Source organism: Misgurnus anguillicaudatus, chromosome 19, assembly GCF_027580225.2.
Source record: "Misgurnus anguillicaudatus chromosome 19, ASM2758022v2, whole genome shotgun sequence".
Lineage (NCBI taxonomy): Eukaryota > Metazoa > Chordata > Actinopteri > Cypriniformes > Cobitidae > Misgurnus > Misgurnus anguillicaudatus.
Genome location: NC_073355.2, coordinates 20,967,377 through 21,034,710, shown reverse-complemented (window position 1 = coordinate 21,034,710; position 67,334 = coordinate 20,967,377). Strand labels below are relative to the sequence as shown.

Sequence of the window (67,334 nt, the reverse complement as noted above, 5' to 3'; positions counted from 1 at the left end):
ACTGAGTATTGCTGCATCTCTTAATGTTTCTCTTTAGCAAAAATCAATTCAACCATTATTTGAACTTTTTTTATTCAGTGAGTTTAAAAGTACATCCTATAGCTTACAATTCTCCGGAAATGCTTTAGCTGTCTTATCGAAAACCATGAAGTAACTGTGCATATTCAGTAGTCAATTGAGCAACAGGTAACACATAAGTTATTATTGAGTAATATTGACAGAAGGTCAGCTAGAACAAGGTATTGTAAAACTTTCTAAATTTGTACCAAATGGTTGAGAAATTAACTCAAGCAGTCTTTATGACTAAAAGAAAAATTATATAGATGTACTTTATGAGAGCTTAAAGGGATTCCTGCTTTGAACTACTGTAGTATCAGATGTCGCCTAATGTTTGCAGACCTCGCAATAAGCATAAAAAAACGAGAAATTAAAATATGGAAAGTTAGAAAATAACTTAACAGGGAGATAGACGTCACACATTTATTGGTCATAAATAACTCAAAAGAACCTTCACAACTAGGGTGGGAATCCTCTCATATCAGCAATGAAAACTACCTGTTTGATACTGAGAAGAATGTCTTGACACTTCAGTGCTTAACCTCCTCTCTGTATATCTCAGTTATATGGACGCTCCCTTCCTTCTTATCACACTGGAAAATGCGTGGATGGCCAAGGACAGCATGGCAACACAGAGCGTTTGTTTTACTTGCAGTGATTAAAAGAACAACTGTGAGGACTCCAAGCTCATATTCTCCAGAATTATCCAAGCAGATAAAATTTTGCCATGCCAAGACTTGGTGTCGGCTAGCAAGCGCCACTGCCAAAACGGCCACAGCAAAATGTCAGAAAACTAACATCGTTGCCACTTCTGTTGCTACTTATGATAAAAAATATGCATTTTTTAAAGGGGCGGTCACAGTACACTTTTCATTCTATTGACTTCCATTCAAACGCATGTGACTGGAAACACAAGCTTGTGCGAAGATATTTCTCTGCGTACCAAAGTTCAAGTCTAGCAAACTCTGAGCTGTGAATTTGTATCTTGTGGAGACACACTGTTAAAAATGTATCAAAATATGTACCCCAGCTGTTACTGGGGCAGTACCCTTTAAAAAGGTCCTAATTATGTAACATTAGGTTCAGATATGTATACATTTGGTAGCAGTATGTACCTTTGAGATACTAATATGTATCTTTAAGGTACTAATAAGCTTTGTTGGGTACAAACATGGTATAATATTATGGTACTAATATTTGTCACAACATGAATATAGTCCGTCATGTGTGTGGTTCGTAATTTTAAAATATGTGATCGGTGCGTTGAGTGATCCTATGTGCATCATGTGTTTTGTCAAAATAAAATAATGCCTGCTGCAAACGCGTCTAAAGGGACGCTCCCGTTTTCCAGATACTCAGATAATCTAATGCGTAATCACAGAGTTCACTGTTAAGGGAGTGTCTTGCGTGTATTTTGTGAACATGAGCTTCTCTTTTATCATAAATGGTTTTGACGCGTGTGCCGCAGGCCCTTATTTTGTCAAAACACGTGATGCACATGGTCCACATGACGTAACAAACACATATTTTCAAAACACGAGCAACATGACACTCCAAACACTTATTTTGAATTTGCGCCCCTCGGAAGAACAGTCACGAGCCGCCACTGATATGAACTTTTTAGGTACACCTGTACTTTTTAAAAGGGTACAGCCCCAGTGCCAGCTGGGATACATAGTTTGACATTTTTTCTGACAGTTCAAGTGACTAGAAAACCGGTATGTAACGGCATGTCCTTTCTCTGTACTGATAAAGTAAAGATGGATAAAGTGCACTCCGCCCATATTTACAGTAAACATTTTTGTCAAGGTAAACAGTGACTTAAAAATTCCACACAGTGATTTATATTTAATCTATTAAAACATCAAAACATTGTAGCTAAGTGTTCCTGGTGTAATCTTCTGTCCCATTTAACACACACCCCCCCCTCCCACATGCTATATTTGAAGCATTCTGTGTCATGTACTGTAGGAGGCCTGCTGTGTATTTTTAATGCTGTAGATGGTCATAAATACACCAGGAGGACCTCATTACCCTTATCTGTGCATGAATGCAAAGTGATTCATTTTTGAGTAAATAATGTATTTGAATCAGTATACAGAGTCTGGCAATGTCACTCAAACAAAGACAAACGGATAAGATGGATATGAACAGAACTCAACTCATGTAAACAACTAAACATTTAATTCAATTAAATTTTATTTATATAGCGCTTTTCACAATTGGTAATTGTTTCAAAGCAGCTTTCCATTAATAGAAGCAGGGAAAAATACAGAAAAATCAAAAGATGGCATAACATAATACAGATAAGCAGCAGCGGCTATGAATTAACATTATAAGCGAGTGTATTACTAATGTAACGTATAGAAGAGGGTGCTAAGTTAAGCCAATGAAGGCTGACTCCCCGGGTTGAAAAACCCCCTGGAAGAAAAAACCCAGACTTTTTTAGCCGGGGAAAAATGTCCTAGGAGGAAAAAACCCTTGGGAGATATATATACTGTATATATGTAAACGAGTAAGGACATTAAACGGGTTCTGCCGGTCAGGCAACAGCTGGGCATCACGTTGAAGGATGGCTAGTAAATCCGGGATGTTCCGACCTTCACATTTACCGGAACTGGGTCCGTTTGTCTCATCGTCCTAACAGAATCCTATTAGCATAGGGGCTGTTCACATGTAATGCATGTGTCACACAGTGATGTGGTTTAGTGATAGTTTAGGATTTAGCAAATTTGTGGGCCCAGGGCGAATCTATGCATGGGGCCATACTGAAAATAATAAAACTAAACCTTGCCCTGAAATTGCTCTTCATTTGCAAAATAATAAATACTGTATGAGTTAAAAATGGTCAAAGTTTCTGAAAAATGATTCCTAGCTTTTTTCCAAGTATATTTTTACACGTTAAGAGTACATATTGGTACCAAGGATACATACATACCTCAAATGTATATGGGCCATTCTACCGAATTGGTGCAAATTGACACTTCAAAACTTCTTGAGAAAAGTGTGTTTTTTCCTGCAAGCTTTGTAGTAATAAACATAGTAGAACATCTAAGGAACACTAATCTACTGATTGGACACTTTAGTTTCCTAGCATGTTTTTATACCGTTTCGAAATGTTTTCTCTCTCCCAAAATTTGTCACTACCGAAACACAACAACATTTGATATAAAAATTTGGTTTTTAATAGCCTATTCTGATTTTCTTTACATTAACCTTCTAAATGTATTTTTTAAATTTTTTTAAAGACAGTGTCATGGTTATATTGATTAGAAATATTATTTTAACAAAACTGAAAGAGTGGTTCATCAAATTAAATGCATTTTGAAAGCAATATTTCTCTGTAATTGCCATACATGCACTGATACAGTTTTCAAATTCAAGGATTCATTAGTTTAAATTTTTATCTAACTAAATAAAATTATGTCATCTTTTCTGATAACAAAACCTATTTTATTTTTCCAGAACATTATTTGTTTCGGTCGAGACATCAAATGTTCGGTAGTGACGACCATATTGGATTGTCCATATTTTGTGTAAAAAAAAAGTCATTAGTTAGTCAAAAATGGTTGGCATTATGCAGTCAAAACATACAGCACAAAGAATATCTAACGCAACACCACATAAAAGCACTTTGCACTGAAATTACGCTGAAGAGATGGAAGATAGTTCAGACCTTGAAGGGATGCAAGATGCTGTGTTGATTTTCACATCTCTTGAGAAAAAGATGACAATGTATGTCCATATAAAACTTCAAGCCCACAGTATAAACTACAGAATTTGGTGTGTGAGCACCCATGTCTATCTGTAATGTTGGTGTACACATGTGTTCCTGTTTTTCCATTACACATTCTAACTTCTCTAAACCTCCTTAACTGATTCTCTTGTTGCTGAGTTTGACTTTTTTGAGTTTGAAGTAAACTTAATTTTTTATTTGATTTGAGGTAGGTTGAATAAATTTTTAAATAAAAGAACTAGTGATAGACCGATATATCGGCCGATTTTTGCGAGTTTTATGTGTATTGGCATTGGCCGATTTGTGGCTGCTGTGTTCACAGAGTTTTTCCAGCATTATTTACAGACAGAAATATAGTTTTTTAAGTTTAATAAATGTTACTTTTTTAAATTGAGACTTATAAAAATGACACGATGATGCCAAATGTTACAAGTAAACTAAATGAGCAAAAGAAGTATCAGCTCAAGAAAATAGGCTCTCTCAGTCTGTCCGCTCTACTTTCATCTTTCTGTCTATGCATGTTGGTGATTCCTCTCTCTCTGTAGCTATCTCTACAAATTAACCAAAGATATTTACGTTTACATTATTAGTGTGAGCCTGCCATGTCTACACTTAACAATGACATGTCAATTTACAATGATACTGATAAGTGCTATCTGTTATATCATTTATATAAAGCAATCAGTCAAAGTCCCACTAAAATAGCGCAGAAAGTTTTCCTAGAGACCAGAGGTAGAATCATATAGCCTTCATTTATATCAATAATGAGTCAAGCTTCTACTGTATGAATTAATTAAATTAATCTGGCCTAGTTCATTTTATCTTAGTTTGTAGTCCTAGTCAAATCACGTACAACATTACAGAAATATGACTAATAAATTATTTGTACTGAAAAGAATATATGTGCACATGAAAGTTTCTATTTATTTATTAAAATAAAGAAATAAGTGTCATTTTGTCACTACCGAAACAATCACGTCACAACCGAAATGTCAACAAATGTTTCGGTTGTGACTGTTTCGGTAGTGACGATTTAAGCTAACTTTGATCCTACTGCTAAGATACTAATCAGTACGTAGTTAGCTAGCACAGTTCTCAACATTGAAACATGAGTAAAACCTAAATGACCAGTAGAAAAAATCAAAAAAACTTAATTAATCATTGAAAACGTGTGATCGGTAGTGACATTCATAAATGTCACACACTGATTTCCAAACTTTTGAATGGCTTAAAGCATTATTATATTATTGACCAAACTATGCAATGTTTCGGTAGTGACGTGAAAATGCGGGACAGTGTTTTTTTTACATGATTTTACATGATTTTTACTGAAAATATCCAATAAATATAATTTTGGTTTTAATTAACAAAAGTATTCAAAATGATACTTCTTAAAACAATGATAAAAAAAATTACAAAAATTATTTCATATTTTTTTTCCTATGTTGAAATTCAGACCTTGGGGTTTGGGACAACCACCTCTCAATTGAAAGCACCATATAAATGATGATATTTTATATATAAAGCCTGCCGCTACCTCAAATATTACTTTGGGTTTTGATTGGTATTTGCTTATATTTTTTTATTATCAAACATTTTCCTACATTATTGCTTTTTAAATTAGTTTTTTGGTTCCGGGACAGCAATTTGCACGAATTCGGTAGAATGGCCCATATATTAGAACTTCACATATTGGTATCAAATGTTTACATATCAGTACATACATGGTACATATTAGAGCCTTTTTCAAAGCCCCAGTGACAGCTTGGGAGCATTTATTGATCTTTTTGATCTTTAAAAAGTCAAGAAAAGTAACAAAAATTATATCATCTACTCTAAAACATCTTTATATGTCTGTAGAACCCATATGTGATCTGTTTTTTTGTTGCTTGATATACGTAATATGTCATATTAGTGTAATGATCAACTTCCTTTTCCAAGAAGGAAGGCTTATAAATATTTAAGTGAAAAAAAATGGGGTTGTCTTACCCACAGCATGTAATTATGTGTTATATGGGAGCTAAAATGATATGACAGTAGACTACTGCTAGCTAATTGTTATTGACACATGCAGAAACGGGAAGTTAAATGGGGAAACAGAGGAATACAATTTCTTGTAATACATACAAAGCTCTCAGTGGAAGTTCCCTGCAATGTATTGAATATCGCTCGTCATCCATCCTTTCTATTTACTATAACCATACATTCCATTATAAAACATGATTTCATGTTTACATGTCCACAATTAATACTCATAAGTCTTTTCATGTCGTATTTAAGGGTGCAACAATGAAGGTAATAGCGGAAAGCTAGAACAAGGCTTGCTGGTATGACCATAAGTAAATAACTTATTTGCTTAGCACGAAAGTTGTAAATCACTTAATCTTTGAATATATTGCTGGTTTCTAAGCTACACATGATACAATGTTTTATGTCTGGCCAGCAATTCATCAAAAGAACAGGACAAATTGTGACCTGCAGTAATTTTTTGCCTTTAAAACAGAACAACAAATGAGATGTAAAAGCTGCTTAACTGTCAAACATGAGATTTATCAAATATTTTCGCTTAAAAACAATTTCCTTATTAGATTGATTCAAATAAATGTGTGGGATTTAACTAAACACCGGAAACTGTGACAAAGTTGTTAAATTGATGGCTTGCAACACGGTTTGATCCCATCAAGGAGCGGCCCATGAGTCATCACCTTTAAACCAGCATTGAGCAAGTCACTTGACCACAACTCACTTCAAGGAAACGCTTACTGATAATATTAACAGATTTAAGATATTCATCTATGATACTTGAATTATCGGGATATACATTTTCCATAAAATTATTGCTATGAGGCATTCGCTGATATTGTATTTTACTGTGAGATGTTTATGACATCAACCAGAATGTTACAGATTCAATTCATTTATTTTTAAACAAGAATTAATCTTCAATTATGCTATCATCACCTTGTTTTAGAAATCTACTAAAGGCTGCAGGCCAACAGCAGCTTATGAGCTATTTTTTTATTTAAATGAAATGGAAAAAGAACATGGAAGATGAGCAATTCTGTCATATGACTGAGCAACATACAGTCAAAATAGACCAGCCATGTCATGTCAGACCAAAACCAACATTCATTTGAAATCAACATACAAAACCACTGCAAACCACTACAAAAAAACATATGTATTTCGACATATGACTAAATACTAAGCTGTAACTATATGGTTACCTAGCAGCTGGCAAAAACAGGAAAGACTTACGCATAGGTCATAAAGATCAAACCCTATCTAGATAACATTAATACAGCAAATACCTCACTCTAACCCTTCAAACAAGCCCATTCAATTATATCATACTTGCTATAACTTCAAGTTTATGTTTGATCAGGTGTGCATGGCACATGATACACCTTTATGGCTTTAGGATATTCTAGTTGCCATGGCAACAAAGACCATCCAGCCCTCCACTGTAAAGCTTCAAAACTGAAAAAAATTATTAATTGAATTTAATCAATTTTTTAAGGTAAGCGGTTGCAATCAATTTATTTAAGCTACATTTAAACAAAAAACATTAGTAACGTAAAATAAAATATAAAACTTTTGTTTAAATGTAGCTTAAATAAACGGATTGTTCCCTCAGTCCCTCTGCTCAATGAGACTCTGGATGCAAATTTATACAACATACAACACGGCTGACAAGACCAGAACTGAAAGTAATTCTATAGCCATGTTCATTTTCATATTATAGCTACTGCTGCATAGCTAATGAGCGACTATAAATAAGCAGCCATCTATAATTTGGTAACACTTTAACACTGAAGAAAATTGTTCAATCAATTTATTTAAGCTACATTTAAACAAAAGTTTTTTGTTTTGTATTTCAATTTGTTTTGTTTGTTTTATTGTAGCTTAAATAAATTGATTGCGAACACTTACCTTAAAAAAAAATATTAAATTCACTGAATATTTTTTTTTCAGTGTAACTACATTAGTTAACATGAACTAATAATGAACTGCACTTATACAGCATTTATCAATCTTTGTTAATGTTAATTTCAACAATTACTAATACTTTATTAAAATCATGTTAGTTAACAAACAATTAAAATTTGCTTTAATAGAAACTTTATTTCTATTAACTAACATTAACAAATGAAGAGTTTCGTTGCAAAACGAGATAAATCCATTCTTAACATTTTTTGTCGAAACATGTTTATTATTATGTTATCATGTTATTATTTTGTTTTATGGTGCTACTTAGCTGTATTTTTTAAGTTATGAAGGTTTAAATCAAAACAAACCAACTGCAGTTGCATTGAAATTAATTGGAATGCACAACCAAAAAACGAGAATTCTGAACAATTAAAAAAACGGAGTTATCTCGTTTTGCAACGAAACTCTTCAAGTTATTGCATTAGCTAACATGGATTAACAATAAGAAATTTATTTTTCAGCATTTATTGTAATTTGTTAATATTAGTAACAGTGGTTCACTTATTGTTCACACGTTAGTCCTTTGTGCATTAACACATCTTAACAGATTAAAAATGTATTAGTAAATGTTAATATTAATATGTACTATAGGATTAACAAATGCTTTAGAAGTATTCTGCCCTACAAAGGCAAAATACCTTAACTCACTAGAGTGTGGAACTGAGAAAAATTACTTTAAAGTTGAGACTTTTTAGTGACTTAAGTTGTCAGTTACCTTCTTCTTGATTTTTTTTCTCAAAAAACCAACAACATTGACTCAAGATACTTATCCACATGAATGTCCCAAAAATATCAATAACTGAAGTTACTGCCTTTTGCCTTTGTAGGACAGTATTGTTCATTGTTAGTTCATGTTAAATAATGTTAACAACCCTTATAGTGCTACTAAAATATATATTGGCTGCTTATCATCTTGAAAAATGAGAAAAGTGAGCTTAGGGCACATTATATTGAAAATAAATGATAATACCTGTCACAAATGTCATTATATATATATATATATATATATATATATATATATATATATATATATATATATATATTTATATATATATGAGATGACATATATATTCCCTAATGTTTTACATGAAATAAAAAATGGCAAGCTATTTCATATTTTCATACATTTAGATATGCTCAAAAGAAATGAACAATTCATCTGTTGTTTGTCATGGTGAAGTTGTTGCTCTGGGTTATGACGGCTCTGTTGACATTGTTTAAAATGTCCTTGATTTCACAAAACATCATGAGTACATAGTAAAATAAAGTCACAATGAAATGTATATATTTTGTTTTAACTTGCCACAGGCAGCAATGTATTAAAATGTAACCTGAAAGAGATCCAACTATGTCATACAACCACAAGCTATTAAAATATTGCTTGACTAAAGCAATATTGATTTAATCATTATTTGATCAACACTCTTTAACCATGTTGCAATCTAAGCCATCATACATAAACTAAAGCAAAAACATTATTGTGTATTCATATACAGACAGCAGCCGTATGCGCCTCATAAACTCTAGCATTTAAAAACAATAACAAACAACACTGAAAAAAATGATTCATTGAATTTAATCAATTTTTTTAAGGTAAGTGGTTGCAATCAATTTATTTAAGCTACATTTAAACAAAAAAGATTAGTAAAGTAAAATAAAATATAAAACTTTTGTTTAAATGTAGCTTAAACAAATTAATTGCAACCACCCACCCCAAAAAAATCGATTAAATTCAATGAATCCTTTTTTTCAGTGAAGGTTATACTATGAAGGTTATATGATTTTGTTAAAGTATGATAAATAAGCAAGTCTTCATGATAAAGTTAATTTACCTGAGGACTTTAACAATGGAGCGGGAAAATGTGAAATGTGCACTCTAAAAATCATATTGTGTCAAATATAAATATTTAAATTAGTTAATTTAACCCAACTTTTTGACCCAGTAAGATCCCCAATAAAATAACCCAGAATTTTTGTGTGTGGTCTTTTATTTACTATGCAAATCTTAAAATATATAAAAATTAAAAGATTTTTCCCTAACTTATGTTTAAAGGTACGATCTAAAAAACGCTGGGTTATTTTCAACCCAGCATTGGGTCAAAAAGGGACGAGACCAGCCCTCTGGGTTGTAATTTAAACCATGCTTGGTTGTTTTAAAACAAAATGCTGGCTTGTTTTAACCTCTTGTTGGATCAAATACGAACATTTTCTGAGTTAATTTCAACCCAGCTGCTGGGCTTATCCCTTTTTGCACCAACGATGGGTTGAAAATAACCCAGCATTTTTTAAGTGTAAATTGTTTGCTGTAAATAGTTGTGCCTTAACTCTTAGATGTATGACCTCACACAAAACTTTGCTCCACCCTGATACAGAACTTATTTCACGCCACGGTGTTGCAAGCCATGAGATTGTAAGAAGGACAATATTAACAGCATCTATTGCTCCATCACATTGTTTAAACGTAAGCCACTTTTCAGTATTTAACAATCACTTATCAATCATGATAATTACAATGTGCTAATCCCTGGCATTAGTGTCTTTATTTATGGTCGCTATGGCATGAACAGCAAGACAGTTATCTCAACAACTCTGCTTTAAGTTAAGCCCTACCTGAACCAGACTCAACCTTTGCATTCAAAACCTTTAATACGGCCACTTGTTCTCTGTGCTATCTGTTGTGCAATGAAAGGTGCGCTTGTCAAACATGACACAGCGCGTAAAAATCTCTCCATGCGTGACCTTACGATAGAAACGTTACATTGTGTAATAAACCCAAACTTGTAAGCACACTGATATCAGCCTTTTTATTGTTTTCCTAATCAATAATAAAGTCAAAACAGACAAGTATAGCCCTGTGAATCAGATCACAAGAATCTGCAATAAGAGAGACAGGAAAGAGAACAGAAAGACCATTAGCTACAAATTTGGCATGGTGACACAAAAGGGGGCCAAAGGAAACGGTATAACAAAAAATTTACATGCAAAAATCAAGGGGGAAATTTTAGTGTTATTGACTGTATGTAAACAAAATAAATACTTTCAGGAATATACAGCAAGAAGCAAAAATAAAGTATTCAGAGGACATTATTGTGGCTATCGTTGACAGATTGATGGCTAGGGTTATTCAAGCCAAACAGGATATCATTCAAACAGTGTTTCTGAGGCATCTGTACTTTACTAAGCCTTCACCAGTAAACATTTTCCAGTTGATCACATCCTAAAAAAAAAACTTTTCTGAATTAAACATTCTCAGAATTGGCCTTATTTCATGGCAATAATTAATTAAAAAAGTGAATTCACAGCCAGCGCGCATGTACATAATGAATAAACTTTGCCTTGAGTGTGTGGAGACTGAACATTTGTAATCACAACAGACCTGGGACCACATCAGCCATGCTACATAAAGTTCACATATTGATATCCCTGCTTTCAGCATTGATATGAGGTATAAAAGACATCACCTGTCATGATTTCATATCAAGTTATCAACAGTTGAATGGATTTCCCCAGCATTTCGACTTTTGCACAAGTCCAAGTGGTCAGTTTTTGTTCCCTATTAGATGCACCTTGCATGTGGTTCTGTCCTTCAAAGCATCATGGTGGGTTTTAAAGAGGGGTACATTGAATAACAAATGCAACAGAACATTAGATGACAGTAAATCAAGATCGGTGTGACAGCGGCCAACAGCGCTGATGGAAGACAACGCGGTTATTGATCGTTATTGAAAAATAAATGACAATAATACTTGTACAATACAAAATAAAATGTAGTTCAAAGTAATACTTTGCCCTGTATGCACAATGCAATAAGTTGGCTGAATTCCACGTGGACTGATCATTAGGACCTAACCTATTTAAATGGCTAAAGCCCAGAATACACTGCAGGATTTTTGCACTCCTATAAGATCTTTACCTTATCACACTGTGCAACATGGATTGTTTAAACTTGGGTACGACAAGCATGTAGACTGTACGATGATGACACAAAAGATTCGCCGTCTGCGTCACACGTTAGCGCGACGTCATGAGCGTGAGCAAGTGGTAAACAAATACCAGTATTCAGGTCGAAGCAGCAAACACACTGTGAGGTGATCATGACGAATTTCTGACACTGTCAGAAAACTATCGTAGGCTATCTTTGGAGGCAAGACCGGGAAAACGTCCGTCTTTGAACCTCTCTCACTGTATGACATAGGACCACCGATGAAGAGCCATGACTACAGAAATTGTGATGATTGTTTTCACGATGGCAATCTTTCGTCTGGGACAGCCAATAATCGTGCAGTGTATCCCGGGCTTAAGGCTACGTTACACTGCAGCCAAAAGTGGCCCAAATCCCACTTTTTTGCCCAAATGTGGCCCATATCTGATTTTTGTATGAAACGGCACAAAATCCGATTTTTTATTAGATCCAGTCCACCTTCATATGTGGTCCTAAATCGGATTGATGTATTGCAATGCAAATTCAAGTCTGATCATTTCATCCGACTTTTACGAGCGGCATCCATGTTTATTTATGCAAACACAGTGCGCTGCATCTAAAGTCACGTCTTTTTTTGCGCAAGCGAGTCACTTCAGGGCAGTATGGGGACGACACAAGACTGATGGCAGTCCCATGTAATTAATAATGTGAACAACAGCGCAAACAGAAAATCAGATTTCTGCAAAAAAAAAATCCAAACTGTGCATTAAGTCCTGCAGTGTAAACTAAGCCTAAGGGGGCATGCACACCAAATCTTTTACGCCGGCGTATGTTTTTTAATGTTTCCAATAGAAGCGCTGCACATTTTTGTGTATCCGTAGCCTGACGTGCACCTCGCAAAAGTTTTAACAGCGCGTCAGTTCTACGCGGACCGCAAGCGCCCTGATTGGTCCACCAGTACCCCTCCCATCAGGTAAAAAAACTGTGTCATAGGTATTTCCGTTTGCGACGGTGAAAATAAAGAATGGCCAAGTTGAAGTGTGATTTAACTCAAACTGCATCAAAAGTCGTTATTTACTTCCATCATTGCTGGTCTTCTCAAATCATACACAAGTTGCTGTTTCTTCTTCGTTTGTGGGTTAACTTGCCAAGCCTCTTCTTCTTTGACGGTTCTTTGATGGTTACACGCGTGGATACTGCCTACCAGCGGTCTGCGCGCGTGTTTGCACGTCGACGCGAACGACGATGCAAAAGTATAAATGAAAACCGACGTGGAACCTACGCCGTAGGACCTACGCACAACTATAACGAGCCCTTTAGCATCGAAGGTTGACAAATATTAAACTTTGGGTGAAAACCTCAGCTCGTCAATGTCAGGTCTCACACGGCCGTCCAATCACAGTAGAGGAGGGGCGGGATAAACATCACAACCACCAACCGGCGCATCGTACAATGACTGATAAACAAAGCAGAAGTATCACAGCAACCAAAGCGCTCAGCGGAAGAAAGCTGGCAGTCGGCAGAAAAAAAGCTGGCACTCAGCTGTGTGTAAAAGCTTTGGTGTGCACGCCCCCTAAGAGCAGGAGTCATCTCTGGTGAAAGGCTTTTCAAAAACACAGCAATCAGTACACTAGGGGCCATTTTAACACATAGCACATTTTTCCAACCCAAAAAGTAAAAACCGTGGATAAAAGAAAACACTCCGGTCCATCCCAGTGAACTCCCCTTTTACAACCTGTCTTACATACATCCATGAGAAAATTGGAATTAAAAGATACCACACACTCCCACCCCAAAGCCCACCCTCGTTTCAGCACACTAAGGTATTCATGGTAATTACATAATCAATGGCTTTTAACATATTCTACGCTTACTAAAATTAATCCTACCCTTTTCTGCCACCTCCCAATTGACCAAATTGACCCTTTAAAAACAGCATCTCGGTTACACAGTACACATTCTGTGCAATCAGCCTGGGTAATTTAATTCACCATTAAAAATAATCGGGTGTGAAAAAGTGCTAGACGGGATTCAAGGAAAAGAAGTGGATGGAGAAAAAGAGGGATGAGAAAAGCACACAGACGATATTCTTGATCTGACTCTTGCCAATCTGCACTTACAAACTTGCATGCGGCGCCATCTAGTGTATAGCCCTTGGCCTCGCAACCCAAAGGACAAATAAAGACATGATGATGGGTCAGACTCAATCACTTTATCCCCCCCTCCAATTCACCTGCCAGTATTAAAAAAGAATACATGTTTTTTTACATACAGATATTCTTATAAATATATATATTTATATATATTTATATGGCCTTCACTGAAATATCATGTGAGCGTTTCACATTGACATAAAAGTACCATAATCTCTATATAGCTAAGTGGAAAGTGGTGTCAGTGTAATTTAGCAGGCAGCAGTTTCGTCTTCACTTTGTGTTGCACTCGTTCACAAGAATAAAAAAAATCTCTCCTTCTTTGTTTTAGCCACTTCAATGAATGCTTGCAACCCTTTCTGATAGATTTGCCCTCTACACATTTTCCTGAGTAATACTTTAATCATTGTAACAGACAAATTCAGTTCTGGGAGACTCCCTGCAATAGCTATTTTATAGTTGTCTGTACAAACCTGTGAAGTCAGTTTCTAAAATGTGAACGTCTACTGGAAGAAGTAAACAGAACAGGACCTTTGATACTGTACTTATGCTTTAAAAGCGTTTTCCCTCTACTGATTAACAGAACAGACCTAAAAGTCTACTAAAAATGAACCTGAACATTTCATTTCAAGGAAGGTGAGAAGAAGAAAAATATCAGAAAAGGCCAAAGGAGATGGGATTTCATATAAACATAAATGGCAGTGAGAAAACATTACTCAAAAACTTTGCAAATAAAATAGCAGAACTAAATGACAATAATAATAATAATAACAACAATAATAATAATAATAACAATAATAATAATAATACAAAATAAAGACAGCATGACAAAAAATAAAATAGGGAACCTCCATCTGAGCATCTAGGGGCATGTGAGCCCATTCACCTGTAGCTTTGGCTTGTTGGGGTTTTGGAGCCAGTGCTGACTGCGTCGCTGGCATCAGCCAAAAGACCGCTATACCCTGAGAATTCGTTGACATGTGTCTGTATGCTGTGATTTACATCGCCCCTTGAGTCACTGCTGAAGGCCAGAGAAACTCGCCCCCCTTTAAACTGCGCCCCAAACGCCTGGGCAAAGTTTTCTATCTGATAAGAAGCCTTGGCTGGGTCCAGGTTTGTGAGATCCTGGGACGATCCCAGGGAGAATCCTCCAGTAGTGGCAGTCGCTCCGGTTTTCGGCCCTTGAGGTTCCTTTTGACTTCCCATGTCTGGAGGCTGAGGTGCGATTTGGTAGGTGTTGGCATTGGGGGTGTGTGGAGGAGGCGGAGGGGACGTGTGCTGTTTGTCCATCTGCTCCGTGAGCTCCTGCGAAGGTGTGAGCTGCTGTTGCGTGTGCCCGGACTGATCCAGGCTGCTAATGTGGAAGCCCTGCGGAGATGACGAGCCTTCTAACAGACCAAAGTGGGACTTTGGCACAGAGAGGGAAGGTGAGGATGAAATGGGATGTGAGAACGGGTACTCCAGAGGTGAAGAAGTATACACATGCTTGTCTGAGAGAAGAGGGCTAGGCCCAGGAAACGGTCCTGTGGTATTAGCAGAAGAACCAGAACTTGGGCCCAGTGGGAAGCCCATGGTGTGACTGGTCCGCTCTAGCGCCTGTAAGAGAAAACGCGAGTACTCGTGCATCATCGTGGATTTGTCTCCGCTGTTGGGACTTGAAGGGGCATCATCAGGTCCCAGATGGTCTGGGGCATCTGCGGCAACTGTCTGGAGCTCAACATGATGGGGATCTGTGATGTCGAAGTGCACGTCAGGCTTGGTAGCATAATGGTCCAACAAACTCTGCAGAACCTCATCGGGGATTCCAGACTTATCTTGTTTGATATCGCCAAGAGAGGAGGAGTCCAAGAGTACCAGTGAGGCATCGGCATCCAGAACCCCAGAAACGACACCCTGAATGACCGTCGGCTGCGACTGCAGATGACCGACGCCTACATCGTAGTCTGAAGCCCCAGAACCCCCACTGTTTGCTGTGTTGAGGTAACGTCTCTTCTTCAGAAACTGCATGGCATCATCATAATTGCTACTGTTAGGGCCCACTTTGGCCCCAGGCAAAAGCCCAAGAGTGTCCAACCCTCCTCCCACAGGTAGCTCCATGCTTTCTGGCTTGGACTGATCTAAGGGGTTAGGATTTTTTTCTAAAGACTTTCTGTTACCCTTCTTAAAGGCCATTTTGGGAGCCCGTCCGTGTTCCCCGTGGCCCGCCTGGTCTGAAGATGTTGTTGTAACCCCATTGTTCCTGCCGGAGTTGAAGTCATGAAGGCCATAAGCTTCCGCCTCGTGATTTTGCGTTGCACCAGTGGACTTCTTGCGCTTGCGTTCACTCCCCTCCCCGGCATTTTTCGACTTGCCTCGTTTGCGTCCTGGCGTGGCGACATTTCCCTGAGTGATTCCATAGCTGCCGTGTTCCCCTTCGCCCAACTCGTGCTCCGCCCCATCCACACCCTTTTTTGTGGCATCTCCACACGTCCGTTTGTGCTTCAGCAACCGGTCCGTTCTGGAAAAATACTAATGGAGGAAAAATATGAGTAAAAGGACAGTTAACAGTTAATTTAATGAAATCATCCATTATTGCACAAAACCGACCTGTTGGCAGGTATCACACTTGTATGGCTTTTCTCCGCTATGGGTTCTCTTGTGTCTTTCCATGTGATACTTCTGAATGAAACGCATGTTGCACTGATCACAGCTGAATGGCTTCTCTCCTGGTACCAGAGAAAACAATGAGCAGACCGAATAATAGGAACAGAAAAATAATAACTACTCTATCAAAAGTTACATTAAAAACAGAAGCGGTCACAAAAAGTATCAACAACTCGCAAACTAACTGGACAGAAAGAGGAAATGAAAGCTGAAGTTGGCGTAAACTTGAGGAACTTACCACTGTGAATCTTTTCGTGTCTTTGTAGGAGGTATTTCTGAATGAAACTCATGTTACACTGAGTGCAGCGGAAAGGCCTCTCACCTGTAAAAAACATTGACAGTCCATCAACAGAGCCAAAAAAACACCACAATGGCTTTGGTAGAAGTATTTGGCAGAAACATTTGTAATGTTATTTTAGTACAAATGTTTAAATTATTACTACTTAAATGAATAGTTTACCTTCAAAACACTGCTGAATTCAAAGTATATATCAGATAACATTCAAAGAAGTTTAATGAAAATATAAGTAATGGTTCGTCTATTGAGATGCTACTAAACTCTATGCTCAATAAGAGGATTTATCATCTTGAGATGGTGCTGAAGCTTCCTTCCTGTGTGAACATTTAAGCTGTTAAATTTAATAATGTATTTAGTTAGTTATTTTGTAAACTGTTGCACATTTGGAGTTATTTGAGTAAATGTCCTTGCTCTTCCAAGCTATATGATGGTAGGAAACAGGGACCAGGGAACAACTTCTGACTTTAAACCCCAAAAAAGTGCATTAATTCTTCACAGAAGTAATGTAATTCCACACAGCTACAATGAGTTTATTAAAGTCTTCTGTGGGAAATGGATGCAATTTTGTAAGAAACATATCCAGATTATAAACTATAATACTAGCTTCCGGTAATGGTAATCTTGGACTCAGCCATTCACGTGAGTTTTAGCATTCGTTGCCATGGGTACGTTGTGCAGCGACTCTCGTGAATCGTGAGTCTAAGATAAAGTCGTTACCAGAAGCTAGTTATTTTCATTTATAAAGTTTAAAATACTGATATTTTTCTTACAATATTGTATCGATTTCCTGCAAAAGTCCTTTATTAAAGGTGGGGTGCATGATCTCTGAAAGCCAGTGTTGATATTTGAAATCACCCAAACAAACACGCCCCTACTCCAATAGAATCCGGACCTTCTTTTGATAGACCCGCCCTACACATAAGCAACCCAGACAACGATGTCGTTTAGTAGACATCCCCCTTACTGCTGATTGGCTACAAGTGTGTTTTGGTACTCGTCCCGACTCCCTTCTCCAAAGTGTTTTTCAAAACTCATGCATCCCGCCTTTAACCCAATGGAGACGTGTGGATTGCCAATGTAAAGGGTGAATGCACTTTTTTGGGTTTAAAGTCAGAAGTTGTTTCCAATTATTTTCCAATATAATCCTGGGAAAACAAAGTGTCTTGAGGCGCGCACAAGGAACTGCATTGCCAAATAAAGAAAGCTCTTTTCGCCCACAATGCTAATAGTTTTAAAGTTTTCTGAACTTTAAGTAAGCTAAGACAAAACTCGCGTTTATATCAGTGACACGTGCGCTGCTGGAGCGATGTAGTTTGACGCACCATTTGCTTATAGTACAAACAACATCCTTGATCAGAAAGACGAGAAAGAGATCCAAAGGTTAAGGTCTAATAGAAAGTAAAGGGCGTCAAGACCTTAAAACAGACTCTATGGTCATCGCCTCATATTTATAATATCCATATCTAGAGCTCAGTTTCTCATATACAAGTATATCCTTGCCTGCAGGTTTGTGCATATATTCATACCTGTTCATTTTACATATTGCCTTTTTTAACGTATACTGTATGAATAAATACAATATATAATAATGAATGCATACTATAGCTTCAATAGTCTATAGTCTATTAAAAACTGATTTCAAACAAGATTCTGTCTATCAAGACTTAATCTGTTGTTATCTTCTGGACATTTTAACTTTAACACTAACTTTAACTTGCCTATATTTACAAACTGAGTAGGGATGCGCGATATATTGCACGTGATTGTCATTGCGCATCTTGTCAGTGAAGCCGGTTCTGTAATTAGAAGTAAATTGCAAATCACCTGGAGCGGCATTTACTACACAAAGCTGTAGTTTACTGACAATTGGGGCAATTGCGCATTAATTATTGCAGACGTTTCATTTCGAAAGTGAACTACAGCTTTGTGTAGTAAATGCTGCTCCATCTGAATAACAGGTGATGGCGATTTATTTCTAATCAGGGAACCGGCTTTACTGATGTGATGTGCGTGATATTGCATGCGATTTATTGCGCATTCCTAACTGTGAGCATTTAGTTAAAAGCTATAGTGAGTCGCAAATGTCTGCAAATTTTTATATTGCAAAAACAATATAAACTGAAAAATCATGTATACCGTGAAATATACAGTTACCATGAAATAAAATTACTCATTCCGTGAAATGGATTTTTGGTCATACCGACCACCCCTACTTGTATCTGTGCAATTTCTGTCAAGGCAAACAAACCAGCGGGCCTTTACTTGTTGCTTATTGACGGTTATTCAAAGGTAAAAGCCAGAAATGCTACATCTAACGATGCGTTTACATGCACAAATCTACACTAATTATTATTAGTTAATAATATATTAACTAATAAACAAAATCCTTTCATCTTTAACCCACAAAAAAAAAAACTAGCTGAAACCCAAAAACACAGCGCCTATCATCGAGTTCACAGTTTATCTCTGGATAAATATACAAAGTCAAAGTTGAGTTGGAGAAAGTTGTTTTTTAGAAGTTTCCGAGAAATACGCAATGAAAACACACTTTTTGAAAGGCACAATGCTATTTTATTGCTTTATGTAATGTTATGAAAGTACACATAAACGCTGCAGAATGTACAGCGAGTGATCCCATTACCTTAATAATGCATGTTACCATTGCCTTTCCATGTGAATCATGTGATACGTAAATAAAAGGTAAGTATAAGACGTGAACTTGAGCACAATTTTTCAAGGTATTTTGCATCCAATTAAGAACTACAGTACTACAGAACTACAAAAAATGAATTACTTTAACAAACCACTTTCTGTATTATGTATTAAGAAAAATGTATTTTTGTATACTTAATGTAGCCATTTTAGAACAAGCACCCTTAATCCCATGGTGGGAAAGTGTTAAATTAAAGGCGGAGTGCACAATGTTTGAAAGCCAATGTTGATATTTGAAATCACCTCAACAAACACGCCCCTACCCCAATAGAATCTGGAACTTTTTTTAAAAGACCCGCCCCACACATACGCAACCCAGGCAAAGATGTCGGTTAGTAGACACGCCCCTTACTGCTGATTGGCTACAAGTGTGTTTTGGTAGTCGGCCCGTCTCCTTTTCCAAAGAGTTTTTCAAACATTGTGCACTCCGCCTTTAAAGGGACAGTTCTTTGAACTTTAAAAGGAATTATCCCTTTAAAGTCAATTTGTGATACATATGTCTATTGTGCAGTTTGCACACTAACCTATGCTGTGCACTAACCTGTGTGTATAAGCACATGTCTGCGTAAATGATAGGAACTGCGGAACGCTGCACTGCAGTGCTCACAGATGTGCGGTTTGGAGTTTGGAGACAAGCTGCCTCCATCTGGATCCAGCATCAGAGACTATAAACAAGACAACAATTGGCATTAGATAACATTAGAAGTTTTCATATGCAAAATTAGATTAAGAATAAGGGTATTAACATACTGTCTCAAAAATAAACATGGCAACAAATACCACACAGCTGTATGTAAATGATGTGCGTGTTCGCACCTTCGACTCTCCTCGTTTCCTTCGAATCTTGCCCTCCTGGCCCTCACCATTTGACCTTCGACCTTTCCTCCCTGAGGACTCCTTTACCAACCGCCCTGACAGCTGGAAGGACAACAAAGACGGGATTGAAAGTGGGCAAAATCCTCCCCCCTAAAAAAATTCCATTCAGTCACGCAATAAAATTTTAAGTAATATAAGCATTGCATGTTGAAACTGAAAACTGTGCGAGTGAATGACACTGTGTATTTAGAGTCTTACTAAACAATGAGTCTAGACTGATTTTTTTAAATGGCCACAAATGCACAAACAGACATCAAGCATTACTATATAATACAAAGAGTAGATGAGAGTCTTGTTTGAATATTAAAAACGATTCCCCCATGTATATGTGGCAGAAGGCAGGGTGGTATAAATCTCTTATTACGAGTCTTTATATCTATCCCTTGAGAGTAAATGTCACTTTCTTCATTTTGCTGAGCATCTATGAAAAATACCACACAGATTATTGAACAGCTGCACATTTAAAAATGTCAACAAAAAACAAGAAAGCTTGGAAAAAAACACACAGAATGAAAATCTTACACTGATTTTTGTTAGTAGGCAATTGTGCATTTGACAAAAGAATGAAGAGGAAAAAAACAGACTTTTTTTGTGTCTCGAGGCTAGCCAAAACAAACATTTTCCTTCTCTAGCCTAGGTTTTTTTATGACCTATTTTACAAATTCTCCAACAAAAGACTGAGAAATAAACAATGCTACTTGAAAAAAACTAAACCAACCATGCATAATACAAATAACAGAACAAAAAAAATTGCGTGTTATTTCTCCATACACTGTTAGCAATAACTGCAAATTAGCATGAATCATGATTTTGTTTAATCAAATCATGAAAAATGACATGGTTGCCTTTGGCTCCTGCACAGAGAGAGAAACAGATGCTTAATTTTTCAGCTGGGTTCGGCAACCGGTGCAGATTTAATGATCAATCTTTATAATGCTTAAAACGATAATCATTAACTTTGTGCTCTTATAATCTCGGAAAAGGCTTTATTAACACGGCATGAGAGTCAAGGTGCTGTTTTCCATATGCGTGTACACATTTCTTTGTTCTTGATGTATTTGACCTTGTCAAATCCCACTCGTACTTCCACATGGAAACTAGATGACATCACTAACAGGAAGGATGGTTTATACCCTACGGTATAAATTACTATAGATTTTACATTTTGCTTGGCTTGGGATTAGGCTTCATGATTTGAACCCAGACATTAAATGGAAATCTGCCTTTACTTAAGAGTCCAGAGATTTTAAATTACTAGAAAAAAAAAACAGCAAAACAAAAAGAAAATGCACATTATGCAACACTCTCAAATATAATGAATGTCTTGTGTTAAATCATTCAATGTGAGATGCCCATATGTGAAACATCACAAGCAAAGTAACCATCAACAGCCCAACAGGAAAACAAATAAATTACATGGGAAAATAAACACGTTTCCTTCAGTTCTTATGATTTTGGTGCTATTTTTATCTTTTATAAACAATTATAAAAGCTATATTTTCAATTAGGGCTGTCAATAGATTAAAATATTTAATCTAGATTAATCGCATGATTTCATGAGTTAACTCGCGATTAATCGCAAATTAATCACACATTTTTGTCTGTTCTAAATTTACCTAAATGTAACACTTTTCAAGTTTTTTAATGCTCTAATCAGCATGGATTTGGTCAATATATGTGCTATATGCAAATGTATGTTTACAACAGCTGGTTTACATTTTCAACAGAACCATCAGCCATATATATGATTTTCCCTTTAGAAGACCTCCATTTCTGTTTGCTGCATCATTTGTGACCTGTGCTAAATTTTAACATTCTCTATTAAAAAACCCTTAAAACAATTGGAACAATTGTTGGAATCTGACAAAGCATGACAGAACTATACCTGTTTACGCAGAGCAAAAACAATAATAATATATGTTTTTCTTTTATTGTTTAATTTTGACATTGAGACAGACCGCTTTAAGATACTGTAGGAGTATGCAAGGGTTTAATATAATGTTACACAACAGATACTTTTCCTCAACAGTTAACCAAACATTCACTTCAGATAAAACAGATTATAGGTCATACCTGCGTGAATTCTTGTCAAAACAGACATTTTTAAAACTGTAATTTTGTGTTAGATGTCTATATATATCGGGGTCGCGCACTCGCGTGTGTGCATGCACTTCAGACGTCAGACATTGCTTTTGAGCCTTGTCACTCTTAATAGCTATTTGAACATCAATCAGGTCCCGAGCATTATCTCTCTTTATAACTAATTTAACATCAAGCAAGTCTTGCAGTCTATTTTCTATGATTTCTGAATGCTTTAAAAGCGAAACCAAAGAGTGAAAGACGACGCATCTTTGCTTTAGATTATGGATTTGGGACGGTACACCTCTCAGGAAACGTGCAGATGAAGATAATTTTAGATGTTTAATTACCATTTACAGCATTGGATTCGCTAGACAAGAGCTTAATGTTCTTATTTTGTTACGAAAACCTCCGACTCATCTAGACAGGGTGGGTCACTTGCTGCGTCTCAATTCATCCAGTTTGGGCTAGACCAAGGGTCAAACAGAAATTCTGTGTTGCGTTAATCGAATGAGTGTCGTTAAAATGAATTTGCATTAACGTGTTAATTTTCACAGCCCTATTATCAATATTACTTTTTGACTAATTAGAGGCTGCAAACAATAATTGTATTAGTTGTCGAATACATTTTTAGCAGTGTTTAAGGGGGTTTTCACACCTGCCTTGTTTAGTTCGATTGAATCGTACCAGAGTTCGATTGCTCAGTTGGTGCAGTTCGTTTGGGCAGGTGAGAATGCAGCAATCGAACTCTGGTGCGCACCAAAAGCGGACCAAACAAGCGGACCGAGACCAGCTTGCAGAGGTGGTCTCGGTACGCTTTCAAACGAACTCTAGAGCGGTTCGTCTGTGGTGAGAACACGATCTGAGATCGAACCGACCTAACTGCAAAAGTACTGCGCATTTTGGACTAAACCAGCTGCCGTAGTCAACTGCGCAGTGCATTATCGGATGAGGAAGTGTTTGTTGACCGTTTCTATTAGCAATATTAGCACAATGACAAATCGCGGACATACCTGGAGTTGCGAGGAGGTGCGGGCGGAGCCTCGAAAATTTTTTGTCTTCGCCGTTTGTAGTGCATTAAACCGTTGTTTTCAAGCCGCATCCGCGATTTATTCTGAAAATGAACAGTTTGTCTAGAGTGCTGTATACAAACTATGTATAACAACCACAGAGACATAATTACAGCGCGCAGCCGTCTGTCCATGGTGTCTGCTGTATTATCCTTCTTTTGTTTACTTCCGGGGTTCCTTTGGAATTTGCCGCACGTTGATTCTGACCAATCATGAAGCCGTTTAGGAAATACGTTCAAATACATGTGGCCAATGAGTGATGTTGATCTTATTACATGACAGAATTTTGGTTAGTTTCAATTGGTGCGGATCAGAGCAATCAGTGTGGTGTGAAATGGAACCAAATCTGCTAAAAAAGTTACAATGTATCATTTTTTGCTTTTGGTCCGGACCAAATGAACCGAATTACAGATGTGAAAACGCCCTAAAAGTGTCTATTTACCTCTGTGTCTATTTACCTCTTTACCATATTGCCACAGTAAGCGTATAATAATGATTTATGATTTATTTGATTGGTCAAGTCGGATTTCACAGGAAACATAACTTTTCAAACTTTTTGTGTAATTACGTCACATCAGTAAACAGAAATAAAAGAACCCAGCTACTATATTACATGTGTTCAATAGTTGCATCTATTTAATTGCTAAAAACAACGTTATTTCGTGTATTTGGTATAATACAATGTGCTTGCATGGTTTATGGTTAAAAAACACATTATTTTCCACAAACCATACATTTTTGTAGCTTCAGATATCCTGTCTTCCTATAACGCATGGATTTTGTACAAAACTCATCAATTTGTGTCCCTGATTGGCCAGCTAATCTGTACGTTGTGATTGGCCTGAATACCTCTGACGTCAGGTGAAACTGAGACGCTCCTTGCCATGTTTGAAAGATTTGCAGTTAACAGGAGTTAACTTACAGGCTGAGGAATTATGATAATGTCGGTCTTGTCCATGTCAACAGGCCCAGGAAGTAAACTCTTGCCTACAATCCGTGTGTTTTTGTAGTACAAGAAAAGAGATTTACGTTGGGGATGATAACTCGCGTCATCGTTTACTTTGGGGTATGTACCCTTTTTGCATATTGTAACGTACTAATACACACTTACACACCAAAGGAAATGTAAAATCGTGAATCGGACCATAGTTGCTCTTTAAAGGAATAGTCTACCCTTTTGCCATATTAAACTATGTTATTACCTCAACCTAGACGAATAAATACATACCTATCTTTTTTCAATGCGTGCACTGTACACCGTGTTGTGAATGTGCTAGCATTTAGCCTAGCCTCATTCATTCCTATGCTACCAAAAAAAAGTTTTATTTTGTGGCACCATACTTACTGGTATAACTCCTCACGTAACAGTCTTTAAATAGGGAAAACACGGAAGTGTTTGGTGGCTTCCCTGTTTGGTACCATAGGAATGAATGGGTCTAGGCTAAATGCTAACACATTCACGACGCGCTGTACAGTGCACGCATTGAAAAAATATAGATATGTATTAATTCGTCTAAGTTGAGGTAATAACAGTTTAATATAGCAAATGGATAGACTATTCCTTTAAACTAGTCATCTAGATGGCATCTAATCTGTTAAGTTTTAAGTGACAAACATCTGAAAAATCATATAAACATGTACATTTACTACATCCTTACATCTGGAGAAACCTCTTGTTCTTAAAACTGTAAAAGCTCAAACTGCAGAGTCAAAAGGGGAACAGAGCTTGTATGAAAGCAAGAGTTTATACCAGCATGCTTTAAACATCTGAAGGGATTAAATACTGGCACAGAAACGGCTTTTTAATCGGATCAGTTAAGACATTAGCAATCTGATTTATGTTCAATCATTTATGTTTTCTTTTATTCAGAGCAAATAAGGCAGATATATTAAGTGTTCAGAAGACATTTTTTCAAATATGTACGACTTTTAAGATGTACTTCTGTCATTTCGATGTATAACGACAGATCCTGACCACAGACATGGAATAACTTGCATTATGTTTAAATGTACAGTAATTCTGATGGTATTTCTATAGACAGACACTTACGTTTCCCAGACTGAGGTCGTGTACCACCAGGTTCTGATTGTTACCCAGCGATAACTCCAGCAACTCTCCTCCACTCCGTACTCCGGCCCCGCCCCCCGGGTAGAGGGGCAATCTGTAGTCGTGTTCAGAAACCTTCTCCTGTTTAATGCCCATGGTATGAACATAATCGCCCACACCTCCCATCATGCCCCCAATGCCACCTCCACCACCCAAGCCTCCAGCACTCAGCCCTCCTCCACATTCCGGCGAGTCCCTCTCCTTTTTCAAGATCATCTCATGGGGCTGCAGGTCAGCCATAACCGTTTGACTAGCGAGACGGGTGAAGCTAGTAACAGGGGGCAGGTGGCTGAACATGAGCATGCTCGGACCAAAGCCTGGATCCATGCCACCGTTGGAGCGGAGGAACTCATTGCCAAGTTTGTCCTGGATCAGGCTCATGGTGAAGGGCCGATGCTCAGAGGTTTATCACACCGATGCTAATGCTGGAAAGGGAGATGGGGTCCACTTCAATGCGAAGGCACCTCGTTCATCCTAAAAATGAAAACAGAAATAATGATGATAAATCACAGAGATTAAATTAATACCGATTATGATATTGTGCAACAGAATGATACATTAGCCAGGCTGCTTTTTTAACCATTTAGAGAGCAATGGAATCGGCCCATAACTATTGGGACGGTTGGGTGATTAACAGAATGAATTATCTTTCATAACCCATCATTAAATGCAATAAATTGTTTCGTTTCAACAATTTTTTTAATAACAAATACATGCACATATAGTGGTGTCAAAAGTCCTGGGTGTTTGGTACCAAGTTGGTTCTAAAAAATTAAAAAGTCATCAGTACAAGTTTTTTTTAAAGTACCGGAACCACTGCAGAACCGGGTATACCCGGAACTGATGCGCTGTTTGACAGGTTGTCTGTCTGAAACTTTCATAGACGCAACAAAAAGATGTGAAAAGCACTAATGCGGGGTCACTGAACTCCACAAAATCATTAAAGATGTGCAGATCACACACAGAAATACTTTAGATTTAAGGCAGATCACCAAGAGAATGTGCAAGTGTCGTGATGAAATGATGAAGCACATTAAAGGCCGACATCTGGATTCATTGGAGTTCAAGGAGGTGAGCTTCAGCTTTGCTTGCGATTGCATCATGACTGTTATATCATATTTTCATTTTAATGTAAGATTGAAATAAACCCACGTTTGTGAACTTAATGTTAGTACAAGAGGGCTAATGCTCATGCTGGCAGGTGTCCTTATTAACCATTGAATAATTAAAAAAAATTGCTTTTTGATGACCTGTATATACAAAATGTGTGTGTTAGAAAATAATGAATCTTTGGCTAGCAATCACTATATGATAAATACGATAATGATAATGATAGTGCTTTGTTTTTGTGATTTGATAGTAGCGTAGCTTAAGGGCGATTTATAGTCGTGCGTAGGTTCAGCGCCGTAGCTACGTAGGCTATCCATAGCCTGTGCGTAGCCTGACGCGCACCTCGCAATATTTTTAACAACGCGTCAGATCTACGCGGACCGCAAGCACTGTGATTGGTCCACCAGAACCTCTCCCGTCAGGTATAAAAAACTGTGTCATAGGTATTTCCGTTTGTGACGGTGAAAACAAAGATGAGCCAAGTTGAGGAGTGATTTAACTAAAACTGCATCAGAAGTCGTTGTTTATTTACTTCCATCATTGCTGGTCTTCTAAAATTATACACAACAAGTTGCTATTTCTTCTTCGTTTGTGGGTTAACTTGCTAAGCTGCTTTTTCTGTGACGGTCGCGCTGCTACTGTGGTTACATGCGTGGTTACTGCCTACCAGCGGTCTGCGCGTGTGTTTGCACGTCGACGCGGACGCGGATGGAAAAGTATAAATGAAAACCAACACAGAACCTACGCCGTAGGACCTACGCACAACTATAACGAGCCCTTTGCAGAGCCTTTTGAGCTTAGCTGGCGACTGACGTATTCCTGTGGGTGGAGGTTAGCCAGAGACTGTGTCCAAATTCAAAGACCTTCTAAGGACGTATTTTAAGAACAATTGCATCACAGCAGCGCGACTTGAGGCTAGTAAGGCCGTCCCAATTCAAAGGATGCTTAGAATGTAGCCTCAAAGTGCGTCCTCATTTCTCCGCGCTGTTAAGGACAAAACGAATGGATCCTTAACAGCCAAGGATATCCCAAGAGTCATTGCGCTATCCAATGGCTGGATATTCTAAAATAAACAATTAAAACCTTTATTAAAATACAAGTGTATTTATCAGAAAACATTTTTCTTGTCACCTTTTTAGTATTATAAGTTATGTTTTGTGTTAATAATATTATTTATATGTTGCGTATATTTCTAAGGTTGATTAATTTGATATACTGTTGAATAGATTAATCTACATCAACGTGTCATATTTTCTAAAATAATATTTTTCTGATTCCATATTTATTTTACCAAGTCTAAAACATCTCAACTGTGTCCTGCTAAAGGCGCAGAGGGCGCCTGCAGCAGGTGACGCCAATTATGGGTCCTCCGAAGGTTAGACCGTCTCATTTCAGTTCTCTTCGCGAACTTCTGAGGCTTCCACCTTGAAAGACAGAGTGCTCACCTTTTAAGGTTGCATGCTTATAAGGTTACAGCCCCTGAATTGGGACACAGCTAGAAACTCTTATTTTGATGTCATTCAACCAGGAAGTAGAGGGGTGTAGTCTAAACCGGCCGTTCGCTGTAGGCTTTGAAAGGAGACTTCTGTTAAAGAAAATCGCGTTCATGATTGAGGATAATCTATGCGATTTTACCTAGTTTCTCTGCAGTCGAACCATACACACACACAGTTCCAGGAAATAGCTTAAAGATATATTTATATTGCTGTTCTTCAAACTTTTTCAGGTATTTTTATGATAATAAAGAATATGTATAATGATTATGTTTGACGAGTGTTGCTTTTTCAAATGCATGTTATAAACGACTCAAACTAATAGTGACTTCAGATCGATAAGGACTTACTGATCAAAAGCCGTAGTACGTGAAATAGCTTTGAATAATATCGGCTGTGCGATTCAGAATGGTTACTGGCCACATATTTTTAGTGTATATCGGCATTTATCGGTGCACCCCTATATTACTGAAAAATGCTCAACCCTATTCATAAAAGTACCGCGGGTCTCTCTCTTTCTCCTTGTGCAAATAAAGAAATAACTTCTCACACATAGTGTTAATAGTTGTAAAGTTTTCAAAACTTTAAGCAAGCGAAGACAAAACTCGCATTTATATCAGTAAAGTTTGCTGATATAAATAAAGAGCAACAAGACCTCCTTAAAACAGACTCCATGGTCATCACCTCATAGCACCAGTCATATTTATAATATCCTTATCTCGAGATTCATCTCTCACATACAGGTATTTATACTGCCTGTAGGTTTGTGTATATATTCATACCTGTTCATTTTACACATTGCCTATTTTTAATGTACTGTATGCATAAATACAATCTTTAGTAGTCTATAAAATAAATAACCGATTTAAAAACAAGATTCTGTCTATCAAGACTGTAATCTTCTGGGCATTTTCACTTCAACACTAACTTGCCCGTATTTGAAAACTGTTGTGAGCATTTAGTTAAAAGCTATAGTAAGTGGCAAATTTCTGCAAATGTTTATATTCCAAAAACAATATAAACTAAAAAACTTGTGAACCCCGTGAAATACCGTTACAGTGAAATAAAATGACTCATTCGGTGAAATGGATTTTTTGGTCATACCGCCCACCCCTAATCTGTGCAGATCCTATTCTTAATACCTTAAATCAGTGGTTCTCAAACTTTTTCCGCGTGCGGCCCCCCTTGTGTACGGTGCATTCCTTCGCGGCCCCCCAAAGAAAATTTATGACAAAAATTGTTCTAAAATTTAACATTTTAACTAAACAAAACATTAAGTTATACAAAGTAGTGCTGTTGATTAGTAGCCTTATTTTTTTTTTAGGTTTAATTACACAGAATTCATGATAAATTAATGTATTTTATAAAATGTCATAAAACTGGGGCCCCCCTGGCACCATCTCGCGAACCCCCTGGGGGCCCCGGACCCCAGTTTGAGAACCACTGCCTTAAATGATATCCTATACACTCATTCTGAGTCATTTTTACAACCCAAACACAGAAATAGATCAAAAGAAACACCGGCAAACATTAACATGCTGCATTAGGTCACACATTAGTATACACTTTTTTTTTTTTTTTTACTTCCACTACTGCAGTTAGCTGTTTAGTTCAAAAAGATGCTGCAAACCAAAATAAAATTTAGGAAGCCCAAAAAAGAAAGCAGGACCAGCAAGAAAATAATATTGATAAATTTCCATTTTCAGGCTGAAGAAACAACATATGTCATGCAGAATACTTTAAGATATTATATACACTAAACAAACTGGTTTAGTGTCTGAACACCCGATCTATTTTGAACGATAAGGATTAAGCACATGTTATTAATACAAACACAGATGTTGGGCCCTGTGAACTTGGCCTAGCTGACATTTCTCCTTAACTCCCATTTTAACTTGGACAAGTGTGAGATACCTTTAGTATGAGACCTGTCTCAGATTAGTGTGTGGCTTTTTTATGATAAACCATTATTGTTATGAGTTTGAATGCTATGCGGTACTATAGGACATTAAAAACATATAGCTGCGCTTTGTTTACTACAACAGATTATCACAAAAGCGCACAACAAGGCCAGTGGCGTATATTAAAAAATATTTTATAGTAGTATCAAAAGCTGTAACTATCATACTTTAACAGAAAATGTTGTTACAGTGCTATTTTAAAGGGATATATTTAAGATGACGCAGACGAATACTGCAGACTGGTGTCGCTTTCTGCCTGCGCGTGTATAGAAAGAGTACATGTGTTTCCTGGATGGACAATTTCTCTTCTCCGGATTCATGCGCCATCCGATGATTCATACCTTTCATTTCCCCTAAAATGCCGGTTGACTGGATCTGAACCAGATGTAATGCGTTAGTCAGAACCACGCCATCCATGTCACGTCTGAATGAGCTCTTCGGCTTCGAGGCAAATCTATCCGCATCAGTATGAATCAATTCAGAACGGCAATGCACGGGTACATGACTCGTATCCAAATGTAAAAGAGGTTAAGATAATGTCCAACTCACGCATAGTCTATGAACTTTCTAGCATGCGAAAAGGGCACATTTTGTGGAACTCAGAAACGTGAAAGATAGTGGAACACGCTGTCCCAGTAGAAATGTCTTTCATCTCGTGTAACAGCGCGTGGTTCTTTGTGTTCTGAGTGCGCGCAGACGGCACGCGACGCAGATGGTATGTAAATAGCTGGCGTGCGTACATTAGCCAACTGAGCTAGCACATCAATCAGACAGACACAAATCAATTATTTAACAAGTAGCCCAAATCAAAGCGAGCATTTCATAGTCACAGTGAGCATTTTGGCGAAAAAAGACTCAGCAGTACGAGTCCACGGGGTCTATACTGTGAAAGTAGCTGGTTTCAAGTTTTTGTTTGGAACGCCAGACCGTTATGGTGGGATCCATATTAATAACTTCATGTCGTATCACAAAGGCCATCGTCGCTAAGGCGCTAGCTATCAAGCTAAGCGACACATAATAAATAAAATACATTGGCGTTGTATGTGAAACAGTAAGCGCTCATTTACAAGAAAATAAACAAAGCAACTAAAAGCATGATGCAAAATAAAGATGTTCATATTTTCACACCACATCTGTAAAACAACAAATTAAGACACATAAGTATGTACAACGGTGTGGTTGTGCGAGCGACAACGCTTACCCATAACAAACAGCCCCATGCAACTCTAGCGAACAATTGATGCTTCACGTAAAGCTAAGTGGCTACATGCTACATTACGTCGCTGCGCTTTGTTGTCTACCCCGCTCGCGTGCGCCTCTCCAGCGTTTTAAACTTCACGCAAAGCCCATCTCCGCTTTTCGCTTACCAGTGCATGTCCACCGTCGGCACTTTCTCTCTGTATTTTGCCCCCTCCGACGTTTCTTTTAAGCCTCAGAGTCTAAACATTGTTCTCCCGCAGCTGCTGCGTTCCTCCATCTTGCCTGAGCGCGGGGAACTGTGGGTAGAGCGGACGGGTCCTGCGAGGAGACAGACGCTTCGATCCAGGGCATTGGAGCAGCGTCCGATAGTAAACTATCTCACAGAGGTATCGTGCTGCAGACGCGACCTAGTGGGTGTTGTTGGGAAGATTTTCCCCAGCTTTCATTTAAAGGTGCAATGTGTAATTTTTAGAAGAATCTATTGACAGAAATGCAAAATAATACACAAAACTATATGATGAGCGGTGTATAAAGACCTTTCATAATGAACCGTTATGTGTTTATTACCTTAGAATGAGACGTTTTTATCTACATACACAGAGGGTCCCCTTACATGGAAGTTGCCATTTTGTGCCGCCATGTTTCTACAGAAGCCCTTAAAGGATTAGTCCATTTTCTTAAAAGAAAAATCCAGATAATTTACTCACCACCATGTCATCCAAAATGTTGATGTCTTTCTTTGTTCAGTCGAGAAGAAATTATGTTTTTTGAAGAAAACATTGCAGAATTTTTCTAATTTTATTGGACTTTAATAGAACCCAACATTTAATACTTAATTCAATACTTAACAGTTTTCTTCAACGGAGCCTCAAAGGACCACAAACAATCCCAAACGAGGCATAAGGGTCTTATCTAGCGAAACGATTGTCATTTTTGACAATAAAAATAACAAATATACACTTTTAAAGCACAACTTCTCGTCGTGTAGATCCGGTCGTGATGCGCCAGCTGACCCCACTACGTCACCGCAATACGTCATCACGTCAAGAGGTCACAGAGGACGAACGCGAAACTCCGCCCCAGTGTTTACATGTGTTGAAAGAGGACTGTTCCTACGTTGTTGTATGTCAACTGATACTAATTAATGTCTTTGTGTCAGTTTATTGTTTAAAATGGTCCGCAAATGTGCGTTTTATATATGTAACACGTGACCTCCCCACGTCACTACGCATTTACGTTAGATCGCGCTGGACCGGACCTTGACGAAAAATTGTGGTTTAAAAGTATATATTTTTTATTTTTCTTGTCAAAAATGACAATCGTTTCGCTAGATAAGACACTTATGCCTCGTTTGGGATTGTTTATAGTCCTTTGAAACTCTGTTGAAAAAAACCGTTACGTGTTGAGTTAAGTATTAAATGTTGGGTTCTATTAAAGTCCATTATAATTAGAAAAATTCTGCAATGTTTTCTTCAAAAAACATAATTTCTTCTGGACTGAACAAAGACAGACATCAATATTTTGGATGACATGGTGGTGAGTAAATTATCTGGATTTTTCTTTTAAGAAAATGGAATATTCCTTTAATGGACAAACTTTTTTACTAAGTTGTCTCTGGCAATGACATGTTTGTCCGGTGGCAGCTACCGTAGCTTCTATATGTGTTTCAAAAGCAAGAGGTGAGCAGTGGACTGAGCCTTTGGTTGCAATTCGCAACCTTGCCACTAGATGCCGCTAAAATTTACACATTGCACCTTTAAAATACACATGTTTTAGATTATATCAAAGCACACAGCACCCATTATTTTATATTTCGCTTGACATGGGTATGCAAATAACTAACATCAAGTGCTCAATCTCATAAAATAAATAAATAGTTTGCATGAACTTATGCTGTCGTATATTTCTCTGAAATTGTTATTGAAAGTACCCTATTTTATGTAGCTCTCTGTGACACAGTTTAATGGATAAAACACAATTCCTTAATTAGCTCCTTAATAATTAGTTTTTACGCTATTTGTGCATAGAGATAATGATTCTTACAACCAAGAGAAGATTCAAGAACAAAGAAAGCAAAAGGCATGGGAAAAAGAACACACTAAAGATCAATGATTGTTGCCCTAAAGTAAATTAGTTCTTAAATTTGTCTAACGGGGACCCCGGTCAATAATCAAAGAAAAAGTAGTATAGTTCTCCCACCCTCATATTGTTCTGTATGGGTTTCTTTGTTCTGTTGAACACACACACAAAATATATTTTGTTAAATTATGGTAAGCTTATAGTACATATTGCTTCCATAGAAAAAAACAAATACTGTAAACCTATATCTACTCAATGTTGAACTAAAAGCTCATAACTGAAGGAAACTTGACAAGTCATGTGATATCATATAGATGTCATTTAGCTATTGTTCAAGTGCTTGTGTGTATCAATATCCTCACTGTCCTATTTTTCTGTTTTTTTTTTCTTAATTTTCTATGACATTATATTTAGGCTGTAATGGAAAAGAGTTAATGAATCAAATATTCTACCCCTCAGGCACATAGACAGGTTGTCACTCCTACAAAGAATCTTTGGCCCCATGTGCCGGCCAATAACCAAACATAAACATATTTATGCATAAATTCGATTTATTTTAACATTGTTTGCATTTCAAATAAATTTACTTACCATAATCCTCTATTAAAGGTGCATTGTGTAACATTCAGAAGGCTCTCTTGACAGAAATGCGATATAATATACAAAATTATATCATAAGAGGTGTATAAAGACCGTACATAATGAACTGTAATGTTTTTATTACCCTAGAATAAATTGTTTTATCTACGTACACAGCAGGTCCCCTTAAGAGCCCATTATAGTTCTGCGTATGTCCTACGGCGTAGCCGCAAAAGGCGTAGGCTATAACCTACGGAGTAAATCTTACGCATGACTAGGGCTCATTACATGTAAGTTGTTGTTATGTTTCTACAGTAGCCCTAAATGGACAACCTGCTTTACAGAGCGCGTTTCGTCCCTTCGTTGTCTCAGACAACAACATGTTTGTCCTGTGGTGGCTATCATATGCGTTTTAAAATTCAGGGGTCTCACCACTAGATGCCGCTAAAATGTACACACACCACCTTTAACATTCATAGATACACACAGATTTATACAATCCCAGACACACCACCACAGGCATGCTCAATATTTTAAAATAGCTTTAAATCATTTCTCTGATAAATGCATTTTATACTTTCTTAATCTAGGACAAATAAAGAGAGGATCCATTTAAAAGAGATTTTTTTATTCATTGCTCAAAGCTAGCCCAGGTATCATTAGGTGATTTTTAATTATGATTTTTAATATTACACATGTATAACTGTGGTGCAGTCTATCACATAACCTGATAAAAGGCTATACAGAACATTTGAGATGCCCCAAAGGAGCAAACAGAAAGGATAAGAGTTTCGAATTTCTCGACTTAACAAATAACTGCACAACTAAATATAAGCCATTATTTTAAGGCTAATGGGACAATTATGCTCTTGTCTCTCTTTTTGTCTTGAAATGATTTATATCAATGTAAAGCACTTCTGTCTAACATGCTACAGTATATAAATAAACTTGCATTGACTTACTCCAGTTAAGAGTTAGGCTACATGTTAATAAGGTGGTAAAAATATTGTTGATTAAGAAAAACATCACCTTTTTACATTAACACCATATGTCACTGCTTTAGAGAATGCATTCATTATTCATTAATATATTAGTTTTAATAAGCTATAGACTGTCCAGTTGGAAGCATTCTGACAATTGATGTTATGTCATTGTTTTAGATGTATTAAAACAGTTTGTCCAAAAAGTTAATGCTATTAGAAACCGTTATTATGTTAGTGATGCAGTGAATTATATCCACCAACAAATTGGAGATGCAAACACCAGTGGGAGATGAATTATGACCAATAAAACCAGTATAAGCTAAATGACAACATGGATTATGTGTACGGAAGATTTTACATCTTTTTTATATATTATTCAATGCTTTGAACAACAAATACAAAAAGGCATTTATAACTAGAATTATAAAAGAAGACTGAGATTACACTAAATTTACATTCATATTTACATATTAAGTAAAAAAAGTTAATAAAATAAAATAATAAAAAATAAAAACAAAAATAAATAAAATTACATTATAATACATCAAAAAGTGTAGTGGGTTTTCACATTCCTAAATCAAAATCCTGTAATAAAGGTACATAAGTATCTTGCTTTGGGACTTTTCATCCCTTTTAACGTCTCTAAATATATTGCAAATTCCTCTTTAACACTACAAAACGTGAGGGAGTTTTACAAAATGTACATTTGTAAAATTTAAACAGCAACAACTAATTGTTTTACGACACAGGATATCTTTCAATCCAAATGTCTATCTCCAAATTGCATAATTGGCATATATTAGAGTCCCCAAGATTTTACATCTGTAGCCTACAGGCCGGCGTTCAGTTGCCTTGTATGAAGTGTGTAATCACGAATCTTAATCAGCAGATGGCGCTGCTTGTTTGATTAAGTGACTGCAGGTAAGCATAGTTAAGGCAAACATTTTTATTTGCACACTCCTTTTTGTTTTTCATTTTAATTTAATTTCTAAGAACATATGCTGGCTCAAAAACTCTGAAAAATAAAATGAGGTGTAAAAGGACACCACTGTCCACTGAGCAATATTGATTTTAATATTTGACTGGAAATGTAATCTCAACGATGTCCTGCCCTTTAAAGCCTTTAAAGCACACACGTGTTTTATCATGATGAATTCACATTGAGTTCTCACATATAGTCTAATTTATTTAAATTGTAGCCTAGTAAAATTCCTAAATGCTACAGTGTTTTGAAACTTATCGTAAATATTAAATTATACGGTATTTACTATGAACGATAACGCGCGCACATCTTTTCTAGAGCATCTCTCTCTCTCTCTCTCTCTCTCTCTCTCTCTCTCTCTCTCTCTCTCTCTCTCTCTCTCTCTCCCTGGTTCATGCAATATTATGTGTAAAGGAGCAGTGAATACACAGAGGCTTGTGCGCTCCACGCGGACCTACAGAGGACCATGACAGCAATACAGAATAATAGTATACTACGGAATAGATGTATACTGAGAGCACTTTAAAGCAATTTTATAGGTATGCACTGTCATTTATTTCCCGTGAACATTTTACTATTCAGCTTCACTCTGCTTTTAAAGGAAAAGTTCGAAGAGCGCCTGGTTTTAAATGAACTCATGCTGACAAAGTACACGCGCTCCTGCCTTGCGTCTTTAAACCTTTTCATTTACTTTTGAAAGAAAAGACAACAAAGCTATGCTACAGAGAAAGTAAGTTGGCATATTTTATATTAAAAAGTGCATGTTTAGTTTAACAAATGCGCGAAAGTGATGGCTGCGCTTAGGCGTAAATTTGGAGAAGATTATCAGGTGGTGAACACGAGCCGAGGCGCGACTTTCTCCAGCGCGCCCGTAAAGAAGAAACGCCAGCGCTTCGTGGAGAAGAACGGACGTTGTAACGTGCAGCACGGCAACCTTGGCGGAGAGACCAGTCGTTATTTATCGGACCTGTTCACAACCCTTGTGGACTTAAAGTGGCGCTGGAACCTTCTCATTTTTATTCTCACATACACCATCGCCTGGCTAGTAATGGCCTCGATGTGGTGGATCATTGCATTTATAAGAGGGGACCTGAATCATGGCCACGACGCGACCTACACTCCATGCGTCGCCAATGTGTACAACTTCCCGTCAGCGTTCCTCTTTTTCATTGAGACCGAGGCGACCATTGGCTATGGTTACCGCTATATAACTGAGAAGTGTCCTGAGGGCATTATACTCTTTCTCTTCCAGTCTCTACTGGGCTCAATAGTGGACGCGTTCCTTATCGGCTGTATGTTCATTAAGATGTCTCAGCCAAAGAAACGCGCAGAGACGCTTATGTTCAGTCAGGACGCGGTGATCTCACAGCGAGACGGAAAACTCTGCTTAATGTTCCGCGTGGGCAATCTGAGGAACAGCCATATGGTGTCCGCGCAAATCAGGTGTAAACTCATAAAGGTGAAAACACACACACACACATGCACCCACTGGACTTTTACTGCACTACTGGGGCATTTATTGACCCTTAGTTAACTCATTACATCACTTGCACATAAAGCAAACAACCAATTTAAAAGACACTTTGAAATAATTGTGTATTATTCACACTTATTTTTTATTAGCTATACACTCCTAAAAATAAATGTTCTGCATCTAAAATATTTTTTAAATAGATTTTTATAGTCTTTGAAATCTTTGCCACCTATACAAAGAAGGTACATGCGGATCTTAAAGGTCTTTATGGAACCATATAGCCAGACCAAGAGCCATTTAGCAACTTATATTTTTAAGATTTTAAGTATATAATTCAATGTATTGCATGAGAAGAAGTTAAAATCACCCAAACTGCATTGAAGCATTCGTTTAAGGTAAAATTTATTACAGCACAAATACTCAGGTGCAGTAATGCAATCACTTAGTGATCTCACTTATATTTTCTGCAAATATTTTGGGTCAGTATGTGGCTATTTAGCCATGTTTTAATATATTTTTTTAAATCTTACTTAAGTAAATTAGACTTAAGGTTTGCATATTTGGTATCACTGGAAATGTATTGTGTGATGTTTGCAGAATCTATGATTTTGGTTGACATGGGTTTGATGAGCATTACTGTATTGTTGTAGGGGTTCTTCTTCACTATCAAAGGTTTTTCCACAAGCAATAGTTAGTACAGGTAAGTGGGTAGAGAGCCATGCTGAAACGTAACCAGGTCATGCTTTAACAGTAATTTATTTATTAGAAGGTACACTGTCAGAAAAAAATGGTCCCTAGATGTCACTGGGGTGGTATCCTTACCTTTCAAAAAGTACACCTTTGCACCTAAAGAGTTCATACCTCAAAGGTACATATTGGTAATAAAGAGTGCATAATAGTACCTCAAAACTTATACTGTATTGAAACAAACCTGGACATATCTGATCCTAAATGGTAATCTAAAATATTACGGCTGAGGTGACAGCATGGGACCATTTTTTAAAATGTAGCGTGCCATTGTTGTGTAGAATGCCATTGTAGTGTAGAATAATGCAGAATGGCAGAAGTTCAGAGACTTCTTATAAGATTTACAAATGCGCTCTCAAGTGTGCATGAACCTTTCATTGTAATTTTTAGTCAGTCATATCTTAATTTTCCTAATGAGTATATATATGTGAGTGTAAAGATTATTATAATTCAGGGTCTACTAAAAATACATTGAGTTCTGTGAAGTATTGTTTACTAAATGTGGACTGATAGTTATGATGAAACGGCTGCTCTTTTTTCTTCAGAAATGTTCTCTTTACACACAGCATGAAGAGATTTTTTAGCATTAGTGACAATCAAGGGAGCTGTGAAATATGATACAGCGGGATGGAAACGCAGCTGAGAATTTGACTTGCATGGGTACCTCTTTCACAACTGATTGCTTGTTTCATGCAAGGGCTTGAAATTTAGTTTTTGTAATCTTGACACGGACAGAAAAAAATCATACCCTAGTGACAAAACACTAAGTTAAGAGACTTAAACAGATCGCTGTTTCCAACATCTGTCACTCTGTAACCAGTGCTGTAATTGGAAGACGGTTCCACATCAGTGACGTAAAGCTTAAGTGGCTGCTGGTTTTAGCGGGTTTGTGCCAAAATGCGAAGAGAGAAAACAATTGCTTCGGGGTTTGAGTTCGTAAGCCTCTCTAAGACTCCTGTGGGATCTGAGGTCAGATGCAGAGAAATGCCGGATAATCTGCATTTGCACACTTGTAAAGGGCATTTTTTGTGAGTTGCAGCCTTAGGCAACGTCTTACAGATGAAAATGCTGCTGACTTTTTAACAAACATCCAAGTGAGGACCATGCTGGAGTTGTAAATGTGAATCCACAGTCAGCTACTTCATAATACTATGTGCTAGTGTGTTTGTCTGCTTTTTCAAGCATCATAATTAATAAATATGACTCCCAATTAGGGATGGCATCTACTGATAGATGGGTCAGTGACAAAAAACAGTTTGGCAAGATGAGAAATTCAAAAATCTTTAAAAAAAAATTGTTTTAAAAGCATGCATCAGGTTTATTTCAATTCAATTCAGGTTCATTTTATGCAATAAAAAATACATTTGCACCATTTTTATACAATTTAAAACTGAATGGACCTGAAAATGTCAAATGGTGTAATTGCCAATTGCGCCAAAGAATGAGAAATATTAAATATTTTATCCCCCTTGATGGCATGTAAGCAAAAAAAAAAAAAAATCATTTTAAAATATAATTTTATTAGTTATTTCTAAATGTAATTTTGATTCTGTTTTTGCAATATTTATACTGAAATATGCTGAAAACAGCTCTGTTTTCCTAAATAATCTTTGACAAATGCTATAAAAATGAATGTAAAAACTAGATAATTATATTTTATTCCAAATATGAATATATTTGTATTTTTAAAAATACTAGTTACACCAATTAACACAGACCGGTTACACCACATTGGCATTTTTGAAAATTATTCCCCAAATATTCTGTCAAAATGAAATAAAACCAGAAATTTTAGACTTGGTCCTCAAAAAATAGAATGTATGCAAGTAATCTGCAAATTTATTTTGAAATTTTAACCCTTTTACATTTAATTGAACCATACAAAGACAAAAAAAGTCACGTCATTGACCCAGATACTGATAGTTTTGCTTTTTACTCTCAAAATAGCATGTTATAAAATCCTTGAAGTGCACATACAAACTGCAATTCTGTTGTCATTGTCATCCAATTCAAAATAATCACACTGTATAGTTTCTGATGCGTATTTCGCCCCTTTTGATTGCCAGGATATAATCTGCCCTTATCATCAGAAGATGTCCTCGATACAGATTAGAGGACAATTGGTGCATCCATAGTATTCAACATAGTAGAACTAAACATTTGAAACTTTAAAGACCCATATGCTTTTGGGGTCGACATGTGCTTAATAATCTAATATTTCCTGCATAATAATGTTAGGATAACCAGCCTCAGCTCTTTGAAAAATGACATAGTTAAAGCAGATGAATATTCTTCAAAGATATCGGTGAATGACCTTTGAAGCCCACTCAAAAACTCTTTCATAAGGACTCACAGTAATTATCCAGTGCCAAGTGAATGCAGGGATTGAGTAAAAGCTTTAGGACTTAATAACCAGACTGTCATGTTAAGCTATGCTCAAGTTTTTCTCTCTATGAGAAAATGAAAAAGACATAAAGTAGAAGAGAGGGTAAACAAGGAAGCCAAGGTAAGTTAGTAAGGGAACACAAACACAACAGAATTGGATTAAAAAGTCAGGATTAAAAAGTCAGAAACTTGGGGAATAGCACTGATAAAGAGAGATTAAAGTAATAGGCATTTAAATTTATTAGAATTTTCTAGATATCACAACCCTCAGCCAGACACCAACAACTCATTATACATTATAATACAAAAATAACCTACAATTCTTGAGAAAAATTATGAGAGTTATGCAGTACTTTACTTACATTATGTGGTTTGTCTCGTTTCATTTCTCGTCCCCCAAACTTAAACCATTGGTTCAATCATGTTTCCCGCCGGGGTTCAGCATGTTCAATCAAACAATGTTTTGATAGCACATTCTAAAAATGTGTTTGTTTTTGTTATTTTTTTATCCATATTGTACACTGTAAAAAATCTGTAGAAATTACAGTATTACTGGGTATTACTGGCAACTACCTGCTAGTAACTTGCTGTGGATTTTGCATTTATGTTGTTTACTGGCGACAGTTTGTTCAAAGTTAAATAAACATGAAACATTTTCAGTCTTTATCTTCTACAGTAAGTTACTGGCAACCAGCTGCATAATTACAGCAAATTATTTACAGTGATAATTCAACCTATGCTGGGTTGTTTTAACCCAGTGTTGGGTCAAATAACATTTTCTGTGTAAATATACTGTAATAATAGAGTATTAATAATTATTAATATTATTAATGTAAAAATAATGGTAGCTGGTTGTGTTCTAGAGGTAATGTTATTTCAGGGCTTTTTTAAATTAGAGGATGTCAGCACTGTTGGACTTAACTGTAATTTCTACAGTTTCTTACCACAAAATGCCCAGTAAAATACCATCATTTTCTTTTCCAGTTCATTACTGTAATATGCCTTGCATTGTGGGTATTAACATTTAATTTACAGTGATTTACTGTCTTTTTTGAATTTGCGGTAGACTGCTGTAAAACAACAGCAGTAGTGCTACTGTAGTTGAATAAAACAGTGTTATAGAAGCATATTAAATGAAAAAATAAAATATCTCCATGAAATGAAATACATTTTATTTGTTATGCTTTGAACTGAGAAAAAGAAATCCAAGGTTTTGTCGGAGGAGACCAGAAAAAGATGTTTTCTTTTTCTGGTCTCCTCCGTGTGACAGAATAGACTGTTTCAGCAGTAACAACATAAACAAGCGGCTGTTGCGGTCCGCACGTAACTTCCGGTAAACTCCGCTAACAATAAATATCAACAAAGTTCTTTAAACTTATTTTATTTATATAACAAGCAAAAAAACAATACATAGATTACCTAGGAACAGTGGCGGTTCTACACGGAGGCCAAGGGTGGCCCGTGCCTCTGTAGACATGTCCCTGGCCACCCCTTGCTGACCAAATAAAAAATATAAATTTATTTAGATTTTACACGCGAGCGCCAAAAGTGCGACGCAACAATCTACACGCGCAAATTAGAGCGGCGCTACCAATCACTGTAGCCGGCTGTGGGTGCTGCTCGGCGAGTGTCTCAATTCGTTCCCAATCTCCCGATGTTGAGAATGTGTATGCAGGTTTGGGCACTGGTAAGGACTCTAGCTCACTTGACATTGGGACACTGTTCACTTGTTCTTCTGTGACGTTGCTGCTTAAGCGCGGTGATCATTCACAGCTGTTACTCATCAACAACCGCTAAAACCAACATCTCGCTAACTTTTTAAAGTTTACACATTGTAAAAAGCGCTGTAATTATGCTCTTACATATATGTGCATACAATTGGAGGAATTTAATTAAATGTTACATATAAAAATGTTTACAATTTAAAATAAATATTATTTTAAATACTGATTAGATTGTGGTCCCCGGAAAGGGATTAGACTAGTCCTAGACTAAAATAAATGTAAGAGCTCTCCAAACTGAAAACAACTTGCAATGCCATATCTTAAAATAGACCAGAGCCTTTTGTTTTGCTTCAAAATGCACACAAGTAATGTATTTAGTAAGGCATGTTTGTTAAAACTAGTTATATTTCCTAATTAAACTAAGGCCTAGTCCTGTCTTAAACTAATTCCTGTAACCACCCCTATTATCTTTAAATATAATTTCTGGCCATTTTTTATGTGCCCCTCTGGTAAAACACTGGCCCCTCCTTGGCCCCCATAGTGAAATTTGTCTAGAACCGCCACTGCCTAGGAAACCAAAACATTTGATATTTTCGACGAGGCATTTGTTCAAGAGATCAGTTTAGCAACTAGTCAGACCATTAAAAAAACGAAACTGGAAGTAAGTTCGGATCCAGACGTGTATCACGTGCGTCCGATGAAACCGTCTATAAAAAGAAGGATGAGGATCAATATTAGGCCAGCGTTGGCTTGCTGGCATGAACTAGAGGAGGAGGGTGTAATCTTTTTTTTAACGTGAATTTTGCGGAAGGCTACTTAGGGAATGTAGCGAGTAACTTTTATCAAGTGACTCTGTGGCACTGTGGTAATGTTACGGACCTATGAAATGGGTGACCTGGGGTTGATTCCCCTTTAAGGCAATATATTTTTTAAAACTAGGTTACAGTAAGGGTATTATACTGTAAAATGGAACTGCGGTAAGGGCATTATACTGTAAAAACATGTACAGTTATGGTACTTTAATGGGGCAGTTACAGTAACTACATGTTGCCAGTGAGTTACCGCATTTATACAATAAAAAGTCTAACAGTGAGGCAGAGATCTCCTGCTGCATCTATACAATAATAGTTAAAGGTTACTATACATTTTGGATTACCACAACATGTAACTTGTGTATTTGTGAGAAATTTAGTTTCTTGAACCCTATTCACACAGCACTTTGTTTCTAGAAGAACATTTATGTAAAATTGGCAGAGAGGCTTCTGTGTCAACAGAAACACGTCCAGTAAATGTTCTGGGATCACTCCCGTAAAGAGGACCTACAGTAGTAACATTGCTCATTGTTCTAGGAGCTCGTCACGCTTTAGACGCTGTGGTAAATACATTACATGTCTTTACGGGATCTTTACGGTACATGTGTGAATGCATCATTGCAGTGTGAATGAACCAAAAGAACCGGTCAAAATCAAACGATCTTGGACACATTATCCGTGTATTTTCCGTATTCTCTGTGTGAAAAGAGCTTGACTGTGACGGACATTCTTAGCAGTCTCAGTCACTGCTGGCATTGCTCTGTGTTTGTTTTAATTACATATAAGATAAACTCCCTACCCCCACTTTCTGTTTTCTCGTTTTGACAACTTTTATTTAAAATTTTGTCAGATGACATCCTCCCCGGATACACAAATCTATTGTCAGATCATGCTCTACTCTAACTTTCTTTGTCTAGGCCTATTTTTGTCTTATATACTCCCACAATCCCATCAGTCTCCTGGATGTAAAACAAAACAACAAAAACCAATTGGGATTTACTTTAACCTTTTGACAGTCCTATTATTTTAAATTTAAGTTGTCTAAATTGAAATCTCTTGAAGTACTCCTGGAATCCGCTACAGTATCCTCCTGAGCACAGGGTTCAGAGTCGCTGTTATACAGCATCTCCTGAGGTGCAAATAAATAGATGCACCAGAATTACCCTTTCATGATTTATCGTATATTCCCTCTGATAATTCTCACTGGCCCATATCCTCTAATTTGAAAGAAACATCCCTATGATTTTTTACGTCTTTTATATTCTCTTGAGTTGCCAACAAATGAAAGAGTAACTATCACCTTCCTTTCAACTAATTTAGAGACTTAGTGTCTCCATTGGTTTTAAATTGAGGTACAGAGATGGCAGAGAGAGACGGTAGAGAGAATGATAAAGAACAGATGAAAAGAGCAGAGAGATGAAAGGACATAAAGATTGTTATCATAAAATATAAAGCAACACAGAAATGGTAAGGAATCATTTGGAAAAGATTGGGAAAGACATTGGGAGTTTCAGGAAGAACAGACAGAGGATTCTAATTCAACATTGTGAGAATGAGGAAAGCTGTGTCTGTCTATCTGACTGATAGGTTGGGAATGGTTCAGGACACACAGGAATACATTTCCATTTAGGTGAGTTCACAGAAGAAAGAAAAGAAGGCAACTATGTTTATAGAATATTCTGATTTTAATAAAATTGTACAGGCTTAATTAAAAGCAAAACCATCCAATAGCCGCAAAACCTTAAATATTAATAAAGAGTAAAGATTTAACCAGAATTGACCTGAAATTGACATGCATGTGTAATGTTCACACATTAATGTTGTTGTTCTGCAAGCTGCTTTGTGATCTCATTACAGTCGTTTTGTTAAGGGAGGAAACGTTCTTGTCTGATCACAGACACTCTCACAAGCACAACAGTGTTTAATCATCAATGATAATAAAGTGCTAACTGTCAACCTCATAGAAGCTGAGGAGAAACACATTTCATAGTTTACAGCATAATTAAATGTTTGCAGGGACAGTCATGTGTGTAGTGATGATTAAAGGTGCAGTGTGTACATTTTAGCGGCATCTAGTGGTGAGGTTGTGAATTGCAGCCAACGGCTTAGTCCACTGCTCACCCCTCGCTTTTGAAACACATAGAGAAGCTACAGTAGCCGCCAACGGACAAACATGTCATCGTCAGAGACAACTTAGTAAAAATATTTGTCCGTTAAGGGCTTCTGTAGAAAAATGGTGGCAGAAAATGGCAACATTCATGTAGTTCAGGGGTGTCCAAAGTCGGTCCTGGAGGGCCTGTGTCCTGCAGAGTTTAGCTAAAACTTCCCTCAACACACCTGCCTCAAAGTATCTAGTCTGCCTAGTAAGACCTTGATTAGCTGGATCAGGTGTGTTTGATTAGGGTTGGAATAAAACTCTGCAGAGACACCGGCCCTCCAGGAGCAGGAGTGGACACCCCTGATGTAAGGGGGACCCTTGCTGCATGTAGATAAAAAGGTCTCATTCTAAGGCAATAAACACATAACGGTTCATTATGAAAGGGCTTTATACACCACTGATAATATAGTTTTGTATATTATTTTGCATTTCTGTCAAGAGATTCTTTTAAAAATTACACACTGCACCTTTAAGTTAACTGCTGATTATTAAATAACACAAATAGTTATACTGAAGGTTGTGTGTGTGGGTGAGAGGTTGTGTTTAAACCCAACTTTTAAAAATGACTTCCATCATGAATTAATAAAAAAATGCTCACGTGCAAGCAAGAAAGTGTCTGAAAGGTAGAGAATGATGCGATGATATGAAAACATCTTTTTTCATCACTCAGAAAAGTAAAAACAAACATTGCAAAAATGAAGAATTTGTTTTAAGAATTTGTATCCTATTGCAAGCATACTAAAATAAGTAAAAAAGTTTTGAATGCCATTTAAGGCATTGACCCCTACCCCATATAACCTCTACAGAGGCATGCTGGGGTCTGTTAATACCTTTGTATGAATATGTGTGTGTTAGAAGGCTGGCAGTAATGCGTGAAATGTGAAGTGGACAGCGTGTTATTAGTCTTGTCAGACAGTAGATGAGATCATGTGACCCAGCAGTGATACAGAGCATAGATGGATTTGTCAGACACATGTAGGGATAGTATGTGTTTGTTTGTGTGTGTGTGTGGGGGGGGGGGGGGTGTAAATGGCCTTCATCTAATAATGTAAGACACCACATCAAATGAAATCGTGCTGTCATATGTGACTCTGTCTGTGATATCCAAGTTAAAGACTCATAATCTGATTTTGAGATTTGGGGCATCAAAGTTTGATTTTAACTTTAATTTAAATATTTGCCAACTCAGTCAATATCAATTGCATAAAGCAGTAAATCACAAAAAATGACAAAATAATTTAATTTTAATCTAATGTGTATTTACTCCAGTAATAAGGTACGGAATGATTCTTTTATTCTATTCTAAGTCAGTGGACACTCAATTCCTCAACGCTGTTTCTATCTTGGATTTGAGTTATGGTTGCAGTGGCACCTTATTAACAGTGTGAAATAACTGTGAATAGCTGTGAGTCACAGCTACTTGCCTATAACTCTTCATCCATCCCCTTAGCTCAACTGTCACGTAAATCAGGGGGAAGAAAAGCAATGAAGTCCCGGCTTTTATTCAGCCATGCACATAACTGAGTCAAACAATGGCTGCTGGTACCTGCTACAGTAAAAAGAGGTTTCGATCCACCTCCTACTGCTTCAATTCTTTCGTCCTCTCTTTCCTTCCTAAAAGATGTAAGAAAGACTGACAGGTTTCATTTGGCAGCAATTTATGTCTGCAAAGCGCACGAAAATGGTTGATTTATGTATATACTCTCTACAGATTAACAAAGGATTGTATTTGCTATAATATGATGCCCATGTAGTCAGTTGACTAGTGTATTGATTCAACTTGAATCATATTCGACTGAAAATGCAATCCAATAGCCCTATTCGGACAGGATTAGTTTTACAGGGGGACCTATGAGAAATCGTGCCTCTCAGAGGTCCTCTGTGTTTTTAATCCCAATCGAATCGGCCATGTCTGTGTTTTTCTCTGATGACCTCCATAAAATTTCCAGAGCAAATTTACTGTTTTTCGCCAAACTCAGAGGTCCTCTGAGAAATTTTATCCTGTCCGCATGCAAATGTCTGTGTTTGCCCGCAATATCTTTTGAAAACGCGATTCTTTTTGTGTTTTGGCCAACGTGATCTGCTGTAAGGTTTTACCAACGAGCTTATATTGTACTTCCTGAGTCCCATTCAGTCAGATATAGATGTTTTTTTTTACATTAAATTTAATCAAGACGAGCTGAATATCAAACCATGTTAAGACTGGCCACTGTTATATCAGTATAAGGTAAACTCAACCTTATTTTGTTCAATGCCGAAATGGTAATGTTAATTAATAAAGATAATAAATTGTTATTAATAATTATTTCTTCATTTCTTTGGGTTTATTATAAGCAGCCAGTTATATAAAACACGTAGGCTAACGTTACTTGATTTGTATTTTATTTTGATTTGTAAAAATTAAATTAATAAATTACATGTTCTGTAATAATTTTTCATTTAAAGCAAAATATCAAACATTACAAACATGCGTATTCATAGCACGTGATCTTCTGCAACGCCCAAACGCATGAAACAGACACTCCCATCTCTGGAATAGCCTGAAAATTGTAATCCCGTCCGAATCGGTACATAAAATCAGAGACGTCGTGGGGGGCACGTTGAAACTGGAACGTCGTTTGGAAAACTAATTCTGTCCGAATAGTGATGACACCAAACTGAGACTCATGCATTTTTATCATGGTATGCAAAAACTTTTCCTTTTAAAGGTGCAGTGTGTAGATTTTAGCGGCATCTAGTGGTAAGGTTGCAAATGGCACCCCTCCCTTTTGAAGCACATAGAGAAGCTACGACAGCCGTCACAGGATAGACATGTCATCATCTGAGACAATGTAGTGACAAACGCGCTCTGTAGAGCAGTCTGTCAGTTTAGGGCTACTGTAGAAACATGGCGGCGCAAAATGGCGGCTTACATGTAGGGGGTCCCGCAGTGTATGTTGATAAAAACGGCTCATTTTAAGGTAATAAAAAAATGGTGGGCCAATCGTTGACTCGATGATTGCGTCAATGATTGACTGATGTTTTTAAGGCCCTATGCACAGATGAAATATATTAATATTATTACTTTCAGTGCACCTAATAAATAGTCTTTTATCATTTAGTAAAGACAGTTTCAAGTAATATTGCAAAAAAACATCCTGTTTTCCACCTTTAAAATGTTCTGGCCTCATTATGAGCATTCGATAGCACTCATTAAACCCATGGCAGCAAATCATCACTTAACATCTTCCTCAAATTAATTCAGTTAATTTTGTATGAATGTTGGTGTTTTCATGTGCAAAAAAAGCGATGTGTAAGATTTGTTCTCCTTTAACTCAGGAATCTGTTTTTAAAGCTTAAAATGAAGAGACAAGATTAAAAAAACACCATTGCCTAGAGTGGATTAATAAAGCAGAAGAAGGCAACATAACGCTTGTGTTTCAACACAAACAGCCTGATGGAGAGCAGTGTATAATCACATTCACACAACAATACCCAAAATCATCCAATTAACCTCGCATCATGGGTGGGTTTGCGTATTTCACATGCTGTCTCTGAGTTGTGTTTTACTATCTGCATGAGCCTGCGGGCAAGCAAACATCAGAGCAACACTCAAAGGCGAGGTTTGAAAAGGAGTCGATGTAGTTCAACGCTTGCCAATCTTTTCCAATGTTAAGACAGTTCACATATGTTCTTCTTTAATGTCAGGAAAATCACCCTCAGCAACTTTATTTAGAATATATTTAGAGTCCACAATGTTGAACTTTTCTCAAAAAAAAAAAAAAAACATACAAATAAATAAATAAAAAATGGCAAAGTTCTCCTGTATATCCAGGCAAGAAAAGATGGATGGAGGACCAGAGTGCTGCTAAATTTGAAACAGTAGGCATGCCGGTTTTTTGGCCAGGATGTGTGCGATAGAGGAAAATATTGTACTGTACTGTATATAGGTAGCTGGTGTAATGAGACTTCACTGTGGAAGTGTTTCTTGTGGGTTGAAAGTAAGTTTGAGGAGATGCTCCAGGACCTTTGTGTGGGTGAAGGTTGTGTATCTGTGTGTGTGTGTGTGTAGGTGGGATAGTGTGATTTCAAACGTATGTTTATATACTCCATCTCTTAAATCGGAAATGTGTGCAGAGGTGATGTGTAGAAAATGTTTGTTTTGTTATGTGCAGAAAGAGGTTAAATAAGGTTGCGTCATATAATTTTACAACAAAATGTCTGTTTACATTAAAGTGCAGTTTGGTTAATTGTTGATGTGTTTATTTGTTATGCTATAATAATTGTAATCAATTAATGGCTCAACCAGCCACACCTGTCATTAGATCAATCACACATTAAATGACAATCCAATACATCTGATCAATCAAGGGCCAGTGGTTTGTCACTGTGTGGATAAATCCACACCTGCTATTTGACCTGTGCAAATCAGACCAGTGGGATTTCTGTGAATGTGTCATCTTATGGTGGGATTTCCTGTGTTTTTAGCCTTGCCAAGACTGTGTTTGTAAGAGACTGTAAATGAAATAAAGAAACAAGAGTGAGATGGAACAAATAATGGGGTGATACAGAGAGATGAAATGTCATAGTGTGTCTGTATGAGGACTATTAAATTTTTCTGCTTGGTTGCACTTAGATGTACGAGTGATATGCCGGCCCAGCCAGAGTTCAGTGTATCTTTAAAGTCACCTATAGCAACTTCATCATTGTCACGCTCCCTGTTTGTCTGCCTGTCTGTTTCGTCATTTATTCACCTCTGGACTCCATTTACCATCATCCTCCACGCTGCCTTACCTGCCTTTTGTCTCCAATCATCACACGTCAGACATTACCATAATCATTTCATGTATCCCTTCAGTTTAGTCTGTTCTTAGTCATATATAGTATTTGGTGTATGTCTCCATGTCTGTCTGCCTGCCTGTTCTTGTATTATTTAATTAAAGTTCATTGATTGGTTATCAGAGTCTCCAATATCCTCCCTCAACACGCACCCAGGTCCAATTGTCAATACGTGGGTGATTCCTACCCGTTCTCACCAAGATGCGTACAAATGACACGCAGTGTCACCATCGTGCAATAGATACGCCAAACTCCGATTCCGCGTGCATATGACACGCCAGTCCCTCCCATTCACTTATATGGCGAATCGTTTCGTGACGTTTTATTTATTGTTTTCTCATTTGTTTTCTGTTTTTTAAACCATTTTCGCTTGGGTTTAGGGTTAGATTTCACATTTGTTTAAGCAGGTTATTTAATATACAGGTTTCTCTATGTTTTTATCTATATTTAAGCCATGGTCGCTTGGAGTTGGGGTTATAGTTAGGGTTTGGGTTAGGATGTCATTTTTATATAACAAAAAGTTGTTCTAATCCTAAACCCAAGCGAAAATGGTAAAAAAAACAGAAAACAAATGAGAAAACAATAAATAAAACGTCACGAAACGATTCGCCATATAAGTGAATGGGAAGGACTGGCGTATCATATGCACGCAAAATCGGAATTTGGCGTATCTATTGCACGATAATGACACTGCGTGTCATTTGTACGCTTTTTGGTGAGAATGGGTTGGTGATTCTCACGAAAACTTGGTTTTAAAAATGTCAAGCATGAAAATGTAAAAATTGCTTAAACTTACTTTTTTTCCCACCAGACATTGAAAAGCAAAGTCTGGAGTAAATGGGAACATTAATTTAAAAACTTTTACTTATCATTTAACACTTTTTGTAACATAATTTAAAAAATTAGTCCTAAAAAATCTCATTACCGCAACAGTCAGAAAACATCAACACTGACATATTTTCAAAATGACATGACAAACCTGAAAGAACATAATTTGGAGATTCTGCACATGCATTTAAAATCAACGTATTATATATACTTCTATTAATTAAATTAACATTTAATAATCATCTGTTGCGGTAACGATAATCAAAATGTCGTGTAAGCATTCTGACAAGCCAATATTTCAAATTAACTGTAAAAAAATGATCTTACCTGGTAGCCATCTTGAAGTAACTGGTCCATGTGCTTGGTCACTCAAAATCAAACTTTATTAAAATTCTGTATGTGTACTTAAACTGTTCTCAAAAAGTGTTGCGGAGGATGAGAACATCAGGCATGGACACATCATTTTCCTAATTTTTCTTCATTATTATTATACATGAATATTCAGTAAATATTTTTTCTGTCATCTAAAGTAGTCTAGCAAAACATCCATTAATTTTTTTTCTTAATATTTTTGTGTTAATTTGATTAAATTACAACATAACGCATGTTCAAACACAGCCGGACACATTGCGGTAATGAGAATTTCAGCAGAAAATGAGATAAATTTACAATTATAAATTCTTATATTGAAATCACACATTGTGCAAGGTAGAACACAGTATTGTGTTAATTCTGATGCTTTTTAATGCTACTATTACACATTTTAAAGCTAAAATCATTAGTGCCGTGGTGTTTCAATGGTTTCGTGAGAATCACCCACGTAGTATTAAAACATAACTTTCAAAAACACAAAACATATTTTTTGTATGTTTAAATGGATGCTGAAGCGTAAAATGTAGACATATTTGCAACATTTAATCATAGCATTATTATAATTTTACAACCACAAAATGTAAAACATTTACAAATCTTTCAACATTTACAAACCAAAAGTAGTTTAAATGACGATGTGCTGCAGCCGCAGTCCTCTCTGGAGTATATGAAGTACAGAAAAGTATTGAAGTTATTAATCCATGAAAGCATTAATCCAGCTTCTCTATGTCAAGGCACGCATTTCAAATTTAAAAAAAAGTACAACGACTGAAAGGCGGCAATCAATGTCTGTGATGTAGCACGCAAGAGCCAATGAGCGTACAAATCTGCACGTCTGTAAAGCCTTTTAATACGTAAATAATTAACATATTAGTCCTGTCAACATGTTGAAACGTAAGTAAATGTATGTTTAAAACACCCATGAGATCACATTGGACAATCATACACTTATTGCAGTCGTCACCATACTGTTTATTTACATTTAAAGTTTATTCATAACATAAGTCTTCTTGTGAAAATCAAGTTTTTATCAAGTTCATATGTCTATGTTTTTAATACACTGAAAAAAATGATTCATTGAATTTAATCAATTTTTTTAAGCTAAGTGGTTGCAATCAATTTATTTAAGCTACATTTAAACAAAAAAGATTAGTAACGTAAAATAAAATATAAAACTTTTGTTTAAATGTAGCTTAAATAAATTGATTGCAACCACTTACCTTAAAAAAATTGATTAAATTCAATGAATCATTTTTTTCAGTGTATGCTTTATGACAAAAAGTGTGCAAATTCATCATTCAATATGATTGCAGTATTTTTCCATAAAAAACGAGTCTTTAAACCGTGGTTTGAAAGCGCTTTGGTTATACGTCACAAACATGTAACCAATCACATCATTACAGATGAAAGAGTGGATCAGTAGATCAAGCCGTAAATAATATGTATAGATAACATGCATAGAATGCTTTAACTTAGCAGCTCTGTCTGAAACTGCCTAATGTAGTATCTATTTACATATACATAGACTGGATAAAGACTGGAGGTGGGGATAAATTCGCATATTCATAACCATGGTCAGAATTGCAATGAACTCTTTCCCCGACATTGACGTGTGAACTCTTCAATTAAAGGTGTCATAGCATGAAAATCTGAGTTTTTAAGTGCTAAAATTGAGTCTCCAGTGCTTCGATCAACATAGAAAACCTGAAAAGAACAAGCCAGTAACTTAGTTTTGGTACACCATTCTCTGCAAGGATGTGAAAAATTAGGTCGTTCAGATTTCGCGTTTTGTGAGGTAGGTAGCAAGTCCAATTACAATAATACCGCCCCCTTAATCTGCACTATCCAACCACTACACTGCTATTTAGTGCAGAGAGAAAATAAATGACAGCACAATTAAGTTTCAATTTCAACAAACCCCCATCATTGTGATCAGTATTTGCATTTCATCCACTCATTTGCATTTTAACTCTTTCACCGCCAGCATTTTTTTTAAAAGTTGCCAGCCAGCGCCAGCGTTTTTCATGATTTTCATCAAAGTTTAATGCCTTCCAGAAAATGTTCTTCTTCAAATATATAAACATACAATATACCAAATGAAAGAACAGACCCTCTGCTTTCAAACAAAACAAAACAAAAAACGTTTCATCCTACCTTCAGTAGTTCTTTTGTAATCAGCTTTTGAATATGGGTAGGTTTATGCAAAAACACCACATTTTGAGCAAAAAGCAGAGATAATTCCATTTTTGTGACGGACTTTTCATAGAGATCCCATTCAGAGCGATCTTTAAAACAGACACGGACATGCAGCGGCTTGCCATAGGGCAATACTTCCGGTTTAAAAAGTTGCGGTCCACCTAGTGGATAATAGCGGTATTGCGGAAAGACGGAAATACTCGTCATTGGCGGGGAAGCGTTTTCTCTTGATTGACGAGATATCTCGTAAATGGCGGGGAAAGAGTTAAAGGACACACCCAAAAAAGGCACAATTTTGCTCAGGCCTACAAAGTGGCAATTTTTACATGCTATAATTAATTATCTGTTGAGTATTTTGAGCTAAAACTTCACATACTCACTCTGGGAACAACAAAGACTTATTTTACAGTACATCTTAAAAAATTCAAAATATGACCCCTTTAAGACAAAACGCTTCTCTCCCCATGACGAGTTTTTCTGGCAATCCGTATTTCCGCTATTATCCACCAGGTGGCGCTCTTACCCAACTTATAAACCCGAAAGTATATAGGGCAAACAGTTCAAACTCTGTGTATGTTTTGATTATCGCTTTGATTCTAATCTATATCAAAAGTCCTTCACAAAAAGACAATTATCTCAGCTTTTTGCTCAAAATTTGGTGTTTTTGAAGAAACCTACCCATATTTGAGAGGTGATAAAAAGAGAACAAATAAAGGTAGGATGAAACGGTTTTTAAGCAGAGGGTTTTTTTCATTTAATATATTGTGTTTATATACCATAAAATATCATAAAATGCTGGCGCTGGTTGGCAACTTTAAAAAAACGCTGGCAGGGAATGAGTTAAGTAGAGGCGGGGACTAATTTGCATATTCATAATTATGCGTATACTAATTGAGGCAAGAGTGTAGTTACATTCAAGCTGTTTTAAAGCATGACGAAATTACTGTCATGGGTAAAACTTTTATGCTATTATGATGATGAGTTTTTAAGTGATACAATTATCGACTACAGGGGGGCTTTAATTCAATATTTATGGATTTATAGGGTCTTGAAATGCTTTCCCAGTTGTTGTAGTTCCCATGTTTCTTATATAATGCTTTACTAAGCTCCAGTGTTTTACGGACCTATTTATAGAGAGGGGTTGGTTTACATCTCATGAGGCTGATGTACAGCTGTAGGGCTCCTTAGGGATGCTCATAGCTTAAATAGCTGTACTGATTCTCCGGTGGATAATACAGACACTTGGAAGAGAGAGGATATCTAAGAACTAGCTAAATGTCGGAAAGATTCACTTCAACTTTGTCTTCAGAACATCTGTCTGTGCTGCTTTTTGCCTGTCTTTCCACATTCACAAACAATATGCACACAAATCCTTCACTAACCTATCCTATCCTTAGATTAAAGTCTTTTTCTTTTTTTTGGTTTGACATCTTGCTGTAAATCATCAGTTCTTACATTTCTCTCGCTTTTTGAAAAGACTTAAATCAAAGCTACAATGACACGATGATGCTTTGTAGGCCTTTCTTATCTCACGCCACCCTCTTCTCCTCTGTACTTTCTGTCTGTTTCATTTCACTGTTTCGAGCACTCATGCTTGTCAGAATTTCCCATTCATTCATTGTCTGCTCCAGAGACTTTCTCTGCACATGCCTGCTGAGATATATTCCCCTTGCACACTAAACAGCATACTTGTATCCATCTATTTCAGTATATTCAGTGTACACGAAAATGTGTACAAGAGTGTTCAATGTATGTAACAGTATTTTTTTTGGTTATAATACAATACGGCAGAGAAAAAAAACAAATATAGATGATAAGATTTTTATTTCATTTTAACAGCTACCTCGATGCTCTGTTTTTCAGATCGTTATACTGTTTGAAATATTGCACATTGTCTGATATTAAAGTTTTGATTATTTTCATGTTAAACTACAAGAGTGATGATAATGGTGCTTATGATTTCAATATTTTGTTTGCAGTCTCGTCAGACACCGGAGGGTGAGTTTCTGCCACTGGATCAGTGTGAACTGGATGTGGGGTTTGGAACAGGCGCTGATCAGCTCTTCCTCGTCTCTCCTCTCACCATCTGCCATGAGATCAACCCCAAAAGCCCTTTCTTTGACCTGTCCCAGCGCTCGCTTATGAATGAGCAGTTTGAGATCGTGGTCATCCTGGAGGGCATTGTGGAGACAACGGGTGAGTTTTCATCTTTCATTTCAATGCCCCATTGAATCAGAGTTTTACACAAAAATAAATGTGCTTCACGATGCAGAAGAATAATTTTTAGCTAAATGATTCCAAACAAAACTTTAACATTAAATAACCTTTCTTTTTTTAAAAAAAGCTGACAATATAAATTTTACATTAATATTTACGTCATTAAAACGGATTCACTAGGGTGTTTTCACATCTGTAGTTCGGTTCATTTGGTCCGGACCAAAAGCAAAAATGATACATTGTAGATTTTTTAGCAGTTTTGGTTCCTTTTCACACCACACTGATTACTCTGGTCCGCACCAGTTGAACCGAACCAAAATTCAGTAACGTGATAAGATCCGCACCACTCATTGGCCACATGTATTTGAACGTATTTCCTAAACTGCTTCTCGATTGGTCAGAATCAACGTGCGCGAAATTCCAATGGAAACCCGGAAGTAAACAAAAAGGAGGAAAATAAATCAGACAACGTTGACATACGATTGTGTGCTGTAATTATGTCTCTGTGGTTGTTACACAGTACATAATTTGTATACAGGGCTCTACACAAACTGTTCATTTCCAGAATTAATCGCGGATACAGCTAGAAAACAACTATTTAATGCACTACAAATGGCGAAGACACCAAACAAGCGGACCGAGATCTCAATGAAGAGGTGGTCTCTGTACACTTTAAAAATGGTTTTGTTTGTGGTGAGAACATGATCCGAGATCGAACAGACCTAACTGCAAAAGTACTGGCATTTTTGGACTAAACCAGCTGCTGTAGTCAGCTGCGCTGTGTATTATGGGATGAGGAAGTGTTTGTCCTTCTGAAAAAAACAGCATACCAGCAAGACCAGCATATGTTGTGTTTTCGTGCTGGTTTGCTAGTGAACACCAGCTAAACCAGCACCAAACTAGCATCAGCACCAGCATTAGCACCAGCTTAACCAGCACCAAACCAGCATTAGCACCAGCATCCCATGCTGGTCATACCGGCAAGACCAGCATATGTTGTGTTTTGGTGCTCGTATGCTGGTGATCACCAACTAAACCAGCATAATTCCCATGCTGGTTTGATGCTGTTTTTTCCCGCAGGGTGTTGACAGTTTCTATTAGCAATATTAGCCCAATGGCAGGCTGCGGACATACCTGGAGTTGCAAGGAGGTGCGGAGCCTCAGAAATTTGGTGGCTTCGCTGCTTGCAGTGCATTAAAACGTTGTTATCAAGCCGCATCCGCGCTTCATTCTGGAAATGAAAAGTTTGTGCTGTATACAAAATATGTATAACAACCACGGACATTATTAATCGTCTGTCCATGGCGTCTGCTGTATTTTCCTCCTTTTTGTTTACTTCTGGTATTCCTTTGGATTTTCCCGCACATTGGTTCTGACCAATCGAGAAGCAGTTTAAGAAATACATTCAAAGACAGGTGGCCAATGAGTGATGTGGATCTGATCACATTTTGGTTCATTTCAACTGGTGCGGACCAGAGCGATCAGTGTCGTATGAAAAGGAACCAAAACTGCTAAAAAAGCTACAATGTATAATTTTTTGCTTTTGTTCTGGACCAAATGAACCAAATGTTAAATTACCCTTAGACAAGACGAAACTATGTAACTAGCACGCAACACAGCAAATAACAGTTTTTGTTTTATGTGACATTTAGGATTAAGTTTTTACATTTTAGGATTAAGTTTTTACATTTTAGGATTACGGTTTTTTGAAAAAAAAAAAAGGTAAAAGTTGAACCACACTAATAGACATAAAATAACACTTTAAAACACTTTGGGGAGGTTTCCCAGACAGGGCCTAAGATTAGTCTCAGACTAACTTAAATGTTGATGTTGTCTTGATCAAAAACAACTTGTTCTAAACATATCTTAAAATATATCAGTGCGAGTGTTGTGTCTCAAGATGCACAGTAATAGTGTTTATTTATAAATTTAGTTTTTTTTAAATGACTTAAAGGACAAGTTCGGTATTTTACACTTAAAGCCCTGTTTTCAGATTGTTTATGATGAAATAGAACAGTTTTGACTGAAATTTGGCCTTATGATGCTTTTCGGGTGTTTATTGTATCACCTCCCATCTCTATAATGGCTGTATAGGTGCACAGGAACAATCCTTCCTAAAATGCATTAAACTTTCATTTAGCCTACAAAGACGTGAAACTCACTGAGTGGTCAGGGGTGTTCACTGATATGCTCACACAAAAAAACACTGCAAAAGATGCTTTCCAACAGGTTTTATCATAGTTTTTGTCCAACTCCATTGACTTGTATTAGATGTGCTGTGAGGTACGGTATTACTCTGCGCCGGGAATGTTGTTTCTTGCAATTGGTAAAGGCGGATTATCGCCACCAACTGGGCTGGAGTGTCTATTATTCAAGCTCTCAACGGAAGAATGTACGGGTGTGAGGCGTTTTAGGTCCACAAGTTTACAACAAATGCTAAAACACCTGTTGGAAAGCATCTTTTGCAGCGATTTTTGTGTGAGCATATCAGTGAACACCCCTGACCACTCGGTGAGTTTCACGTCTTTGTAAACGAAGTTTAATGCATTGAAGGATTGTTCCAGTGCACCTATGCAGCCATTGTAGAGGTGGGGGGTGATATAAACACCCGAAAATTCTCGGGCCAACATCATATGTCCAAATTTCAGTCAAAACCTTTCTATTTCATCATAAACAATCTTAAAACAGGGCTTTAAGTGTAAAATACCAAAGCTGTCCTTTATATATTCTAATTTAACTAAGGCCTAGTCCTGGTTTAAGCTAATCCCTGTCCAGAAAACCACCTCTTAATGTCAGTTGGTGATTTTTTTTACTTGTTTTGACCCCAATATTAACTTATTTTACCAAATACTGGCCTTGTACAAGAGCATTGATCATAACTCCAGTCATTTTGTTCATTGTGTTCCTCCCTTAATCTGATCAGATGAGACATTTCACTTTCCTTTTCATCCTTTATCTCATAAACTGTAATTACTTTTCTCAAAGCTGAATGGATGTAGGTACAGTGGGGCCAGCAGAGCTTAACACAGTAACTTGTACAGTTTATTGTAAAAAAGTGGATTTCTGATTGAATTATCAGGCCTGTACTGTGTCTATGCTTTTAACAGTGGACAACACATAATACATTTCTTGTCATATTGATGCATATGCTTCAAAACTCCTTGAATTTGATCCATTCCTGATGACTTTAATAAGGACAAAGTGTGAGGAAGTAGAATTGTGGAATTCTTTTGAGAATTTTAAAGTAGGAGAAAAAAGGCATAATTTATATTTCATGTTTCATGTCTACTACACACACACACCAAAAGAAATATCATTTCATGCTCTCTGATATTCTCCTTTGATTTGGGGTGGTAAGCAACCACCTAGCAACCACACAGAACACCATAGAAACTGCACAACGATGCAATAAACCCAAGCCTTAGAGACCCCATAGCATCACCCTGGCAACCACCCACAAAACCTCAAGAGACAACAATCACCAAGAAATTGTAAAATATAGTTCTTTTTATTACATTTCTCCAACTAGCTATCCTTTCCTGAGGGAAGCAGGTTATTTAATGCTGTGCTCTGTGTTTTGTTGGTTGTTTTCTTTTAAATTGCCTTTAATAAAATAGCAATATTCATAAAACAACAGGAAGCCTTTCAATTTGTTCACAGTGTCTTGCTCTCAAAGATAGGATGGAGACAGGGAGAGGTAGTGTAACACATAGTCTGTGCCAACAATGTTCATTGTTTAAGTTTTAAAGCAGTGAAACACTTTTCAAAATAAAAGTCACAGCAATGCCATAGAAAATCATTTTTAGTCCCCCCCCCAAAAAAAAAGTTTTATTCAATTTATTTTATAATAATTTTTCTTATTTATCATGTTTCTTTTATATAGTCTAAAGAAACTTTCTCTACTACAAATAACCATTTGTGCAACAGAAATATTTTGTGGATGTTAAAGTTTCTTTATGGAACCATACACCCTAAAAAAGGAATACAGGAAACATTAAGAAAAGAGGCCTCCCTGCTGTCTGAGTTCTGTCATGTACTCATGAGTGCTTATTGATCCACTGAAACCCTGGGGACAGAAATGTCAATTTATTCATTGTGAAAAGTCATGCTCCTTTAAGGATGTATTACACAGGGTTTAGATGAATAGCTCCATCTTGCATGACCGCAAAGCCTCACAAGAGCAAACTTAAAGTCACAGGTAATCACACATTTATTCTTAAACGTATAATTATACAGTAACGAAAGTTATAGATTTCACAGAATTAAAGTGCATGTAATGGAGTAAATCTGTGTGAAATGGATAACTATGCGACTGTTTAATCGAAATCAATACCATAGCATCTATTCTATTGATTCTGATTAAACAGAGCCGCGTACTTAAATGAGATCACGGACAGACTCTAATCATGTATGCCGACAGCACATCACACAATCACTGTAAAATCGCCCTGCATACCTGCTTGAGAGCGTACAGAGCTACTTTCAGCTGGACTGCAGTATTGCCATTGATACATTCACAAATTCTTTTCTATTGATCTGTACTTCAAGCCTTCAGATGAAGGCATGCCACCCACTGCGTCAGCCCACCACGTTATACGTATATGGGACTTTCAGTGTGATCACGGTCACGTAATCTGGTTGAAGTACAACGGATAATGTAGTTGAACAAAATACTTTTATAGAGAGTGATTTATTGTCACTTTAATTATTCATACATTAAAAAAATGCTTTCAAGGGGATTTTAACCCATGCTTAGGACAAAAAGGGACAAACCCAAGATAACCAATGCTGGGTTGTTCTGGGTTTTTTAAACACCCTCATACACTCTCAGGCTATTTTGGGGATTTCCGCCTGGATTTGGCCTACCCAAATTCAAAAGCTTTCCATACATGCAGAGGTGTACATACAAAAGTTTGGTATCATTTTACAGGAAACCCTTTGAAATTACATAAAAAACACTGTTGAAAGTGCTAAACATGGTTGTATGTGTTGTCAGTCCTCTAATAAACACAAAAATAAATAGACGTTTTTTGATGTTTTTTTCTAAAGTCTGTATTTGAAAGTGTATAACTCTGGCCCTGAGTGGTCACTGCAGACAGTTTTGTTTGATTTCAATAAATGTCAGATTACAGAGGAAAAAGGACATTTTTCCCTAATATATGCAAAAGTTATTCTATTCTAATTTAAGGTATAGAATAAGACCCTTTTTTATTCAATTTCCGCCTAAAATATTTTAAGTGTCCCCATAACCACATACAGTGGAATAAATGCAATATTTTTATATCATTTTACAGAAAACCCTTTAAAGTTACATAAAAAGCTGCTGTTTGTGATAAATATTGTTATTTATGTTGTTTTTCATATGATGAAACACCAAATTTTCTTTTTTTATGTTGTAAACACTGTCTTTGATAGTGTATAACTCTGGTTCTGTGTGCTCTAGCAGACAGCAAACAGTAAACACCCAAAAAAATGATCTCTTTAGCATGTTGAATTCAAAAGTTATTCTTATTTTACTGAAGGGTGTGAAAATACATTTTCATATAAAAATACATTTTTGTTTTGCACATACAATTAATTATTCATGCACACAACCCCAAAAAAATTCTGTCATTGTTTAGAGTAGGACCTAAGATAAAAGATAATGTAGTATTTGTGGCTATCTGTGCTATCTGAGGCAGTTCACTCTCAAGTTTCACATACGTTTACAAAAGACGATTTTTTTACCTCATTATTCATTCGACGATTGTTGGATATGTGACGATAATAGAAAAATATGAAATGTGTGAATATTAAATGATATAAAAAATATGGGGGGGGGGGGTGGTAGTGTAAATTAACGGTAAATAACTTTCTTACAGTAAAATATATGTTAAAGTGATGCATATCTGCAGAAAGTAGAGATTCTAACAGTATTTCATATGTGGTACTGGGTCCATGACAGACCATTCAAAATTAAATGAATATTTTATATTAAGTCATAATAATTCATTTTGGACCCGGTGCAGGGTCCGTAGAGTTAAATTGGTTAACCCACGGTTGGGTCATATATGAATATTTTCAAGGTTAATTTAAAGGTGGGGTGCATGATCTCTTGACATTTGAAATCACCTAAACAAACATGCCCCTACCCCAATAGAATCTGGACCTTCATTTGGTAGGCCCACCCCACACATACGCAACCCAGACAACGATGTTGGTTAGTAGACCAACCCCTTACTGCTGATTGGCTACAAGGCCTGACTCCCTTTTTCAAAGCGTTTTCAAAAATTGTGCACCCCGCCTTTAACTTAATAGTCGGGTTTGTCCCTTTTTGACCTTTTAGGGTTGAAAACTCATTTTTGTGAGTGTATTTAAAAACTGGAGTTTGATTCTGTATATTATATCAGTATCTGATGCAAACGTATAATTTTTAAAACAAATTCCTTATCTGGTGAAACAAAACAGGAAAAAACAATGCACGAGGAGCAGATTAGGTTTTCATTCTTTTGGTTTTCTCACTGAATGATGTTTATTAGTCATTAATGGCCCTGTAGTTGAATTTATGTCTGCAGGAGTCTTAAAACTCTGCCTTGCATGACCGTCTCATTATATGCTGTGTATCTGTAAATCAAACTAGAGGAATGGCACACTATAAATCATTCTCACGGTCACATTCAGGCCAACCTGACAATGAATGCTTTCTTCACACTCTGACCGCAAATCTGTCTTATCCATCGTAATGCTTTTTTAATATACGCCATCTCTTGCAGGGATGACGTGTCAGGCTCGTACCTCGTATACAGAAGATGAGGTGTTGTGGGGTCATCGTTTCCTGCCCGTCATGTCTTTAGAGGAGGGCTTCTTTCGGGTGGACTACTCCCAGTTCCACAGCACCTTTGAGGTGCCCACACCACCATACAGTGTAAAAGAATGTGAAGAAAAATCCTCGCTAACCTCTCCAACGGGCACTCCGCACCACGAGCACGCATTCCCCATGGATTGCCTGGAAGCAGGTGACGATGGAGTGGGTCCAGGTTCTTGCAAGCTTCCCAGTAAACTCCAGAAAATGAATTCATCCGGCAGAGAAGAACTGCAGAGAAAAGTGTTGCGTCTCAGCTCTCAGCATTCAGAGAAAGCGTCGAGCACAGGAGACCTTCCACTTAAACTGCAGCGCCTTTGCTCCAGCCCCGTGCAGGGTGACGGAGAGTCACGATTCCATCTCAAAGCCCTCAAGGTGGGCTTTCAGCCTATGGCCATGTCCACTGGAGACCTACACCATAGGAGCCTGCCTCAAACCCCTGCGGTCACGTATCCCCACACTCCCCTTCATACGCCTATGTCCTCCACTGGAGGACGACCAGAGGACAACCTGCCCCCAAAATTACGGAGGATGAATGCGGATCGCTAACCAATAAGTGCATTTGGAATTGAATGAGGACTTTTGTGGAGAAAGGTAAAATGTAAAAATAAACTTTGCTGACTGCAGAATGAATGCGAAACTGGTAAGAGGTGGATCATTTATAGAAAGCATGGGAGGTAGAATTTAGTTAGTTGTTTCGTCATCAGAAAGCACAAATGAATGCGAAGGAACTGTAATTTTAATTCTTTAGCAGTTTACTGGTGACTACAGTCACCCAGTGTGTCTCTCGTGCACACTTAAGGAGGTCGCATACCAGGCAAGAAGCACAGCGCTGCGTCACATTGCGTGTAGGACACCGATCGTGCACATTTAATAGCGCAAGCTTAATCAGACAGGGTCTATTTCCAGATCCAAAATATGCGTTAGCAACCTATGTTAGTCATTAACGATTGGGGACACGTGTAATGTTATTTAATGTTAAACTATGTGAGTGGGGCGGCAGAGATTTGAGCAGCGTCCAGAGTCACAGCTGACATCCGCCACAGGTGTGTGTACGTTCATAGAAGATAATGTGTTAGATTTTTAGGGCTTCTTGCCCGTTGTGCGACCTCCTTTAAAAAAAGACACTAAAACACACAACAGTAACAATATCTGCATGCCTACTTCTCATTCTAGTCGTGTATTACACAGCCCTCAGTTATCGCTAGCTAAAATAAATAAATTCTATTTATCAAGCTACAAATACGTGTCAGTTTATTGGTCTCTCTTTGAGTTTAAGATGTTTTAGGTTTAGTCCGAGAGCTTTCTGACCCTCCATTGAAAATGTATGTACGGTTTACTGTCCAGGTCCAGAAAGGTAATAAAAACATCATTAAATAGCTTAAATACAGCGTGCATCTCCCTCAGACTGTAAACGAAGCTCGGGCGCACCAGTTAACACATCAGAAGCGTTGTACCTCAACAGCGTCATGGCAGTGTGGGAACGTGGATTCACAACAGACCCGGAAGAAAAGACAATGCTGAATAAAGTCGTGATTTTTGTTATTTTTGGCCCAAAATGTATTTTTGATGCTTTAACTAATTCTAACTGACCCACTGATGTCACATGGACTACTTTGATGATGTTTTTGTTGCCTTTCTGGACATGGGCAGTATACCGTACATACATTTTCAATGGAGACGAAGTGTCAGAAAGACTAAATCTAAGACATCTTAAACTGTGTTCTGAAGATGAACGGAGGTCTTAGGGGTCTCGAACAACCTGAGAGTCATTAATAACATTTACATTTTTGGATAAACTAAAACTTTAATGTCTTAAAGGTGCACTATGTAGATTTAAGTGACATCTAGCGGTGAGGTTGCGAATTGGAACCAACGGCTTAATCCACCGCTTTCCCGTCTCTTTCGAAGCACAAAGAGAAGCTACAGTAGCCACCACTGGATAAACTTGTCATCGTCTGAGACAACATAGGGGCTGTTTACACTTGGCATTAAGATGTGTTTTCATCAATCGGATCACAAGTGGACGAGAGAGACACATCACGTTTACGCCTGGTATTCAAATCCGTCTCTTTTGTCCACTTTCGTCCGCTTCTGTCCTGAATACTGTGAGGGGGTGGTCTTTCGAGAGGGTGTGCAAGTCTCTCCGCTGTCATTTAAAGGAATAGTCTACTCATTTTCAATATTAAAATATGTTATTACCTTAACTAAGAATTGTTGATACATCCCTCTATCATCTGTGTGCGTGCACGTAAGCGTTGGAGCGCGCTGCGACGCTTCAATAGCATTTAGCTTAGCCCCATTCATTCAATGGTACCATTTAGAGATAAAGTTAGAAGTGACCAAACACATCAACGTTTTTCCTATTTAAGACGAGTAGTTATACGAGCAAGTTTGGTGCTACAAAATAAAACGTAGCGCTTTTCTAAGCGGATTTAAAAGTGCTATTACGCCATAAAATATAGTTCCTCTTTTAAATCCGCTTAGAAAAACACTACGTTTTATTTGGTACCACCAAACTTGCTCGTATAACTACTCGTCTTAAATAGGAAAAACGTTGATGTGTTTGGTCACTTCTAACTTTATCTCTAATTGGTACTATTGAATGAATGGGGCTAAGCTAAATGCTATCGAAGCATTGCAGCGCGCTCCAGCGCTTACGTGCACGCACACAGATGATAGAGGGATGTATCAACAATTCTTAGTTAAGGTAATAACATATATTAATATTGAAAATGAGTAGACTATTCCTTTAAGTTTTAATGAGTTTATATGGACGCGAACTAATATTATGTCGGAGTCCACTGCTTGTCTTGTAAGTAAACATGCTGCACAGTGTTTTGTACATGTATATATGTTAAAGCTTTCTCTGATATTTCAGCGCAATTGATGAAATAGGATCGCACAACTTTCACACGCTTGCAAAACGAAACTGCGGAGATCAGCTTTTTAGTTTTATCAATGAAAGGCTAAAAATAGAGCTGTACAACGTGTGTTCACACCAGAAATCAGAAAAGACGTAAAACAGTGCCTCAGATTAGATAAATGGGCGGAAAGAAGGCAGTCGTGTGTGGCTGTTCGAACACATTCAACCCCATGTGCGTTCCGCAACTACAAAAGCGATCCGATCTAAAGTGGTTTCGACTACCTCTGGATGTGGTTGAAAGTGGTCGAAAGTGGACGAGCTCAAAACGTTTTGAACACCATTTACACCTGGCATTAACGTCGTCCACTTGAGATCCGATCGATGAAAACGCATGTTAATGCCAAGTGTAAACAGCCTCATAGTGACGAAACGTGCTCTGTAGAACAGTTTGTCCATTAAGGGCTACTGTAAAAACATGGCAGTGCAAAAAGGCCACCTCCATAAGGGGACCAGCGGTGTATACATAAAAATGGCTCATTCTAAAGTAATAAAAACATAATGGTTCAAGATAAGGTCTTTGTACACCACTAAAAATGTGGTTATGTAAATTTCATTGCATTTCTATAAATAGATTCTCCTAAAATGTACACATTGCACCTTTAGGTATACATCTCTCAGTAATAATGTGTCGTAAAAGTATTTTAGGCAAGCATGGGTGTCGGAACAAGACCCACCCACTTTTTAAAACCAATGATATTGGACCTACACATTTTTTCTCTAATTTAGCACACATTTCTGTTAACTTGTCAGAGTGCTGTTAGTCAAATCCATTTCCATTAGTTAAATGCCATAAATTAAACTCTGTTCTGGATTTTAGCTACAGCCTTGTAGAAGTGCATAGCACTTGGATCATTAAAATTCAATATAATTTAAACTCCATTTCGTGTTTTTATTACCTTCACATGCGGCACTCCAGCGACACAACAACAAGCATAAAAGCAATTCTTTAATTAAAAGGCAGCAAATGTTTTGGACACACCCATGTTCAGAGGTTAGTATATGAACGGATCTCCTTTGTTTCAAAGAGGACCCATTTCAAAATCTGAACAGCTTGTTGATTAACTATATGTAGTATTGTCTCTTGTAATCAAAGATGAAAGGATTTATAGAAATGCTTTATGACCATCAAAGTTTGCTACTGGCAAAGACAGAACTTATGAAGAAGATGTTGACTTTAATGATTAAATGTCACAATAACTGTGTGAGGTGCTATACATGCTGAAAATTTTTAAATCAGTAAATTAATTCTGCGAATACATTAACTTCTAATCATTCATCTCACTGTCAAGATACAATCATTCACATTCAAACAATCGACCAGGCTGGCTGCTGCGTGGGGTGAACTTTGACACCCTAATCATTATCCATGGTGAGAGAGAAAGACATTAAATGTCAATTTTTTTCCTCAGAATGATCTTCTAAAACCTTTCACTGCGATTGCTTGAAAGGATAGTCATTGTGGGGTTTGCTGGTGATTAAAAGTTTGGTGATTAGTTAACAGAGAGCATAATTAGAGGATTCATCAGATCAGACAGAAACAAATGCCTCAGGCAATTCCGTAAGATTACATTCAGACTCTGAACACACAGAATATATCAACAAAAAGAAAAGAAAGAAAGAAAGCAGTTGTTTTCAGCACCATGGACAGGGCTCTATGATCACGGCATAAATAAAATGGGTCTGTGTCCATTTAGCACCTCTGCTCAGCAGAAAATATGGAAAAGATGGTAAAGAATGAAACCGGAATGGGACAGAGAGGGAAAAGTGGTCTCCAGGGACAGAGCTTTCAGGTATAGTAACATATTA

General features: G+C 37.1%; 2 protein-coding genes across 4 annotated transcripts; one reads left to right on the top strand and one right to left on the bottom strand.

Annotated features, from left to right (window-relative positions):
* Positions 1 to 10,573: 10,573 nt before the first annotated feature.
* Positions 10,574 to 31,787, bottom strand: znf281a (zinc finger protein 281a). 3 transcript variants are annotated; one of them, XM_055191698.2, is made up of 7 exons: positions 31,575 to 31,787; positions 25,587 to 26,117; positions 20,328 to 20,429; positions 20,053 to 20,176; positions 16,740 to 16,823; positions 16,445 to 16,563; positions 10,574 to 16,366 (listed from the first exon to the last, which is right to left on the bottom strand). In XM_055191698.2, exons 2-7 carry the CDS (start codon positions 26,022 to 26,024, stop codon positions 14,741 to 14,743), a joined length of 2,493 nt encoding a protein of 830 aa, XP_055047673.2. In that variant the 5' UTR covers positions 26,025 to 26,117; positions 31,575 to 31,787; the 3' UTR covers positions 10,574 to 14,740. The 3 variants fall into 3 exon arrangements, with proteins under 3 accessions (XP_055047673.2, XP_055047684.2, XP_055047694.2); XM_055191709.2 differs by lacking the exon at positions 31,575 to 31,787 and adding an exon at positions 31,409 to 31,549; XM_055191719.2 differs by lacking the exon at positions 31,575 to 31,787 and adding an exon at positions 30,549 to 31,335.
* Positions 31,788 to 36,458: 4,671 nt separating this feature from the next.
* kcnj19a (potassium inwardly rectifying channel subfamily J member 19a) lies at positions 36,459 to 63,845 on the top strand. Its single transcript, XM_055191731.2, has 3 exons — positions 36,459 to 37,489; positions 55,524 to 55,740; positions 62,514 to 63,845. The coding sequence occupies exons 1-3, from the start codon at positions 36,821 to 36,823 to the stop codon at positions 63,149 to 63,151; spliced, it is 1,524 nt and encodes a 507-aa protein (XP_055047706.2). The 5' UTR covers positions 36,459 to 36,820; the 3' UTR covers positions 63,152 to 63,845.
* The last annotated feature ends 3,489 nt before the right edge of the window (positions 63,846 to 67,334 follow it).

Bases quoted from the DNA above. Each gene is read 5' to 3' on its own strand.
- kcnj19a (XM_055191731.2), top strand. From the start codon at position 36,821: ATGGCTGCGCTTAGGCGTAAATTTGGAGAAGATTATCAGGTGGTGAAC. The intron at 37,490-55,523 runs GTGAAAACACAC...TTTTGTTTGCAG, and splicing joins TCAGGTGTAAACTCATAAAG to TCTCGTCAGACACCGGAGGG. The intron at 55,741-62,513 runs GTGAGTTTTCAT...CATCTCTTGCAG, and splicing joins GGGCATTGTGGAGACAACGG to GGATGACGTGTCAGGCTCGT.
- znf281a (XM_055191698.2), bottom strand. From the start codon at position 26,024: ATGAGCCTGATCCAGGACAAACTTGGCAATGAGTTCCTCCGCTCCAAC. The intron at 16,824-20,052 runs GTTAGTGCACAG...TGTTTTTTACAG, and splicing joins ACATGTGCTTATACACACAG to GTGAGAGGCCTTTCCGCTGC. The intron at 16,367-16,444 runs GTCGGTTTTGTG...TTCCTCCATTAG, and splicing joins AGTGTGATACCTGCCAACAG to TATTTTTCCAGAACGGACCG.